This window comes from Diceros bicornis, chromosome 4 (genome assembly GCF_020826845.1).
Source record: "Diceros bicornis minor isolate mBicDic1 chromosome 4, mDicBic1.mat.cur, whole genome shotgun sequence".
Taxonomy (NCBI): domain Eukaryota; kingdom Metazoa; phylum Chordata; class Mammalia; order Perissodactyla; family Rhinocerotidae; genus Diceros; species Diceros bicornis.
The window spans coordinates 69902620-69974708 of NC_080743.1; the positions used below are offsets into that span (position 1 = coordinate 69902620).

The 72089-nt window shown below is 37.3% G+C and overlaps 1 protein-coding gene across 2 annotated transcripts; it reads left to right on the forward strand.

Moving 5' to 3' along the window:
* Positions 1 to 23517: 23517 nt before the first annotated feature.
* Positions 23518 to 49409, forward strand: NUF2 (NUF2 component of NDC80 kinetochore complex). 2 transcript variants are annotated; one of them, XM_058539712.1, is made up of 14 exons: positions 23518 to 23616; positions 27451 to 27593; positions 28814 to 28888; positions 30067 to 30143; positions 30647 to 30708; positions 33336 to 33433; positions 34618 to 34691; positions 35911 to 36007; positions 36897 to 36959; positions 39369 to 39506; positions 41533 to 41673; positions 42643 to 42818; positions 43988 to 44123; positions 48989 to 49409. In XM_058539712.1, exons 2-14 carry the CDS (start codon positions 27471 to 27473, stop codon positions 49121 to 49123), a joined length of 1395 nt encoding a protein of 464 aa, XP_058395695.1. In that variant the 5' UTR covers positions 23518 to 23616; positions 27451 to 27470; the 3' UTR covers positions 49124 to 49409. The 2 variants fall into 2 exon arrangements, with proteins under 2 accessions (XP_058395695.1, XP_058395694.1); XM_058539711.1 differs by having other exon boundaries at positions 23522 to 23612.
* The last annotated feature ends 22680 nt before the right edge of the window (positions 49410 to 72089 follow it).

Consider the following 72089-nt stretch of genomic DNA (forward strand, 5'->3'; position numbering starts at 1 on the left):
TCAAAGAAATTCACACTCATAATATTCTTGGGCTTAAAACTCTTTGAATGTCCCATAATTACTGTTGTAAAGGATAAAGTCCACATGCCTGCCAATGTTGCTCTACAAGACCTTGTCCCTACATAGCAAAGCTCTTGCCATCTTCTGCCTGCACACTTTTCTGCTCATCAGTTCCTACATATACAATCGCCTTATGTTTGAAACATCCTTCCTACCTTTCTTACCTTGGCTAACTCATATGTCATGTTCTCCAGAAAGGCTTTCAGAAACTCTAAGTTGGGCAGTTTGTACACCTGTGATAGTACTTATGATACCATACTCAACTTTCAAATCTAGGGAACACATGGAATGCACGGCTGTACAATCAGATATTAAGTAATCAGATCGAAGGTAGGATTTGTCTTATTTTATTTTTTTTGGTGAGGAACATTGGCCCTGAGCTAACATCTATTGCCAATCTTCCTCTTTTTGCTTGAGAAAGATTGTCCCTAAGATAACGTCCATATCAATCTTCCTCTATTTTGTATGTGGGATGCCACCACAGCATGGCTTAATGAGTGGTGTGTAAGTTTGCACCCAGGATCCGAACACACGAACCCCAGACTCCTGAAGCGGAGCATGTAAACTTAACCACTACACCACCGGGCTGGCCCCTTGCCTTATCATTTTTTTAATCTTGGTTTCTTTTTTTTTTAAATCTTTGTTCCCTGAGTTTCTAAGTGCCTGACACATAGTAAATGCTTAATGTAATTCTGCTGCATTAAACTTCATTGTGATATTGACTCTGACCTTGGAAAAGTCCACCTTTCTGAACCTTATTTTTCATACTTTAAAATGCTAGGGTTGGGTTCATTGATCTTTTAGGTCCCTTCCTGATCTAAAATTCTGATTATATAATTCTATTACTTTCTGGCTCATTGCAACTATACCCCATTTCATATTTAATCTCACAAATAACATCTAACCATTATCTCCCTCTGTACAACACTTGCCAGAACTACTGCAAAAAATTTCTTTATTGTTTACTAAGCCACCCCAATGTATTTATAGAGATGTCTCTTTAGAATAATCTAATTATGCCTTTATTTGTTGCCAGTAGAGGTTTATTTATTCTCTTGTAATAAATACCATATTAATATTATATTCTTCTTTCTCATGGCAATAAATTCATATTCAAGTATCTTATCCAAAAGCCACCTGCAGCTCATACAGAGAAAAATAAATGAAGCTTGCAAAGATCTCAGACTTTAGGGCTCTATAGTTGGAAGAGAAAAAGATAGGCTTTCAAATACCACAAAAGGTGCTTCTCTTGATTGCTCTTTCATATCTTCACTAAATAAAGGGTACATTTGATATTCTGTGAGATCAACCCAATCTAAAACTTTCTACTTACAATTAAATACAGTCCTAAAAATGGCTGTTATGATAAGAAGTAGCACTTGAATAGAATTCTTTGGATTTAGGATTAGGGGAAAAAAGGTCAAATTTATGCTGGTAAGTGGCAATCACAGGAATTTAGTAATTTAAAATAACAGAAGAATTCAGCCAAATTGTTTATTGTTGTTCCCCCACCCCACAGATTTTACTGACTTAACCACCTGAATACAAGATTCTTTTGATACCATATTGACCCCCAGTGCTGCAGATAGTTTCAGGGCATCCATTCTGAGAAAGAGAAATCAGGCCATTGAAAAAAATAGGGTTCTCTGTTGAATCAAAAAACTCTCTTGGGGCCGGCCCGGTGGCGCAAGCGGTTAAGTGCGCGCGCTCCGCTGCGGCGGCCCAGGGTTCGCTGGTTCGGATCCCGGGCGCGCACCGACGCACTGCTTGGCAAGCCATGCTGTGGCGGCGTCCCATATAAAGTGGAGGAAGATGGGCACAGATGTTAGCCCAGGGCCGTCTTCCTCAGCAAAAAAAAAAAGAGGAGGATTGGCGGATGTTAGCACAGGGCTGATCTCCTCACAAAAAAAAAAAAAAAAAAAAAAAAAAAAACTCTCTGCTACCTTATGTCAAATCTCTGGTGTAGCTTCATTATTTTATTTAATGTGTTATAAATTTCAAGGATAAAAAGCGTAGATGTGCCAATACAATTACTTTTCAAATCCAAATGGAACTGATTTTGATGTTATACAACATTTCAGATTGGACTAATTTCTACTTCCTCCCCCCTCATTATTCTGAAAAATCTGGAATTGTCAGTAGGCCCAACGTAGAATAACCATCTTATTTGTAGGACTGTTATATAGATTCTTTGTGATGCAGACAAAACGGTATTAAGGAAAGAGAAAATACCACGTGTTCAGCTTCCACTGGCCAGGTTATTCTGATAAAGCAACATTTGAAACATATTGGTATCACCTATTTTTACAGTTTAATCCTAGGTTGGCGGTAAAATCATTGGCATTAGAAATCTGGAGAATGCATACCGAGGGAAATCACGCACTACTTTTTAGTTTCATTTCTCCATTTATAATTTACTCTGGATAATTTTCCTCTGTTTCAAATAACATTTTTGAGGGAACACAAACATTTTATATAATATTTTAATTATTTGTCAAAGTAATCTAAGCATATTAAGGTAATTTAGAAAATATGCAAGAGTGTAAAGTACACAAAAGTTGCCCATAATCATACCTCTGGAGGCAACTATCATAAACAGTTGGGGTTATAGTGTGCATATAGTGTTATGTTCTACCTTTTAAAAAGTTTAATAGGATACTGTGAGCATTTGCTTTAATGGCACTTTGAATAAAAAAGGAAACAGAAGACTTCATGTAAAAAAAATGATTAAAAACCAAAAATAGGGAAATAACCTGTTCCATTAGTGAATCTAGTTCAAGAAATAAACAAATTATATAGGTTTGAAAAAAGAGGGGGAGCTTGAGCTATTTCCTTAAAAATAACCTTGGAATCAACAGAGATAGTGATGGTCTCCTGTTAATGGAAAAACCAAAGGCATTACTGTGCTATGGAGGGAATTTGGAAACCAAACGAAATGGATTTTCACTTAGGGCCATTATAACTGAAATTTTTGTTAGCTGACCTAACATACATATATAGTCTAGGAGAGGGATCAAAACATTTGTACACTTTCCACATCAAAATACCCACCAATTCAAGAGAGACTGACTCAGAAAATAATGGCTAACATTTATAAAATAATTACTACTTCTCAGACACTGTTCTAAGCAATTTACATGGACTAACTCATTTAATTCTTAAAATAACTCTTTGAAATCAGGACTACTATCTTCCTTATTTTACAAGGTGACAAGATTCAACTTTGGACATCTGATTCCAGAGAATCTGATATTAACCACCACACTGTATTGCTTCCCAGATGGGGATATTCAAGTTGCTCTCTCTCCCCCTCTGGTCTTCCTGCCCATTTTTCTCTTCCTTTTCTGCCCATCCTCACCCCAATCCCAGGTACTCAAATCCGTTCTGGAGGGCCACCATCCAGTCATCAAGGTTTTAAGTCAATACCCTGGCTACCTCCCTGATGGATGACATCAGATTGACACTGTAAATCTTCAGAGGAGGCTTTTTGGTCCTTAAATTCTTCAGAGCATGGTATTTATAAGACAAAAAAAATTCTTTCTCTTGATAATATTGATTGCTACTTGTAATTATGACAGCCAAGTCTCAAGGTTTTTTTTTGTTTATCAGATCTCCATTTTCACAAAAATGGGCAGAGCAGAGAACAAGGAATAAGGGAGAAAGAGAATTCTATCCTGCTACAAGTATAACCAAGAACAAGGAGCAAAATGAAATATATTCCCAATAGTTTCATAAAAACACAACTCAATCATCATGAATTTACGATGAAAAAATTAGTCTGAAGACAACTGTAACAACAAAAGTAATGTTTTGTTTTATCTTATTTTACTTTTCAAGCTGGGAATTGTTGATTGTCAAGTCATTACAGAACATCTCTAAGACTGGTTTTGCTTGGGAACTGTTGATTTGTTTCTCTGAAAGAAAAATACTGCCACTACTGTTTACTATTGATAGGTTTGTAGATAGGCCCTTTTATTTCTTTCTTTTCATTTCTGATTGATTTGACAAATATTTATTGTGCTCTAACAATATACGAGGCCCAACACAAGGGGTGAAGGAGAAACAGGAGACAGAAATATGAAAATATATATTATATATACCTGTATATCACTTCATGTGGAGTGATAAAGCATCTACATGCATATATATGTTTTATATATATATGCATACAAGTATACATAAACATACAACAATTAGTTAACTTTCAAATTACATGTCTTTCCCAGACTCGGAGGGCTTCTGCATAACAGAGTGACACTGAGGAACTTGTAGAGGCCATTGAATGTACATGGAGGAGGTCTGTGGCAGGGATTTTTTGGTTTTGCCTCATTCTGCCACTATAAGATAAGTATGCTATGGAGGTCCCTTAACCTCTCTATGTCTCATTTGCCTCATTTGTAGAATGAGGATAATAATACCAGCACAGGGTTATTACTATAATAAATAATTAAGGAGCATGTGTGAAAACACTTTGTAAAGCTGGAAGCAGGTTATGTGTACAAAGTACTGTTCTTGGTTGATGGAGACTCTAAACCATATACTAGGGTGTTTTCTCATGGAGGGAAACTATACGGATCACTGGGATGAAAAATTTTGAGAAATAACAGTTTGGATTGTGTTTCCTAGAGGCCAGTGCTAAGGCTTCTGAGTAAACATCACTATATCATTTTGATCTACTGGTGCTATTCTTTCCTAACTGAAAGACAAGAAGAGAGTTTTCTTCCACCAATGCGGTGTCTAGTGCTTTAAGTTACAATTTTACTGTGACGTTGTTTGGGGAATATTTTAGAAAGGTGGCATAAATTAACCTTTCTAAGATGATTCATATGTTTTCTTTAAAAAAAAGAGCACACATTACTCTAGAATATCAGGTCCCACTTTCAACTATATAGCATCCAATGCTGGCTTCATCTACCATTTATATTTATTATGTTTACCTTTCATGTTTCCCAAGGTAAGCAACAAAATTGTCCCTTTTCTAGAGAGGCAGAAAGACAACAAGGAAGGAGGGGATCACTCTGTGTGTATAATTGACATTAGAGTCCTAGGGGGATTAAGACTTGGTGAATAGATGAGATGGAGGGCAGTGGTCTCATAATCCTCACCTCAGCCTTACCTGGATGGGAGAGTGTTCTCTTGTATGTGGAGACCACCCAGACAAACGAGAGCCAAGTTCTAAAGCAGTCTAATCTGCTCAGTGTTCCCAGACATTGAGCATAAGATGCTTCAAACCCGAATATGATTGATCCGAATTCCACGCTCAGTGATTTAGCTTCCTTCAATTTCTCCATCTGACTTTAAATTCAAAATGTCTCTCAATGCTCCATCACTAACCAGGTTTTCAAGTCCTAAACCAAATAACTTAATAAAAATGTTGTGTGATGTGCCTGACCATTCTGTTCTTCCTTCCTGTTGCAGTCTTATTTTTATGTCAGCTATTTCAAGACTGAAGGTGCTCTACCAGTTAACTAATGACAGCTGTGATAGGCCTCAACAGGATTCGTGAGTCTCATGGGAGATTCAGCTTGGACTAGGGGAAGGTCACCTTTATCTAATTGGAAATAAATTTGAGAGTCTCACAAACACAAACCCAGAACATTATAAAACACAAAGAAAGCTGCACTGCCGAAAACGTTACCAAAGCAAATTACTCAAGGGCTAGTCTTCTGGGACTGATAAAATCACGTACATTTGCTCGAAGTCTGTAGGAATCCTACTGTGTCACAGCTGTGCACTTACCAAGTTTATCGACCCTGAATACAAAGTATGAGAATAAACATAAGACACAGCTCACGTTGTGCTGTACATAGGAATAAGTTTGAAAGCAAACTGTGGGCCTGGCAGGGAAAGACAAGGGAATGGGCAATTTTTCTTCAGCTGCAAATCTTAGATACTCAGCAATGGGGATACGAATGAGGTTGAGGAAAAAAGATATGAATAAAGGTAGCTACTGGTGATAATTCATTTTTGAAAGAAAAATGCCAAAATGGGGAGACATTATCTGTAAATACACAATTTCCGCAATGGTGGCTATTTCAGACTTTGACAGGGCACTTTGGATAACTGTTCCAAAGAACAGTTATTCTCAGAGAAAAAATCATCAATCTTTGTGGCCCATTTTACATAAACAACTGAGATAGAATTCCAGGGGAAAAAGCCAGAAACCAGAGGAATTATCCAGAATGAGTCTTTACAAGGAATAAACCACCCTATTACTGCTCAAGTCTCCCCTTCACTCGGGCTTTCACAGGCCGTGAGCGCAGGTGCTCTGTTAGTCCACCAAGCACAGAGCATCCAGGAGACTCCCTGGTTCCCCAGCCATAGATAATTAAGTAGAAATGCCTGCTGTCACTTAAATTATTACCCAAAGGCACTCAAGCTCTTCCCAGGATGCTGTTCTAAGCGTGTGATATTCCAGTTTGGAAGGAAATGTAGCTTTACTTTGGCATTGAGGGAAAGAATTTAAAGCAAACATTTGGCCCACAGATTCCAAATATTGGCCTCTTGGTTCTTCCTGTTTTTTCAGTTCAGAACAATACACTGTTCTTTATTTAAAAAGATTTATCTCTTTATAAAGAGAAAAAAAATGAATATTTTGAAAGGAAGTTTTCTATTTATTGATAGCATCTTCATCTGTTACAAAGAAATAAAATACTCTAGAGGCTAGAGGGGAATAAATCATAAGTAAAATAATAACTCGTTTAGTAATTAGCATCTAGTGAGCTCCTACTGTGTTCCAGGTTATATGTTGGTATTTACTCATAACCTCCAAGTGTAACAAGAGCATTGTTAGTCCCTTTTATAGATAAAGAAACCATGCTTCAAAGACAGGAAATAACCTAAGATCATACAGAGAGGGAATACAGATTTGAACTCAGGATGTTTTCACACCAAAGATTCTGATTTTCCCATTTTACCACATTTCCTCTCCACTTAATACATTAGTTAAGATATGTGTTTTCTTTTGTGAATAAGGACAACACTAATGGCAACCTTTTCTTGGAGGTGATTGGTTTGGGATGACCCTTCACACTCTCCCTTGTCTGTTTGGTGTGCGGTGTCCACCTGGATCCAAAACCAGTCAAACTCCTTAGCCGATTCAGACTTCCTGCCTCCATTCCTCACATCTCCAGCCAGGCTCCCATGGGATGGGATACTCTCCAATCTTTTCTGCCACTATTTCTCTTCACACACCCAAGGCATAGTCAAACTGAGTGAATGCCTGTCCTCTGTTCCTTGGTGCTCTCCCACCTCCAAAACTTTACTCAAGCCATTAACTTTACCAGGAATGCCCTTCTCCCTCTCCCCTACCACATTCACGTGCCTTAGTCCTGCCATCTTTCTCAGTCCAGCTCAGATGCTTCCCTTGCTTCTCTTGCTCTTGTGAACTTTTATAGCATTCTCTCTGTATATTTCTTATAAACATCACTTTTCACTTTGTAATATGATTATTTATATTTGAGTCTCATTTGACTCAAGGTCAGGATCTGTACCTGATTCACTGTTTTATCTTCCGCAGAGCCTAGCTTTTAATAGTAAGGATGCCAGATTTAGAAAAAAGAAAATTTAAAAGATACCTAATTAAATTTGAATTTCAAATAAAGAATAATTTTTAAGTACACTATTTGAGTATTTTACATAATCAAATATTACATGGAACATACTTATATTTTAACAAGTCTTCGTTCCTTATCTGAAATTCAAATTTAACTAGGTGTCCTGAATTTTAAATGTCAACCTTACTAATAGAGACTCACCAAATAGTTTTTAAATGAATGAACTTCATCTAAGTGCTCTGAATTTGACTATGGTATCATTAGCACTGATTGAAATATCCTCACATAGTCACATATTATAGATAGCTTTGGAAAGGATCATAGTGGTAATTTAGCCCAAACTTTTAGTTTTAGGATTATTTTAGAAAGTGAGATATCTCAAAGACTTGCTCTGAATCACAGTTAGCTGATGTTCTAGAATATATTTCCTTGAAACTGGAGCTGGTAAAAATATACAGTAGATCATCAAAGCTTCATAGGGCTATAAGGCTGAAGAGAACGAGAACTGCACTTCTGTACGTGCTCACTGACTCATTTTGAGGCTGGCATTTGCAGTTTTCAGCCCTTGTTTTATTGTTCTATATATCTCTCTACAGATTTGCCTACATTGTTTCAAATTGTAAAGTCTTGGAGTCAGTGACTGTCCTATTTGGTCACTGATCACAACTGTATGCTAAATGAAATATAATTACAAAAAGAACCCCTGCACTATATCAATCAATAGAACCAGGACAGACCTAAGTAAAATGATCTAGGCCACAATTTTGTTTCCCCCCACTTCTGGCAGCGCTTCTCGCCCCTATGTCTCTGCTACTGCCCTTAGGAGACTCAGTGAGCCTGCCACCAGACTTCTCTCCACGTAGGGCCTTCTCTCTCTGGCCCTTCTCTTTCCTCCCATGAGAACTTTCCTGCCCTGCTAGTATCTAACTGCTAGGTGGAAAAACAACATGATAAACTAATCTGAGCAAGGTGTTAAAGGCTGACATGGATTTAACAAGCTTAATGTGCACCTCCTCCAAGAAGCAGCTCAAATGTCATACATTCTGTGAAGACTCTATTGATTTCCCCAGGAGGCTAACTGCTTCCTCCTGGGAGCTACCACCATACTTCTATCAACTCTCTAGTATAGTACTTCTCTGGTTGCGGTATAACTAGCTGTTTATAAACACACACACACACACACACACACACACACACACACACACACAATGACCTCTTCAAGGACAGGGACAATACCTTCTTCATATTTATACTGCCAACACTTAATATAGTTTCTGCCTAATAACAGGCAATCAACATATATTTGTTCAATAAATGATTTTGTTAAATTTATTTAAACAGGGGATTCCTAGATATATAATAGCTCATATAGTGAATTCAATAATTAGAGGGTCAAATGCTGAGAACAGCTACGAAGAAAGACTTTTTTTTTTAAGTCTTGTGGTCTAACAAGTAGTCTTCAGTTATGTCTAGCATGTCAGCCCTGAAGATCCCTTCTGAGAATAGGATTATTACCAATTCAAGAGTGTTTACAATGCAGAGCATTATCAACTTTAAACAGTTTTGTCTCTTCTAATTATTACCTCCAACCATGCTACCTTGAATCTTTCTTTAGCTTCTTTAATGGCATCTTGGATAGATTCCATACCTTTCTGGTCACTTAATTATTAAAACATAGCCTTGTCAGTTTAAAAGAGGAGGTGAGAGGGTGAAGCCTGGCCCGCTATTCTGCTGCTCTCTTCTCTCTTTCTAGGTCTGTGTTCTCTGAAGTTGGGGGCAGAGGGAAGGGACAGGAGAATCAGAGCTCACCTTATAAAACCATTAATATACTAGAGCAAGGTGTAAGGCATTTCTGGAATCTCCATGGCTTGGAAGGGCTCTTTCCTTTGCTGGTGGCTTCCATTGATGTGGTGGTCTCTGTAAGGATGTAGGTCTTAGAGAGGTGTTTGGTTGTCCTAAGTCTCCCTCCAGCCCTGCTGCAGTATTTTTCTGGGTGGGGGCTCCCTCCCTTGGCCCTGCAGCTGCCAGAGCTGCTCTAGAGATCCTGGCCTTCCCCCACCAACCACTGTGTCCTTTCACATGGAGCCTGGGAAATCATGGGTTCTCATCTCAAGTATTCTTAACTTTGGGGCCCTAAGCCCCACAGGCTACACTAGTACGCTTTCTGCTTTCAGAATATCTAAAAAAGAAACAGGTACTTTCCTCCATGTTTACAAACATGCTCTTCCTTTGAATTCCTTGTCAAATTTTCCCTAAGAATTCTCTTACCACACTCTACTGTGTTCCAGCGGGAGCTCTAAAGCAGGCTTGCAGGTTCTACAGATCAGCAAGGAACAGGAAGACAAGCTCTCCTCTTTGTCGGCACCTCTGTCTCTACCCGTGACTTGCTTGCAGCAAGTCCCCCTGGTTTAACTATCCTCTCAACCAGCTTGTCTTAAGTAGGGTCACTGGTCCTCAGCTGGACAGCTGTAAGTAACACTACAAACCTGTGGCACCAGGGTTCTCATCCTGATGCTGGTATATAACTACCCTCAGAACTGATACGGACTCTGTAACATGGATCATTGAAAGCTGACTATGTATCTTAAGACCAACTTTCTCACTGTTAGCAAGTAGACATGTTATCAGCAGTTTGGGGCTTGGGCAGATTTTTAAAGTTTCTAAACTGATATTCTGCCATGCTCCTTTCAATTTGATCTTTGTATGTTCACTAAGCAGACAGCTTTAGATTTCACAGACATTGTCAATCCTAGGTAAATTAGGATAATCCTCTATGCTCTGTTGAATAAAACCTTACTTTTATCTATGACAGAGACTCAAAGTGTCACCAATTCTATTAAGTTTCTGTTTGTTCTCTCTGAAAATATCCAGACAGGGCTTTTTGCGAGTTCTGTTTTTAAGAAAAATAAAATGAATCACATGTACTGAGCACATTGCCCTCAAAGGGCATTAGTAATATAAAAACAATAAGTAATTAGTACTCAATTTAAAAAGGAGGTATAAATTCAGGGATCGTATTCTGCTCTGAGGGGAGCTGGCATATTGTCCTGGTTTGAGCCCTCGGGCTATTTATAGATCCTCTTCAAGAAGGCTTTTGGTTCATGATGTTGCACACATTTTATGGGTTGAACTGTGTCCTCCAAAATAGACATGTTGAAGTCCTAACCCCTAAAACCTGAGAATGCGACTTCATTTGGAAACAGAGTCTTTATAGAGGTAATCAAGTTAAAATGCTGTCATTAAAGGGGACTTTAATCCAGTATGACTGGGGTCCTTATAAGAATGGGAAATTTGGACAGAGACACACACACAGGGAGAATGTCATGTGAAGATGAAGGCAGAGACTGGGGGGGTACATTTATAAGCCAAGGAACACCAAAGATTGCCAGCAAACCACAGAAGCTAGGGGAGAGGCATGCAACAGATTCTTCTTCACTCCTCAGAAGGAACCAACCCTGCTGATACCTTGATCTTGTACTTCTAGTCTCTAGAACTGTGAGACAATGAATTTCTGTTGTTGAAACCAGCTAGTTTGTGGTACTTGTTATGGCAGCCTCAGCAAACTAATACAATAATACCTTTTTTCTAATCCCGTAATTTCTGAATTCATATACAAAGAGCCCTCGTCTCACATTTGGGAGCAATTCCTCTATGGGATGAGACTAAGACAGAGGGAAGAGCTACTGGGATTCTGATATGACCAGGCTACTCAATGGTGGTTTTCTCACCCTTATCTCTCCAGCCCCTGTGATCTCTCTTTACCTCATCCCCTTTTGGAGCCAAAGAGATGTCATTGTCCAGGAAAAATCAATTCTAGTATATCCTTTACTTCTACTTTTCTCTAAAACAAAATACATTTCTCCAACATAAACCTAGGATTCTATACTGGTAAAGTGGCAAATAGTTGGAGAACTTAATAAAGTATTCTCAAGTTTTATTTGTGAAATAAAAAGGAGAACTTTTTGGTGTTTTTTTTTTTTTTTTTTTTTTTTTAAGCAGAAAGGACCTAATAAGTCATCTAGAAAAAGCCCCAATTTTATTAAGTAGGAAACTGAAATAACAGAAACAATATATTGATCTCTGCCCTTGGTTCCTGGAACACAACTCTAAAACCCATATAATTTAAGGGTTTCCTAAGTGATAGGAGCACTAGGAGCATCTTTTTTCTAATATTTGGTCTTTGACCCTGGTTCTGAGACAGAGCTCCTAAATCCCTTGGAATTTCTTGGGTGATAGGAGTGTCTTTTGTTCTAATGAGGCAACTTTTGGTGGGCTCCTGGATAGCTTCAGGATGGAGGCTGGACATCAGGAAGACCAAGCCATGATTAGAAGCTTGGAACTTTTAGCCCCAAACCTCATCCTCTGGAGAAAGGAGAAGGGCTGGAGACTGAGTTAATAATTGATCATGTCTACACGATGAAACCTCCATAAAAATCCCTAAAGTACAGGGTACGAAGGTTTCCAGGTTGGTGAACACATTCACGTGCTGGGAGGGTGAGGAACCCCGGCTCCACGGGGACAGAAGCTCCTGTGCTCGGGATCCTTCCAGACCTCGCCCTATGTATCTCACATCTGACTGTTCGTTTGTATCCTTTACTATAAAATAAACTGGTACACATAAGTGTTTCCTTGAGTTGCGAGCCATTCTGGAAAATTACTGAACTGAAGGGGGCAGAGTGGAAACTCCAATTTATAATTGGTCAGTCAGAAGTACAGGTGACAACCTGGGACTTGCAATTGGCCTCTGAAGTAGGGGAAGTCTTGTGGAACTGAGACCTTAACTTGTGGGATCTGACACTAACTTCAAGCAGTGCCAGAACTGAACTGAACTGTAGGACACTCAGCTGGTGTTGGAGAACTGGTTGGTGTGGGAAAAATCCCATAAATTTGGTGACCAGAAGTGAAATAAAGTTTTGAGAGGAGAAACAGAGTTTTTCCTTTTCACTCACCTAGGCAACACAAAGTTAAAACACTATTTTGCACTGGTAGGTAATTTGTCCTAATTTTTGGTTCTGAAAATATAGTGTCTGACACATATGAGTATTTAATGAATTCCTGTTGACAGCATGACGGCCATTATACTTACAACCTATACAAAATCTTTGCAATCGTGTCAAGTCTGATTTATCCAGGGGTTAGAATCTTAGTTCAAATTTCTATTCCCTATTTCGTCACCCACCTCCACAATTTGCCACTCTGCTTTCTGTCTCCAAGCCTAAAATGAAAACATAACAGGACTGAAATAAAATGTCCTCATCCCCCCACAAAATTTACAGCTCAGCTATGGTTAGGAGAGAAGTAAAGTGATTTTGAGATAAATAATTTAGCATCTCTCAGGGTAGGAATTATCTCAGCATAATTATAGTCTGGTTTATTCCTAAGAAATAAGGTCAAAATTATGTTAATACTATGGTTATGAGTTTCTCACGTAGAGCAAACAGTGGTTTTCTTAAGAAAATTAACCCTCAGTGTGGAGTAAATGTGTTTTGTTTTAGTTAATATTAACTCCAGGAAAAATCCTTCAGAGGAAGCTGAGTCAATGAGCAGAACCAGAAGCAAGTGACAATCAACAAATGGCCAAAGCTGTGAAATTTCCTTTTAAGACAAAGGAAGAAACGCAAAGAGCCTGGAACTTTATTCTTTCGCTTTGGCGTGATGGTAGGTTCTAAGGAAATAGGGGCTGGGAGGGACCCTGGGAGCTGCCAAATTGTGGGAAAAGAGGGTTAGGAATGAAAGAATCCTACTACATAGGACATTCCTGAAGGCCTAGAATGTCCTTGTGAGCTCACCCAAAAGCCTGCAGAGGGACATAATCCCTTGAACAACACAAGGGAGCAAAGCAGTTAGATCAAAGAATCCAATCAACTAAATCCTTCCCCAAAGAACTGCCTAATGCTCCATAGGTCTCTTTTCATGGGTATTTTGCGTGTGTATCGTAGGGAGGTGGTAGAACGTATCGAGGCATACAATCCTTTCTAGAAGAACCCAGGGATACAACCTGTGGAAGTTAAAGAGAAGGGGTCTACTGCACAGGTCACAAAAATCAACACCACCCCTACCAGTATGCCATAAGGGCTCAAGATTAAGTAGCATAGTAGAGTAGCTAAGGACAGAGCTCCTCCCATGAGATTACTTGGGTTCAAATTTTGGCTCCCTGTTTTTCTAGATTCATGACCTATGAGCAAATTGTTCAAGTTTTCTTATGTGATTTATGTTTTTAGGTTTTTCATCTGAAAAATGGAAATAGAAACTACTTCATGCAGTTGTTGTGAGAATTAATGAGGTAATACATGGAGAGGACCTAGCACCTAGTATATCTTCTACGAATGTGAGTTTATTATTATTATTTAAGTACCATATGCAAAAGGTATATGAATGGAAACTATCTTAATGGGTTACCCTAGGAACAATATTCAAGTATCAATTTTGAATTTACATGGTCAATCTGTCTACCAGGTTGAGTCTACTTAATAAATAGTGGGTGAAAATTGATAGGTGATTGTTTTTTAAATACTAAGGACGAAATTACATACCATTACTTGATACTTCTACAGAAACATGTTGCTAAAACACTCAGATACAGTCTCCTTTTTGAGAGAGAATAGGATTAGGGGCTATGAAAAGAAGATGTTGAAAACTTAGAAGTGATTTCCTTCTAAGGGTTCATTAAATAGAGTCCATACTAGATAAACTCTAGATGATAGAAATCACTAGCATAAAAGAATCAATCCATAGTAATGAAAACATGACACTAGAACTGTTGACAAAAAAAGCTAGTTAACTCGAATTTTCTGATTTGTGTTATTTCGTCATTATTGGTTTCCTTTTTTAAAACTTGCTTTCCCAAAATTTATGTTATAAATGATTAATTTTAACATTAGCATTCACTAATATTAATATTTTTTTCTGAGAATTTCATTAACTTCCTTGAAATAACTGGAAACATCAGAGGATAATACCAACATTGGAAATACCTAGAGTATAAAAATTGTGTTTAAAATAAATGTCATACTGGACAAACAATTTTTATCAGTATCCAGTTTGTTTGGGCTATTAATTCCTAAGGTTCTCTATACTATGTTAAAACAATATAGGTTGGTGTGAAAGCTGGGGAGAGGATAACAGGGGAGTAGAGGATAACATATCAAATTTTGTTTCCTTGGATCTGGTTCACAGCTCATCACAAATTAGCAAAGGACATGTATTTTACAGTTTCAAACTAAAAGTTCCATTTGAGTCCCTAAGAAAGACACTGCTTAAAGTATTGCAGGTGTATAGCTCAATCCCCAAATCCACTAATAAAGAAGAACACAGCTGAGGAATGAAGTAGATTAACAGGTCCGGAAAGATTAAAAGGTAATAAATAGCAGATACCTACTTTGAATTCAATGCTGTTTTTCTTCTTAAGCCTGAACTCTAAACATGTATTATAAAGCCAATAAATTTAGAATCTAATTTTTTCCACCGAGAACACTGTGTTTGATGTTTATCACTGTAATTCTGTTTACTTATGTAAAAGAAAACGAAATAAAACTTTCAAAGTGTGTAAGATTAACCTTAATACAACAGCGCCACCCAGTGAATATGCTGTGCACACAAAAATGTTACTAGAATTTACCATTTTCTTTAAATATCAGTGTATTTTCAGTACGTCTACAGGCCCAACCTTTTATATAAAATTATACACTAAAATGCAATTCAAAAATATATAAAATCATTATACATTTTTACCTATTCATTCATAATTAACTACAGTTAAGATGTGTGGAGGATATTCCAACACTTGTGAATAAAAGAGTTCTGCATATCAGATGTTACCTGTAAGGTTGGCAAGCAATATTAGTTGATAGGTGAAAGAGACACAGTTTCCTCTCATATGAAATGTTAGGCAGGTATAAAACTATGACACTCCTTTGTTTTAGTAGGTTTTATCCATAACTCACAATACAGTTTCAAAGATTTTCTGTCTGATGCCCTTAATATAAGTGTGTGTTCATAATTTCACTCCAGCCTGCTATTCATGGTTAGCTGTTGTTTTTAAGACATGAATAAGTATTATTCACGATTTGTATACGTGAAAGGAATAAGGGCATCAATGATACAACTATAGAATTTGTAAATCAATCAAACATGTGACTAGTCAAAAATTCTAGTATGAGCTCAGATAGCATTAATATCCTAGTCTATACCAATCAGACGATAGAGTACTGTTTTCAGTTTTAAGTTCATACAAATTCAATCAAACACTTTTTTTTGTCATCTTTTTATTTTTCATAGGGACTATAAGCACATGGGGGAAAAAAGCATAAAGAATCAAAGTAAATAAAATCAAATTTCTTTTTCTCTCTGATCCCCAGTTTCCCTCGTAGGAGGCAACTACTATTACTAATTTCTTCTGTTAGATGCACCATGTTTAAAAAGGAGTGATTCACCATTGGAAAACTATTAGAAATAATCAACAACTACAGCAAAGTTGCAGGGTACAAAATCAATCTACAAAAATCAGTTGCATTTCTGTATGCTAATAACGAACTAACAGAAAGAGAGCTCAAAAAGATAATACCATTTACAACTGCATCAAAAAGAATAAAATACCTAGGAATAAATCCTACCAAGGAGGTGAAAGACCTATACAATGAGAACTACATGACATTATTGAAAGAAATCGATGATGACATAAAGAAATGGAAAGATATTCCATGCACGTGGATTGGAAGAATAAGCATAGTTAAAATGTCTATTTTACCTAAAGCAATCTACAGATTCAATGCAATCCCAATCAGATTCCCAATGACATTCTTCATGGAAATAGAAAAAAGAATACTAAAATTCATACGGGGCAACAAAAGACCCCGAATAGCTAAAGCAATCCTAAGAAAAAAGAACAAGGGGCCAGCCTGGTGGTGCAAGCGGTTAAGTGCGCGCGCTCCACTGCGGCGGCCCGGGGTTTGCCAGTTCGGATCCCGGGTGCTCACCGACGCACTGCTTGGCAAGCCGTGCTGTGACGGCGTCCCATATAAAGTGGAGGGAGATGGGCAGGGATGTTAGCCCAAGGCCAGTCTTCCTCGGCAAAAAAAGAGGAGATTGGCAGATGGTAGCACAGGGCTGATCTCCTCACACACACACACAAAAAAATAAATAAAAAAAAGAAAAAAAAAAAAAAAGAAAAAGAAAAAAGAACAAAGCAGGAGGCATCACAATCCCTGACTTCAAAACATACTACAAAGCAACAGTAATCAAAACAGCATGATACTGGTACAAAAACAGACACACAGATCAATGGAACAGAATTGAAAGCCCAGAAATAAAACCACACATATACGGACAGCTAATTTTCGACAAAGGATCTAAGAACATACAATAGAGAAAGGAAAGTCTCTTCAATAAATGGTGTTGGGAAAACTGGACAGCCACACGCAAAAGAACGAAACTGCACCATCTGCTATCGCCACTCACAAAAATTAACTCAAAATGGATCAAAGACCTGAAGGTGAGACCTGAAACTATAAAACTCATTGAAGAAAATATAGGCAACACACTATTTGACATTGGTCATAAAGGAATCTTTTCGGATGACATGCCTACCCAGACTAGGGAAACTAAAGAAAAAATAAGCAAGTGGGACTTTATCAGATTAAAGAGCTTCTACAAGACAAACGAAACCAGAATCAAGATGAACAGACAACCCACCAGCTGGGAGAGAATATTTGCAAAACATACATCTGACAAGGGGTGGATCTCCATAACATATAAAGAACTCACATAACTGAACAACAAAAAAACAAACAACCTGATCAAAAAAGGGGCAGAGGAAATGAACAGACACTTCTTCAAAGAAGATATACAGATGGCCAATAGGCACATGAAAAGATGTTCAACATCATTAATCATCAGGGAAATGCAAATCAAAACAACACTAAGATATCACCTCATGCCCGATAGAATGGCTATAACCACCAAGACAAAAAACAACAAATGTTGGAGAGGATGTGGAGAAACATGAACCCTCTTACACAGCTGGTGGGAATGCAAACTGGTGCAGCCTCTATGGAAAATGTTATGGAGATTTCTCAAAGAATTAAAAATAGAGATGCCCTATGATCCAGCCATCCCACTACTGGGAATCTATCCAACGAACCTGAAATCAACAATCCAAAGAGGCTTATGCACCCCTATGTTCATTGCAGCATTATTCACTATAGCCAAGAAGTGGAAGCAACCTAAGTGTCCCTCCACTGACGACTGGATCAAGAAAATGTGGTATATATATACAATGGAATACTACTCAGCCATAAAAAAAGACAAAATCGTCCCATTTGCAACAACATGGATGGGCCTGGAGGGTATTATGTTAAGTGAAGTAAGCCAGAAAGAGAAAGACAAACACTGTATGATCTCACTCATATGTGGAATATAAACCAACACATGGACAGAGAAAACTGTATTGTGGTTACCAGGGGCAATGGGGGTGGGGGGTGGGCACAAGGGGTGAAGGGAGACATATATATGGTGATGGACAAACAAAAATGTACAACCCAAAATTTCACAATGGTAAAAACTATTAAAACATCAATTAAAAGAAAAAAAAAAAAAAGGAGTGATTCAGTTCAACAACAAACATTGACTGGGTGCCCAGTTTGTGGCAGACATGGTGTTAGGTGCTAGGGAATCAAGTCACTAAGAACCAGCTGTGGAGACGGTCACAGAATGGATCATTTCAATATAATACAAACTTTCATTTTTTTAAGTACACAAAGAATCCACTTCAGACCTCTCTTCCAACTGCCATGTATCTGGACATTTTCATGTGTACGTCTCACAGGCATCTTGAGCTAGACATGTCCAAAAGTCAATGACCAATCACCTCCCAAAATGAGTTTGCCTCTATGTTACCTAAATCAGAAAATGGCACCCCATTTATCTAGGTGCTCAAGCCAGAAAACTCTCCTTCATGCAATAGATGTTTACCAAGCATCTACAATGTCTAAGGAAGGACTTGTCCTAGGCTGTGGATTTATGATAGCAAACAGAGTAGTTCCTGTCTTCACCAAAACTTGTTTATGGAACTCTATTTCCTTGATTTCTCTCACTTCTGCCCTCCCAATTCAATCAGTCATCACGTCCTGCCACTTCTACTTCCTAAATTCCTTGGGGATCTATTTCCATCCACACTGGCAATACCTTAGTACAGGCTGCCATCTTCTTTTCCCTGGATTACTACAATGATGTCCTAACTCGTTTCCCTCCCTCTAGTCTTGCCGCTCTTCAGTTCCATTTTTCTCACAGTAGCCAGATTCATCATCTAAAATACAAACCTAATCATGCTGAAACCCTTCAAACTACTATCACCTTTAGGAGGAAGTCCAAACTCCTTAACATGACTAGTAATGCTCTTCATGATCTGGTCCCTATTTACCTCTCTCACCCTCTGTCCAGAATCTCTGTTCCCACACTGTGCTCTCTCATGTCTAAGCCTTGACAAGAGTTGTTACCTCTATCTGTAACACTTGCCCTCCACCCTTTACCCTAGCCAATTCCTAGCTATTCTCAAGCATGGAGACAATGAGACTGAACTACATTTTTTTTTAAATTACTTGTTTCTCTTCCCTATGAGAATACAAGCTCTGTCAGGTCAATTATTAGACTGGTTACCACCACATTTGCTTGTTCATGATTATATTTCCACTATCTAGCTCAGTGTCTGGCACAAAATAAGGGGCTCAATATTTTCTGAATGAATAAATGAATGCCAAGAAAGCCAGGAGGAAAGTCAACTAGTTCAGAATATGGGGTAAGGAAAGGCTTCTTGGAAGATATCTAAAAAACAAGGATAAGTAAGAGTCAGGCAAAGAAAACTAAGACAGTCCAGAGAAAAGGTCATGAGGAAAGGTCTCAAAGTGTAAAACAGCCTCATAAACAGGAAGTAGGTATGATGAGAAATGAGACTGTTAACATAAACTATGGCAAGATCATGGAGGTCCCAGCCAGGCTGTGGAGTCAGACTTTATCTTGGAGGTCATGGGGGAAGGGATAGTAGAAATTTAAGTAGACAAGTGAAATGGTCAGATTTACATTTGAGATTGATCATTCTGGCTGCTACTTACAAGATGAATTTAGGGGTGTAGGTGGGAGCGGTAACACTGGACAGCAGCAGAGAGAGAGACTGCTAGTTGAAATGAAAGGAAGAGACAAATTAGAGTTTGAAGGGCTCATGAGCCCTCCCACAAGGATCTATCCAGAAGGCAAGGAAATAAGTCTGAATCTCAAGGGAGAAGTCAGAGAGAGCAGCAGTTTTAGGATCCATAAGCAAATAGATTAAAACAATGAGAGTGGATGATACTCCCAAGAGGAAGATAGACAAAAAACCAAGGTTGGAAGTTATACTATTTAAAGGGCAGGCAGAGAAAAAGCCCCGTAAGAAGTGTGAGGCAGGTAGAAGAAACAAGAGAGAAGCAAAGGGAGTTAGGTTTCAAGGAGGGTCTGATCAATGGTATCAAATGTGGCCGAGAGGTCTAGAAAGAGAAGCATACGTTGAAGAGTTACATTTCATCTTCTGAGATAGATAAGAGAGAGGTAGATAAATGTGCCAGTGAGGGAAAATGGGGAAATGGGGAGGCAGGGAGTTAAGGCATATGTTGCACGATGGCTTGAATTTTCTCAATTAACCAGGAACAAGGTTACTGGAAATGTCTGTGGCCCCTAGGGAATCTGTACTCAAATGAGTGGGTGCTTGACGGCAAGTAAGGAGTAGGACTCATTCTTGGTATTCACCTATTCCTACCATGCTAGACCAAGTGAATCAACTTTTCACCCTTATTTATCTGCTAAAAACAAAGCAGAAACAACAATTTGGAACCCCTATCACTTAAAAAAGAGATTTGTTTATGTTAACCAAAAGCACTAGCTACCACAGGAAAACCACTTGCATTGAAGATAAAGACCCAGTTGTATGCTGCCATGGTCTCACCGGGCACCCCCACCTTGTCACTCAAAGGTTTGCTCAGTCCTTACAGGTCTGTCATCCAGCCTCTAAAGTGTAATCTAGAAAGGGAACACAGAATTAAAATTAGAAAAGCAACAGGCATAAAAATTGCAGATGAGTGTGAATGTGTGGTAACTGCTTCAAAAATACTTTTTAGACTACTCTGGTCACCTTCTAACAAAGAGAGGAGTTGAGGTTGGAAAGGGCTTTGAGGAAAGTGGTAGTTTGTGAGAAATCCCTGCAAGTTATAAGAGGAACTGATAATAAAAGATTGTCAAGAATCAGGGGGTAAGCTGGAGACCAAGAATCTGTCATATGTCACTCTGTGTTATTTTCTCCAGGGTACCCAGGTGGGGATTTATGCGATAAACTCAGGGTTAAGGTTTTGACAGGCCCTGGGTCAGAGGCATCAGACACAGGGACTTTGGATGTTGATAAACCGCACAGTCTAGGCTGCGAAGGGAGGTAATGGCAGGAGGGCTGACAGGGAAAATGAAACAGAAGAGCATATATAGAGCATGTGAAGGTACATAGGTACAGACAAAAAAGATGCTACAGTCATAAAGAATACTGGAGTCTTATTTTCTGCTGTAGTGTCTTTAGGGATGATGAGAAAACTCTAGAAAGTCTAGGCAGAGATTTCCGATGTTCCGCCCTCCACTTCACACTGACCAGTAACAGGCAACTGAATTTTGAAAAAGTCAGATTTACCCTGTAATTTGAGATAATCTGAATAAATATCCATTCGTTTTTTCATAAATAATTTTAATTCCAATATAACTATCGATTTGCCATATCTATAGTCAAATTATCCCCCAAATAAACAATTACTATTTTGTAGATACAGTTGTCCTGCTCTTCCTTGACTTCATTTTTCTCTCTCCATATGGTCCATTCTATTCTTGGCTTACATACAGGTCACTCTTTTCTTGTCTGCACTCTCAACAACAGTCCAGACATTTGTTGAGCACTTACCATTTGCAAGATATTTTATTAGGGACAATGTATAAATAATAACAGTCAAAATAACAGCTAATACTTACCAAATGCTCACAATTCTGCCAAGCACTTTACATGAACTAATCCACTTAATCTTTACGACACTCTATAAATCACATAAGACTATTATTGCTATTTTAAAGATGTGGAAACTAGTTTAGTTAGGTTAAACAACTTGCCTGAGTCCACAGAGATAGTAAGCAGTGCGGTCAGGGATTTAAACCCAGCTCTTGCTGACCCCCAGCCATTATGCTATAAGGAGATATGGCCTAGTGGAGGATGTGCATGCATAAGTAATCAATTTAAGTGCCAGCGACAAGGGTCTTTTTTCTCTCCTTTCCTCACTGACTCTCTGATATTCCCTTTTTTTCTTTTATGAGGAAGATTAGCCCTGAGCTAACATCTGTTGCCAATCCGCCTCCTCTTTTTGCTGAGGAAGATTGGCCCTGGGCTAACATCTATCTCCATCTTCCTCTACTTTATATGTGGGAGCCTGCCACAGCATGGCTTGATAAGTGGGGTGTAGGTCCATGGCCGGGATCTGAACCTCTGAACCCCGGCTGCCAAAGTAGAGTGCACGAACTTAACCACTATGACCTGGGGCTGGCCCTGACTCTGATATTTTTTAAAATCTATTTCCTAATCTACTTTTGAGTTTTAGTAGATTTTTGACTTTGAGAATTACATCAGTAAATGGACACAGAAAAGGAAAATGCCCTAAACTACTGAACATGAAACATATTTTTATTTAGGATCGGTATAAACTTCTGTATCCATACAGTCTTTCATCTCCCACAACAAAGCACCAGAATTTGTGTCTACTTTCAACACAATCTTTGGAGCATTATTTTTCACTTCATTCGGTCCAGACTCCTCAGCCAAACTACGACCCTCACCAGATAATACTGTACCCTGCAGTCAGAAGCAAGTCCTCTTATGTCCTCTAGCGCCCCCAACCGCAGTAAATATAAATGGTTTTCTTCCTGACAACTAGGCCAGCCACGTCTTCTGCTGCAATTCCCTGACTTGTGATCGTGTATGAAGTGCCCTTCTTTCATGCCCCTTATCCGAAGACTCCAACTCACGCAAGGAAGGGCAAGTCTGGGGACCAGTTCAGTGTTGGGAAGCACTGGAGTGCCTGGCTCCTGTGAGGCACGAAGAAGAGGGAGAAGCTAAGATCAGGAGACCTGGGTTCTACCCTAGATAGTGCCACTTACTGTACAGTTGGAACAAATCACTTCTGAACGCCCGTGTTCTCGCCTGTAAAAGTGCTCACCAACGCAGAATCAGAGGATCTGTGTCCAAATACCGGTTATGCTATTTGTGCACGCTACTTGTGCCTAGTTTTGGGCCAGGTGCACAATCTCCCTGATTTAGAGCCCTCATTTGCTCATAGTATCTATTCGCCCCCTCCTCTCTTTTAAGGACACCTAAATGAGATGATGCCTGTAAGTATCTAACACCGAACCCGGCGGCTCATGGTCAATACTCAAAAATATCGGTGTTACTATTATTACTCTGGGCCTCTATGACTTACCCCGCCCCACTGACATCCCCACGTCCTCTCTCCCTTGTCACCTTGAGCTTCGTTCAAGTCTCCAGAAACCCTCCAATCGCTTTTGCTCTTCACTTCGGACTCTGAACCCACTCGAAGTTCTGGAAGAGATACACAGCACTCGCAATGAACGCCCACTCCGGAACACCTCCTTCCCACTGCGGCGCTCCCACTTCCCGCGGAATCCGATTCCGACTACACTTCGCCAACCCGCGGAAAACGGTTCCGCCGGGAGCCCGGCGCCCTCCTTCGCAATTCGAGCCCCGCCCGCCTTGGGTCTATTGAGCCCTACCGGCACCCGGAGCGGCCGGAGTGTAGGAAGTGGGCGGGGCGGAACGGGGCGGGACTTCCAGTAGGAGGCGGCAGGTTTGAAAAGGGAGAACGGTTGATGTTTGCTGGTGTTTGACTTTTTCTGTGTTTGTTCCCCAAACTCGCCGCCTTCCTGTGGGCTGCTGGTGCGGTAGGTGAGGGCGAACGGACACGGGAGGACGGAGGCAGGGAGGCTGAGGGCGCCCTGTCCCTCGGGAGGCGCGGGCAGGAGCCAGGACGCGGGGCCTGGCAGTGTTGTTGCGCGCAGCGCTGCGGAGGAGGCTGGAGAAGCCAGCCCCTGGGGGTGGGGCGAGCGCCTAGGTCCTTTTTATTTGATTTTCGTCCCAGAAACAACCTGCGCTCAGTTCCTGCGAAACTAACGGGTGTTGTCTGCTGCAGCTTAGACTAGGGGAAGAAACTTGAGCTGAAGCTGGTCAATTTAAGCTTGTATCTATATTTTTTAACCTATTTATTTAGAAAGCAGTGGGATTGCAGATGCTCGTCAGCTTTCTGCAGATCTCCATTGCTCAGACATCGCTTAAACAAATCCAAAACCAAGACTCAAACAGCAAAAATATCATACTTAATCCAGAAATCAAAGGGAGAGATTATGTATGTATGTATGTACGGTACTATGCGTGCGTGCGTAACAGGGTCATTTTCCCTGAATGAGTTCAGTAAACTTTTTACTTAATTTATGGAGGTTGAGAGTCATTTCTGTTTGTTTTTGTTTAGACTCTGTCTACTGAAATTTTGATTTCTACGAACTAGTTTATTTTAGCAAAACGAAGTGTGTAAAATTTAACAGGTATTCTTTCAATGCCTACTCTGCTCAGCATCGTGGTGTTGCATAATAAATGAGAAACTGAGGGGTAATTAGCAGTTAATCTCTGCAGCTTGCTAGGCGATCTGAGCATCACTTTACATAGACTAGGTCATTTATATACTTTATCCCACCAAAGAGGTCAAACTGTGTAGTTGGAAGGCCTCTGTTACCCCTCTCTCCCCGTCTCCCCCTCTTTGCCTCTTCTCTGTCCCCCTCTTCTGCCTCTCCCCAGACACACATGAATGAATTGGAACCGAAATTGTACTATCAAAGAAAGATAGAAATTGGATATGGGAGGTGATTCCAAAAGGACGTATTGGAAGTTTGGGAAACATCTTGGAGGAGACAAACTTGGAACAGAAAATCATTAGGGTATTAAGTTATGGAAGGTTTTACAAACCAAGCAGAAAAATTTGAATTTAATGTGGTGGATAGGATGAGTAATTGAAGTATTTTTGTAAAGATGTTACATGATGCATTCAGTGTTTTATAAGGATTAGTCTGATAGCAAAGTGTACAAGACATATTAGAGAGAAGAGAGGGATGTGTGATAATAATTATGAAGATATTTTGCACCTACTCTTTCTCTATTGTGATAATCTCCAATCCAGATATAGCTTGTTTCGGAAAAGTGGCTTTTTCCATGGTCTTTCTTTGGCCAAGTCTTTTTTATCAACGATTTTTAAATCGGACTTAGATGAAAATGTAGAATGCATATTTATACTGAAAAGGACATCTAATATGTGAGGTGTCAGATTCTGGATTCAAAAAGATGCTGGTTATAGAATGAAAGCTTGAAATTATGAAATTCAGTAGTAGCAAGTGCATATCCTTGCTAAAGATTCAAATAATCAACTATGTAAGAAGAACAGGGAGAAGTCCTGGCTTGGTATAAGTGGGTTATTGAAGAAGTTCTGGGAGGTTCAGTTGATCACATATATGTATTTGTCAGCAAGTGTACAGTTGTAGACTAGATCAGCAGTTGCCGCTGCCAGCTGTGTTAATACTCTGCCCTAGGCAGACCATATCTAGAGTATTGTTTTCAGTTTGAGCATTACATTTTAAGACGACTTGGACAAAATAGTTTGTTTAAGAGGAAAGTGAGTAGAATGGTAAAGTTTCTAAAACAGTGTCATATAAGGAGTGGCTGTACTTAACCTGTTCTTACCTTAGACAAAAGAAGGCTAAACAGAGACATGATAGCTTTCTTTACATTTTTGAAAGTCGAGTCATGTAAACAGGGATTAATATATTCTGTGTAGTTGCAGTGACTAGAAAGAGGACCAGTAGGTAAAAGTTCACAAACAGATTTCTACACAGTTAGAGGAAGAGTTATCTAATTGTTAGAGCCATACTAAGGTGGAAAAAAGTTGCCTTGAGAGTTAGTGATTCTGTGATGTTTGCAAGTGTTCAAACAGAACTGGAAAGTTATTTGTCAATCTTAGAATGGCTTCCTACATTGTCAGAGGTTAGGCAAGTTGCCAAAGCTGCTTTTTAACCCTAAGAAACATTAGGAGCCTAAAGAAATAGATTTCCAGAATTGTGGGTCATTACAGTGTGTTTGCGAAATTGCATATTTTCACAATGGATCTCTGGGATCATGCTGCTTCTTTAAAGAGTAAAGGATCTGTAGGTAATAAAACAGGTACAGGTTTCCCCCACTATGGGAAAGCAGAGCATTCCTATGAAACCTTTTGTAAGCCGAAATGGCATAAAGCAAAGAAGCAATTACCATTAATTTATATGGGAAAAATTTTTGAGCATCCCCACACCCAAAAAAATAACCAAAATAAATCGAGATAAAGCACAGATGCTCATAGACGCAGTTCAAAGCTGTGGCGGCTTGATGCTGAGTGTAGTTCCCGGGGAATGAGCTTGGCAGCGCCGCTGTCGCTGCTCTGGGTGCGCGCTGCCTCTATAAACAAAACAAAACAAACGCTGAAAGCTATTTTCGCCTTCCTCCCTAAAGTTAAAAATCCCCCTCGGATTTCGTGTGGTTATCGATACCTTTACTCTTTCGTCCAAGTGAAGTGGCGTAAAGCGAACTTGCGGATAGTGAGGGAAACCAGTATTGTTAACTTGGGTAACCAGTATTGTTAACTTGGGTAAACCAGTATTGTTAACTTGGGTGGCTGGTGCAGTGGCTTCTGTTGCTGCTGCTCCTCTTGCTGTTACTATTACTACTGCTGTTCTGCTAGGCACAGCTAGAGAGATGGAAGGGTCTTAGCGTACTGGGGGCTTATGATGTAGTGCCAGAGTTCTATAAACGCAATCACAGTACCCCGTGGCAAGTATTATAACAGAGTTCAGTGCAAGGCTCTAGGGCAGGATTTCTTAACCTCAGCATTATCGACATTTTGGACTGAATAATTCTTTGCTGTGGGGGGCTGTCTTATGCATTGTAGGATGTTCAGCAGCATGCTGGGCCTCTACCCACTAGATTCCAGTAGCAACCCCACTCCAATCTTGACAACCAAAAATGTACTCCAGACATTGCCAGATGTCCCTTAGGGGGCAAAATTGTAAGAACTATTGCTCTAGGAACACTGCTGTGGGTGGGATTATCTCATTATCCGAGGACATTAGGAAAAGTCGTCTTTTTTTTAAAGTTTTCACTCTGGTAATTGAATTCCTGTCAGTTACAGCATTCTATTCTTACTGTTTGTTTTTTTCTCTCTTCCTACTTGCATCTTAAACTTTATCATCTATCTGTGTCCATTGCATAGGATGTCAAATCAGAGCACAGTTTTATTATCTACCCTGTCGCTATTGTTTATATATAGATTCTGCTGATAGTGTTGCCTATGTATCTTGCTTTGAGGATTAATTCTCAGGATAAATCTTGTTAAACCCTGTGTCCCCATCATTTAAAAAAGAGAAACATGGTTTCTCATCTGTCTCTTCAGCCAAAGTTTTCTTTCCCTTATAAAAGAGAACAGCATTAGGAACATTAGAAAATGACTGCATCGCTTTAGAATAAAAATTATTTTGGCAGATATGTATATAATTTGTCTTACCTTACTAGGATGGTTGATGATAGTTGACACTGCTATGGATAGTTCAACCTTGGCATGTTAATTTTGTCCTTATGTTTATCAGCTTCTAGATAATGAGAACTGCTGGTTGTGTCATGTTTGTGATCTTTGTTTTTTTCTTCCTTCAGACTAGCAGGAGCCTCCCAAGATGGAAACTTTGTCCTTCCCCAGATATAATGTAGCTGAGATTGTGGTTCATATTCGAAACAAAATCTTAACAGGATCTGATGGTAAAAACCTCTCCAAGAATGATCTTTATCCAAATCCAAAGGTAAAATGGGGTCATGTTTGCCTATGCCTGATGGTGTTTGAAAACAAATTAAACTTCTAGGTGTATAGTGTGTGGAGAAGGGCATGTACCCTGCTATTTGATGTAGGCTAGTCATTTTAATCCAGAGAAAAATCTCTCACCTAGTGTAATTTTAAAATAACATTAAATTTATATTGGGGGGGCAACTTCTACATTCCCATTAGGAATTCAATTCTTGAATATGGTCATTTTCTTGAAAAAAAAAAAAAAGAAAGCTTCTAAACCATGAACATATTAAAGTATATTAACTTTTTTATTATTGGAGTGGTGGTCTGAGGATATCATTTATTGGTAGGGCTTGAAGAAACTTACTTCAAGTGGTTTCCAACCACAAAAAGTGATTAGGAACAATCCTCCTTGGAAACTTACAGATTAATTTTCTTACCTTATGACCTAAGGGGGAATTGACTTGTTTTGACATTTTTTTTTTATATCTTTAGTTATTAAATGCAAAAATGAACTATTTATGTGTCGCAGAAAATCCCAAAGTCTCCTTCCAGTTTCTTGCATTGGTCTTGAAGGGATAACATCATAAACCCGTTTTCATGATGTAGAACTCAAACTTTTTGATCTCGGTGCCCCTTTAATTCTTTAAAATGGTTGGAGTAATCTCAGAATAAATGAACTTGTATATGGATCAGAACAGCTTCTACAGGCCAGCATTGGGGAACTGATGATTTAGAAGATAAAACTTTTAAAAATCCTGTACTATCCTATTAAATTTATATCCCATAGACCAAAGTGTTCACTTAAGCTTTAACATCTAAGGAAACCTTAACATCTAAGGCATCAAACAAGGTTTCTCATGGTCTTTAAAAAAAATACACCCTCAATGTGTCATTATTTTTGCCACATGCCTGATGACCTGTTTTGAGAGACTAACCCTTCCTCCATTCCCTAATGTAGATAGATTTCTTGAGTTGGATTTGGATACCTTTGCTCTAATTCTGTAAATAAGCTTAAACAACTGATATTATTGACCACTTATTACATGAGCAAACTGATAAGTGTATAAGGTGTTTTAAAATTTGGGAAAATTAAGAAATATTTTCAAGAGAAACAATAATTTTGTTATTCTTTTCTTCTTTGCATCCATTGACTACAATATTGGACAGTCATGATGAGAGTGATACAGCTTTAGAGTCTTGCATCAGAGTGTTAAAGTTGTTTTTCTCCTGTAGCCTGAAGTCTTGCACATGATCTACATGAGAGCCTTACAGATAGTATACGGAATCCGACTGGAGCATTTTTACATGGTGGGTTTAAGATGATGCAAAATTACGTTCTTTTGCTGCATTTCTCCTGCTCACATTGCTTACTGATTTTCAGGGTAGGAAGTTCTTGACTTTATTTTTAATAAAATCAAAGGCTTATATAAAATTAATATCACTTACAAAGGAATCTTTGGCATAATAATGGTTTATATTGATAGCTTTAGTAAAATGAAAACTATGGTAAAAGACTTAAGGACACAAATTATTGACGCTGTGCAGTTATTCACACATTTACAGGTTTGTCTTCAGAGACTAAAAACAACAGCACAGTCTTCACAGACACTGTTCTCTTCTCAGGAAGGACTCCCTAATTAGAGTAGACGATATGCCCTAAGATAGAAAACAGTTGAAATCAGGCAACTGAGCTTTTAGCAAATTGGGTGTTTCTAGTAGGAAGATCATTTTTTTAAATCTTTTGTTGTCATTAAATCATCAGGGCATCGTCTGAAGATGCACTAAAAATGTAATATCTGTAGAATGTCATCAGTGTTACTGCATATTGTTTAAAAATCAAAGGCTTTGCCACTTATTTGCTATGAAACCTTGCTAAGGCTTAATTTCTTTATAAAATAGGGATAGCGCTCTGTCCTAGGGTTATTATAAAAATTAAAAGACAGGGCCGACCTGGTGGCAGAGCGGTTAAGTTCGCTTGTTCTGCTTCAGCAGCCGGTTCGGATCTAGGGCGCGGACCTACTCACCACTCATCAAGCCATGCTGAGGCGGTGTCCCATATGGAAGAACTACAACTCTACAACTATGATACACAACTATGTGCTGGGGCTTTGGGGAGAAACAAGAAAAAAAAGGAAGATTGGCAACAGATGTTAGCACAGGGCCAATCTTCCTCAAAAAAAAAGAGAGAATATATGTAGAATGTTTAACATAGTACTTGATATTTAGTAAATGCTAACCATTACCCCTTCATTTTTTCATTCATTTAAAAAACCTTTATTGAGCACCCATTGTGAACCTAGTATTAATATTAATGATGACTCTAGTTTTGTGCTAGGATCTGTGTTATTTGTTGTTTTTTTTTTAATTAAATGAAAATATTAGTATATTTTGATCTTAATCTATGATTAAGCTTTCTTGAGGTTGAAGATTTTTCTCATTTTGTCTAATCAATGTGTAAGTTAGATTTTGTGATTTATTACATTTAGATGCCAGTGAACTCTGAAGTCATGTATCCACATATAATGGAAGGCTTCTTACCAGTCAGCAATTTATTTATTCATCTGTGAGTAAAGAGTCATTTTATTTTTGTAGTCTCCATTCATATTTATATTATGTTAAACTTTCTTAATGACGTGATTTTCTTGGGGAAGGAATTTCTACCACCTTCCTCTCTACTCCATCCTATATATATTCAAAATTGTAGACTTTCAGCAAACAGATAACTGCCTCCACCTGTGGCACTTTCAGCTGAAGTTTTAAGAAGTTGTGAATCTAAAATTGTTGGAGGGTTTTGCATTTTTAAAGAGTCCTGGTACCGCCAAGAGTGTGTGTTGTTTATTAGAATGTATAACTGTTATATCTTGGTATTGCATGCATACCTGTGTAATGTACAGAAAAAGTAGATTTCAGTGCTATGGTATTATGCATTGTAGCAGACTTCTGATTTGGTTCTTTGACATTGAGAAATATATCCAGAAATTCTTTTTTGGAAATAAGATGTCTATATCCTCTGGCTTAGTATATAATTTACAATACACTTTTTAATATTCTTTCTTCATCTTCAAGGGACTCATTTATGCCCATCTGTCGGGTAAATGACTTTGAGATTGCTGATATTCTATATCCAAGTAAGTGAGAATTTAAAGCAATTTTTAATGCCTGGCTTCAATCTAACATAGTCCTTTCCATCAGTAAATGTGGAAAAAAAAAGGAAATTGGTTTTAAAAAGTGTATCCCATTCTTAAGGATGAATTTTTTTATATCTTATTATTGGAATTTTTTCCTTTGTAGGGCCACAGAAAAGCTGTTTTTCTGACTAGTTTTTCCTAACTTCTTACATTTGAAAAATGTTCTGTAAATTTGAGAATATGAATGCAAATAATATGCAAGCTGTGATGTTGCATAGTGGTTCCATCATAACAATTTTATCAAATGTAACAATTACTTTTTACCATGAAGAAAATATCTTTTAGCACTGATAAGAATAGTCACAATATTATATTAGAATGTAAAATTCTCCTATTTGTGTCCCTTAATTCATTTGACTCTTTGATATTTATACATCAGGTTATTTTATATTACAGGAGATGTGGTGTGCTATTTAAAATTTTGTTTTTTATCCTCTTTCCTGAGTGAGCTTTGGTAGTTTTCCTTTTTCAGGGAATTTGTCAATTTCATTTAAGTTGGCAAATTTATTAACATAAAGTTGTCCTTAAGTTTTCTGTATCCTTTTAACAGTCTTTGGGGTCAGTAGTGGTGCCCCCTCCCTCATTCTGACATTACTAATTTGTTTCTTCACTCTTTATTTTTCCCTGACCAGTCTGGCTAGATGTTTATCAATTTTGTTGATCTTTTCAAAGAACCAGGTTTTGATTTCATTGATTTTTCTGTATTTTGTTTCTGTTTTCTATTTTATTGGTTCCTTTGCTTATTGTTATTCCATCTTTTCTCATGGTTGATTCGGGTTTGCCCTTTTTTCCCCTAGTTTCTTTAAGATAGAAGCTGAGACCATTAATTTGAGACCTTTCTTCTTTCCTAATATAGGTATTTAGTGCTATCAATTTCCCTTTAGCTGCATCCCACAAACTAATGATGGATTGTTTCTTCTCTGTGTATGTGCCCTGATTTGTGCACGCACATGAATTTCGGATTATAAATTTGAGCCCATCTTCAGCAGGGTAGTCCTGTGGTCTTCTTTTGCTTCTGGAGTTGAGGCCACACCCCTCTTGAGATACTTTTTGCTTTGGCAGTTATTTCAAGGTTATCATTGGCTAAAGACCACTTTTTATCTTAATTCCTAATTTTGACAGTTCTTGGACCACATATATAGTTTAATTCAAACTAAAAATCCATATAGGGGAAGGCCCAAGGTTTAGAATTCTCAGAGGAGAGTATTTTCTCACCAGAGACAAGACTAAGAGATACTAAGTAATTTTGTCATTTCTCTGCACTGGTATGAGAGATTTTTCATTTCCTTATCTACCTTTTCGCTAAGGATGTAGCCTTTCTAGAGTCCTGTATCTTGTAGGACTCTCAGCTCCAATTCCCTGTGTCATGTGGGTCCAAGGCATTATCAAGTATTCATACCTGCAAGTTAGTAATCCAGGCCACTGGCTTACTCAGCCTGGGGTTATTCTCTCTTGGTTCTCCTCCTGTCTCTTGCTGCTTTTAAGATTTTTCTCTTTATTACAGGTTTATAGCAATTTGATTATAATGTGCCTTTTTGGGATTTTTCTTTCTGTTTTTGGTTTTCTCTGCTTAGATTTGCTCACTTCCTAGGATATGTTTATAATTTCTATCAAATTTATGAAATAGCTTATTTTGTAAGTTTTTTCTGCTGCTGCTTTTTGTGTGACTCCAATTACACATTTGTTATGCTGCTTGAGATTGTCTCTCAGCTCTGAGGTGCTCTATCCGTTTTTTTCTCTCTGGCCTTCATTTTAGATAGCTTTTATTGCCGTGTCTTCTGTTTCACTAATCCTTTCACCTGTAGGTTTGATCTGCTGTTAATCCCATCTAGTGTATTTTTCATTTCGGATATTTTATTTTTCAAGTACATCAGTTTGATTCAGGTCTTTTTAAAAAATCTTCTCTTTTTCTCCTTATAATGCTGATGCTTTTTCCTACCTTCTTGAGCAAATGGAATATATTTATAGGATATATTTATAAAGGCTGAGTCGTGAAGATGAGTTCAGTTTGGAGAGGCCAAGGCAATTAGAATTCATGAATTTGTAAATTCTAGTTGCCTTGGCCTCTCTGAACTCTAAAAATTCTCCAAACTCTAAACTCTGTCTTCATGACTCAGCACAACCCGAGTTCTGTTTGTATTCTCCCTCCCTGGGTGCAGCCTAAACACTCTCCACGGAGTGGGCTGGTGCATTAATAGGGTTCACCTCACTTGTTTCTCTGGGGGATTGGTGTCCTCTAGTGCCAGTTGTCCAGTGTCTAAAATTTGTTGCTTCAAATGTTTTGTCTGGTTTGCTAGTTGTTTAAGATGGGAGAGTAAATCTGGTCTCTGTTATTCTCTCCTGGCCAAAAATGGTTTGCTTTTTATTTATTTATTTTTAGTTATTAATGCAAAGGTAGCTCTGATCTTTAAGTTAGAGCAGATTTTCTGCACTTTGGTTAATTATAACACACACGCAGCTTAATTCTGTATACTATGAGCAGAGTAGATGGTGGGAGAGGATGAATTTTCATTTTTGTATTATGTTGTTTCAAAGATTTATTTAAGGACTCTTGCTTTCTATTTTAGAAGCAAAACGGACAAGTCGGTTTTTAAGTGGCATTATCAACTTTATTCACTTCAGAGAAGCCTGCCGGGAGACATATATGGAGTTTCTTTGGCAATATGTAAGATTTAAATATATTCTGGCATCACATACCAGATCAGTAACCTCATTTATGAACTACTCATCTGTTTTGAAATGGTTGTCGCAAATATCTAATTGTATGTCCATTAGAATCAAATTTATTTTTATATTTATATGAAGTTGCAGATTTTAGTTACTGGAAATCATATCTCAGAATGAGATCTTTCTTTGATATTTGGTAATATTAGGGAAAGGCTGAGTTTTTTTGTTTGTTTTAATCTTGTAACTGAGTCTCCTCTTCCTATATTAGGAAATGTAAGGGAAGAGAATAGTGATAAATTCACTTTTTTTTCCTTTGAAATTTAATAGATAGTGTAGTGTTTTTTAAATAATTGAGATATTTGAGATTTATATTTGTTTTCTAAATAGTGGCCTAATTGGATGTTTTATTTATCATGCTTGCCCAGCGTTACATTATAAGATTCAGTCTAAGCAAATCACTTTAACAGGTAGAAACTCATTTCATCAACAATTTAGAGAATTTGGAAAGATTTTGGGTCATCTGTATGATTTGTTTTGGGTTACCATACTCTTAGAAAAGCACCAGAGTAACACCAGACAATTGGAACTTAAGCTCCAGCTACACTGAGCTATATAGGTACACAAATCATACTAAGTTTATACGTCCTAAACATCACACGCTCTCTGAAGCTTACAAATGTATGTGCCAACACACACAGACACGCAATTTTGCTTGGCTAATTTCTCATTTTTTAAGACACAGCTCAGACATCTTGTGTCATTTCTTCTACAAAGCCCTCTGTGACCTTCCTCCCCAGCCATTACACAAGTTGGGGTGGATGTCACTCTTTTTGCTTCTCATTTTATTCAGTACTGTAACAAGTTGTTTTGTAGTTTTATATTCATGTATCTGACTCTTTGAGGAGACTGAGATACTTAAATCAGAACTGTAAGTTAGTCTTCTTGGGTGTTCCCAGCACCCAGCACAGGGCCCAACTATGGTTAGAACTCAACATTTATGTGTTGAATAAAGCAATTCCTAACTCACTTGTCAAGAATGCCCAATTCTATCTCAGATTTCTTATTTCTGATGGTGGAAGTCGTAGAGTGAGTAAACATTTGCAGTCTGTACTGGTAGATATTGTTTTAAACACATCACTGTTTATTTGAAAAGCACTAATATGAAATTATTAAAATTAATAGAAATCGTCTCTGGACAAAATGCAGCAGTTAAATATCGCACACCAGGAGGCTTTAATGAAATTGGAGAGACTTGAGTAAGTAGGAGATTTCAAATCAAAAAATGTAATTTCAAAATGCAAAATGAATTGTAAGTAGTGTTTTATAACCCTACACACCGCATCAAGTCTCTTTTATCTTCTTTACTAAATTTAAGTTTACCTTTTCTAAAAAGCAAAAACTCGTTTTTCTTCTTTCTAACTCTTAGTGCGTAATATATTCTTTTACTTCTTTCTTGTTGTTAGTGCATTAGCCTTCCTTGTTTAAAGCCATTAACTTACTCTCCTAAATTCTGTCTGGGAGTATTTATCCCATGTGGTGAGCATTAGCTAACTGGACTCTCTTTCTTCCTTCAGATCAGTTCATTCTGTTAAAATTTTTACTCCTTCAATAGAGGTTTGTTTTGTTCTGTTTTGTTTTGAATCACAGGTCAGGAGAATCATTCAAGAGTTATGATTTCTTAGCCTTATATATATCGATTTGGAACAGAAAGACTTTTTAACCTCTTTTAGTTTGTTAATATATTTGAATTTATTTCAGGTGAGAGCTTTTCTAACCTGCCGTGATATAAATTATCTTTAGAGACAGCAGTAAGCTGAAAAGATTGGGAATAGGAAGCAGATATTAAAATTTAATATAAATTTAGCATAAACCAAGTCAAAAGATAAATGGTGAACTGGGAGAGAATATTTGCAACATATGCAGCAAAGCAATACTATCTCTAATAACAAAGCCCATGTAACATTCTTTATATACAAAGAGCTCCTACAAACTGATAGGAAAAAAGATAATAGGAAAAAGGGCAAAGGCTATAAACAGGGGATTTACAGAGGAATAAATGCAAATAGCTAATTAAAAATATTTAAAGATTGTTATACTCACTAGCAGTCAGGGAAATGAAAATTAAAATAACAATTCTGTACCATGTTTCAAAAACTAAAGTTGAGACATTCGCATTAAAGAGACTTGAACATGTGTAAGTGCTGTTAAGAACGACTAGTAAAATGAAAGAAATGGGAGGTACAGGAGAGAGAGATGTGAGGAGATGAGAGCCTTTGCTCTCTGATTTTTATTTTATCTCTGTAGTATAGACTAGGTCCTCTATTTTAAATCACTGTCATATGGAAGGATGATAATTCAGAAACAGGAAAGCAGATAGTTTTTTCATTTAAGTTACTTGAGGGCGGAGACTTCATTTTGGCTTTTCAAAGTTAAGAACTTGATATATGTTATTTTAATCTCTTTTGCTGTGTTTAGTTCTGTTCCAGTTGAAGAGCAAGCAGAGTTCAAGCAGCTTTCAGATGATATTCAGGAGCTGCAGCAATCATTGAATCAAGAGTTTCGTCAAAAAACGGTATCTGTTTTTAGACACCTTAAAATTAAAAATAAATTTTTTTTGTAGACGTGGAGGGGGTAAGAGCACATTACATTCAATTAAACTAAAGAAATAGGTTCTGTTGCTGTGCCCATCTGTGCCCCTTGTAATGGATATATACTTCTGTTAACCGTGTCAAACCATGATTATTTGTGTTGTTGAAGTTATATGCTGTCTTGTTGACTGGAACTTTTTAGAATTTTCCTATGTCTAATCCTGCTGTTCTCAAACTGTGCACTGAGGCCCCCTGGACACTGCAGCAGACTCTCAAGATTGCTTCAAGATATTTTAGATTTTCAAGGGAAGCAACGATATTCAGCATCTGTCATTCACTTCTTGAACTACCAGTTCAAGGCAGTTCACAGTTGCAACATTAACTCACATTACCCTCATTTCATATCTTTGTGGACCTGGGGGTTTGGCATTTGCTATGATAAAAAACAAATACTACATGAAAATCATCACGGAACAGGAAATGAGAATGTTTGTGTCCAGTCTGATTCCAAGGTGTGTGAATTTGTGCAGTGCCCAATAGGTACACACATCCAACTTGGCAGTAGTTCTGGTTAAGATTAAAATAAAAATATTATTTTTTCTTTCAATTTGTATGCATTACCTTTTCAGAGGGCTCGTAAGTTGTTAGGGCATAAATATTTACATAGTTACTTGGATGTAACTACTTCATAGAGGAACTGTTAGAGATTTTTTTTGGCTTAGGGTCATTGTGAACAGAAGAAGTTTGAGAATATCTGGTCTAATCTATTTAACTTTTCTCCTTTCTTGCCTTTTTTTAATAAGAAAACGTTGAGTGGCTAAATTTAAATCTGTTCTGAATCATTATAAAACAGTTGTTTGCTTTTTTCCTTAGATAGTGCTGCAAGAGGGAAATTCCCAAAAGAAGTCAGATATTTCAGAGAAAACCAAGCGTTTGGTAAGCATCTTTTCATTTAACAAGCATTTAAGCTTACAAATTTTGTGTGGAGGAGTATTTTAACTGTGTGTGTTATTATGGTCATATATTTCTCCCTTTTCTTGGTTCCCTTAAAATGAAACTAATTTAACTTTTTTCAATTTAAATATAATAGATGAGTATTGTTTTAAAAAATATGGAGGGGCCTGCCCCATGGCATAGCGGTTAAGTACGTGCGCTCCGCTGCTGGCAACCCGGGTTCGGACCCGGGCGTGCACCGATGCATCGCTTGTCAAGCCATGCTGTGGCGGCGTCCCATATAAAGTGGAGGAAGATGGGCACGGATGGTAGCCCAGGGCCAATCTTCCTCAGCAAAAAGAGGAGGATTGGCATGGATGTTAGCTCAGGGCTGATCTTCCTCACACATACACACAAAAAATACGGACACACAGAAATGTATGACAAAAGTGAAAGTCATCTGAAAGCTCACCACACAATCTGATAGATATCATAGATTACATTTCCCTATGCAAATATACATATATATGTATAATTTTACATAAATGATATTATACTCATGTCTCAAACTTGCTTTTTTTTACTTAACAATGTAATATAAGTAATCACATCAATAAAGATGCTCATTATTTTAATAGCTGCATATTGTTGTGCGTTCTATGTATGTATGTATCATAATATAGATCCTTTTAGTGTCCTGTTGATTGACATTCACATTGTTTCTAATATTTTTATTTTGTTGAACAATATCATATGTGTGCTGCACACCTACATGTACAAGTATATTGTGCACCAGGCTGCTTTTTATCTTAGAATAAATTCCTAAATGAAGGATTTCTGGGTTAAAGGAATATACATTTAAATTTGGCCGACATTGCCAAACTGACTTCTAAAAAGATATCGATTTGCATTCCTACCAATAGAATGTGAAAGTATTCCTTTCCCTACATCCTTATCAAAATTGGATGTTTTTAGTTAGGTTTTTTTTTTTAATCTTTTTCATATAAAGGTATTTTATGTCTTTTTATAAAGGGAATAAACATGATCAAAGTCAATGCTAATGTAAAGGAAATGATCTCTAATTTTGTAGGGCATTAAGAGAGCAGATAATGTGATGGTTTGCTAAATTCTGAGAATAACGTAACAGAAATATATTGTTTTAGACATTCAGTTTTGGCCTCTGAGTTAGTTGATCAAAAGGTAAGAACTTTTTCTTTTTTTAAAAAAAAAATTTAGACAAATTACACAAGTCATATGGTAATACATTCCTGTTATAAAATACTCAAATGACACATATATATGTAATATGTATTATTATATATTATTATATATGTATTTGTGTTATTATATATGTATATATAATTATTTTATGTGTGTGTATGTATATACACATATATGTTTAGAGAGAGAGAGAGTGTGCCAAACATGAAAGGCCCTCTTCTCTCAGCCTGCTTTACCTAGAGCTTATACCCTTCTAGTCCTTTCTCCATGCTATTTCATGCACATATAGATGCATATAGGCATTTGTCACTGTGTGGTTCTATTTTAATAGAAATGGGTTTGTGTTATATGTTGATCTGTGAATTGATTCTTTCACTTAATATTTCTTGGAAGTCTTTCCATATCAGTAGATAGAGTCATAGAGTGTCCCAAAACAGTATAAACATAATTTATCAATTAATACTTGGAAAAGAAGTTCATATAAATATTTTTTCATTTTACATAATTTTAGACTTGCAGAAAAGTTTTAATAGAATTCTCGGATACCCTTCACCTCAATTCCCCAAATGGTCTGGAATTCAGGAGAAGAAGGAAATTTGCTTTAACTCAACAAGCATGTATTGAGCACCTTCTCAGTGCTATTACTGTATTTGGGCTCTGGGAGAATAAAGATAACTATTCACAACCCCAGCTTGCTCAGCGATTTAGAAATATTTAGAAATTAAATACATAGGTATAGTGTTGCATGTACAATAATTGTACTGTTTATAGAAGGAATATAGAGGAAGTGGGAGCAGGATTTTCAACAATTAATTGAAACTCTCGGAGTACAGGAGTGAGATGATGATATTGAAGAGGAGCATACTGATCAAAGAGCGGTCAGTTATAGCTGTCCAAACATAAGACTGGTATTACCAGGTTGTAGACTATAGTAAGAAACTGGTGGAAGATGAGGCTGGAAAGGAGGGTGAGAGCTAGAGAATGAAAGACTTTGAATGTCATGCCAAGGAGCCTTATCTTTGGCCTTTAGACCAATGTGAGCAATTAAACAGGAGAGTGATGTGGTCATAATTTAATTTTACCCTCACTACAATGAACATGGACCTAGTTTCTTTGTTCTTTTCCATTATTGTAATGGTGAATCACCGATTTCATTATTACATCTCATAAATAAAAATGTTTTCTCAACAGAATGAACTAAAATTGTCAGTGGTTTCCTTGAAAGAAGTACAAGAGAGTTTGAAAACAAAAATTGTGGATTCCCCAGAGAAGGTTAAGAATTATAAAGAAAAAATGAAAGATACAGTCCAGAAGCTTAAAAATTCCAGGGTGAGTTTCTTTTTTATTTCAGTGCTTTTCTATCTTTTTTCTTTGTAGCAACTCTTATTTAATCATGTGTCAATTTTCTAATTTCCAGATTATCTATACTTCTCTTCCCCTTAAGCTTTTTTTGCCCTTGTCTCTAATTTGTAGTTCTTCCCTAAAGTGGATGTAGGGAAAAGAAGTATAATTTCAGGATATTTGTTCAATTATGCAACAGATTTTTGAGGCTTTGCCCTGGATGATCAAAACAGAAATGCCTCATCCTCATGAGACTTAGTTATTTTATTTTAAGGGAGAAAGGTATTAAATAATTTTATAAACATTTATATAATTACAAATTATAATGTGTATTATGAAAAAAAGTATAGGGTGTGCATGTTGGGGGCAGAAAGTAATGGGAAATCTCTGTATCTTCTGCATAATTTTACTGTGAAATTAAAACCGGTCTAAAAAATAAAGTCTATTAAAAAAAAGCACCAAAAGAGGAAAAAAACAAACAAAAAATAGTATAGGGTGTTTTGAAATAATGCCATGAAGGTAGCCTAATTTAGTATTGTGGAAATCAGTGTTGGAGGCAGGAAGGAGGTAGAAATTTATCCTGACATCAGAAGGCTGAGCAGAGGTTATCCTACTAAATTTGTACATGGAAGAACATTCAAGGCTGAGGGAACAGCACATGCAAAATCTTAGAGGTAGAAGGGAGCAAGGTATGTTCAAGGAACAAAGCATGATAAGGATAAGAAGGAGAGTGGCATGAGGTGATGGTGGAAAAATAGGCAGCAGGCAGAGTATTTGGGGTGCTGGATTTTACCTTAGGAGCAAGGGCACACCACTGACTAGTTTAAAAGGGGGATATTGGAACATGGTATGATTACGTTTAAAAAGATTATGGGTTACCGTGGGAGAAGGACTGAGGTAGGGTGGGAGAAAAGTAGAAGTGGGTAGACAATTTAGCATCCTTTATGAGGCAAGGTTTTTAAACTATTAATTAAAAAAACTTTTCTGGTTTTTCTCTGAATTTGTTATTCATGTTGTTCCTGATAATTAAGAATCATCACACAGGAATAGACAAAGATTACCAGAACAGAAATGAGCCCAGAAATAAATCTTAATATTTGGGAGAAAAGAGTGGTTTATTTAATAAACAGTTCTGGTTCAACTGGCTATTCATCTAGAAGAAAAGGGAGTTGGGTCTACACCTTGCACCATTTACAAAAATAAACTCTATGTGAATTAAAAAGTTTAACAATTTTAGAAATTTTAGGAGAACATTTGTATAATCTTGGACTGAGATGGATTTTTTTAAATTAAGATTGGAAACCTAAAATCTAAAGAAAAAGTAGACATATGAAACATATTTATAGTTCATATGACAGGTAGAGGGATTGTGTCCGTGATATGCAAAGATGCAAAGAGTGTTTACAAATTACTAGGAAAAAGACAGTAGAAAAATAAGCAATAATGTGATTAAGCATTTCACTGAAGACAAAATCCAGCTGGTTAATGAGGTGGGAGGAAAGGTAGGCCAGTGGGGAGGAGGAAAGAAGTCTTTGTATTGTTACAGTGGTTGTGGTTAACATATGTTCATTTTCCAATTCTAGAAGAGGAATTAATCTTCTTAAAAGAGTTAGCTGTAGTAATACATAGCTGTGGTAATTATAGAAATGAATAGAAGATTATAATTGGTAATACAATTGCCCAGGAGTAATCAAGAATAGTTTGAGAATTAGCAGAAATCAACTCTTTGAAAATCATCATGAATAACCTTTGGAAGGTACTTCAGTGAGTGATTTAGTAAAATTATGACAGTGTTCCTTTGTTCATGGATATTTGGCAATTAAAAAGCATGATTATATGTGCTTAGACACATGTCTGTAATAGTGCTTTGTTACTGACCTGGAAACTTAATTGTTCTCTGCTCTTAAGCTTTCAGTATTAAGGCAGAAATTATTTAAGAGCAAACAAATTGACATCACTGCAGTTTCATAAAGGACAATATCAAACTGATCTCTGTGTTTTTTTTCTTTCAAAGCAAGAAGTGATGGAAAAGTATGAAATCTATCGAGACTCAGTTGACTGCCTGCCTTCATGTCAGCTGGAGGTGCAGTTATATCAAAAGAAAATACAGGAACTTGCAGATAATAGGGAAAAATTAACCAGTATCTTAAAGGAGGTTTGTATTGTGTGGAATTTGTATGTCTTTATTATGTAATTGTTTACTATATTTCCTTGGATTTGCTTTTACTTTTTGTTACTATTTTCCTAAAGAAAATCAGGATCTTTCTACAGTGTAATAGATGTGGCAATGTATGCTGAGGTATAAAACACTTTTCTTTTTAAACATAGCAGTAGTAGGACCCATTTTAACCTTCAGATGAAATGAATAATAGATTCATTAACAGCATATTGCCATGTATATTCTGGAAAGAAGTAATGGAATTTTAAACTTGTTCTAACAGTTGGAAATGATTTTCTAATCAGTAAGTGTAAACTTCCAACTTACTGCCCAACACTGTCCATGGGATCTATAAAGAGATTTAAAGTTTATGACATAGACCCTGCCCTGAAGATGGAGAGCTAATGCCAACGTTAAAGTTTCTCAGGCTAGAGACTTAAAAATTTTTTTCACTTCTTAACTTTATCATCCTAATCCAGACAGTCCCCAGGATGACTAACATTGCATTTGATAAAGGATTTCTTTTTTGAGGGAAGAAGAGCTTAGAAGTTGAGATTGCCTGAAGTATTCTTTCCCAGCTACATACTCTCCTTATCTGCCATCAAGAGTCAGCAAAAAAGATTGAGATCCACTGCTTTAATTGTTTCTAGGGTCTCCCCTTTTCTCCCCCCTCAACTTAGCCTCTTGGCCCATCTTATTAATAGATAGCTCTGTTCTGATCCTTGCAGATAAAATGAAATGATAAACACACCTCTTTAGGTGTCATGTCTTTCTCAGTATCCCTCGTACCTTCCTGTTGTCTTTTTGGTTCAGTCTGCATTCTCTTGCTGGGCTTTCAGGATTTAAACAGTTTTATCTCATTTTAAAATTGTGTTTTATCATAGCTTATCCTAGAAAATAGTCATTCATTTTGTTTATAAATCCTAATTGGTTGTATTGACTTTAAATGCTTCTTATAAAATACAGAGCCTGAACTTGGAGGACCAAATTGAGAGTGATGAGTCAGAACTGAAGAAATCGAAGACCGAAGAAAATTCTTTCAAAAGACTGATAATTGTGAAGAAGGAAAAACTTGCCACAGCGCAATTCAGAATAAATAAGAAGCATGAGGACGTCAAACAGTACAAACGCACAGTGATTGAGTATGAAGTTATTTTCATTTTAACATATTAGAAAGTAATTAGGAAAAGCTGATACAGTCATGTGTCGCTTAATGATGAGGATGCATTCTGAGAAATGGGTCGTTAGGTGATTTTGTCGTTGTGCAAACATCATAGAGTGTACTTAGACACACCTGGATAGTAGAGCCTACTACACACCTAGGCTATATGGTGCTAGTCTATGGGACCACCGCCGTATATACGTCCGTTGTTGACTAAAACATTGTTAGGTGGTGCATGACTGTACATTCTTTTTCTCTTAGATTTCAAAACTCCTGTAATTTCAAAAAGGTATTCTACGTGTAGATGACTAAAACAGATGAGTTAGTTACGGATCTTACAATACTATGTCTAGATTTAGAGATGTTTTAGGTACTAGTTTTTTTTCTTTTCCAGATATTACAATTCCAATTCCTTTGCCTAATTCTTCAAAAGGTTCTGGTGCTACTGCTTATTTCAGTACACTTTAGAGAGGGTGGTCTAGAGTTGCATTAGAATGAATCAGCTGGTCCATCTTATGGTCTAACTGGTCTGTCTGTTACAGCATTCATGTTTTGAGAAAAATTCTTATTTTTTTATTCAGGTAAGAATGCCTCACTAAGCGTTTTGTTGTTATTGTTGTTGTTGTTAGCCAATATGTTCAGGTGTTTCATTGGTAGAGTCTTCTTCCCATCAGTTCTAAGAATGTGTTTTTAGAATAAATGACCCAGATATGTCTATGAGATGTCACTATTTCAGCCTCTGAGGTGCATTAGGGATCAGCTGAAGATTTCCTTTGCTCTTCCTTATGCAGATGAAGAAAAAGGGCAGAACTTGCAGATTTTATATTTATTGCCACACTGCCTTGCAGAAAACATGTACTGATTTACATTCCCACCAACAATACTTGAGTGAGCACAACTGGGGAAATGTGACTTAAAATCTCCATTTTACATAATAGCTTTCGTGTGAAAGAGTGCGCTGTGTGCCATGACACGACAATAGCACCACACTGGGGTTTTCACCTGTTTGCTCTCGTATGTTGAGAAGAGTTTTAGGTTCATCCAGCAAATACATGTGAACACTTTGGAATCAAAGTTAGAGTTAAATGTTTGCATTTTTAGATGCTTAAGAGCAATTATAATTTAGCCGTGTCAAATATTTTTCTTTAGAGATTGCAATAAAGTTCAAGAAAAAAGAGGTGCTGTCTATGAACGAGTAACCACAATTAATCAAGAAATCCAAAAAATTAAATTTGGAATTCAGCAACTAAAAGATGCTGCTGAAAGGGAGAAACTGAAGTCCCAGGTGAGTGTGTGTTCATAAGAAATTAATTAATTTCAGGTAATCCCACGAGTTTAAAATGTAAATTATGTCACCCTCATTTTGAAGATTTTGTTGGTTTTCTGGAGTAGAAATTGACCCCTCAGGTCTGTTACTTTTATTTCCATTTATAGCACCTTTTCCATTAAGTTTGCATGTCTGTCTCCTTCATACCTTTTTTCTTACTTGCTTGTTTCCCCTAACAGCACCTGGCAGAATATCGTGCTTTGCAATAAAAGTAGGTGTTCCATAAAATTTTGGAATTTTTTTGATAAATGAACTTGGATAGCGATTTTAAGTAATGCTCTCCAAAAAGTTTCTACATTTTTTTCTTGATAAAAAGATCTCTGAAGTATTTCTTATCATCGGTGTTAAATGTATTTGAGTCGTCACTTGAAACAAAATTGCTTAGATTGGTCCCTATATGTTATGAGACTTTTAATGATATCTTTATCATAATTACCTAAAATTACTTATTAGTTTTACTTTGCTTATTTTGAGTGTATTTATTTTATCCTTTCATAAACAGTTCTAAGTTTAATGAGAACAGGCATCTTCTATGTTTTTATTTTTCAAAACGTCAGTATAATGCCAGACATAAAATGTTTGCCTGTTTCTATCCTTTTCTTAAGTGCCAGTGTCTCAAACTAGTACCCTATTTCTGATAGATTTATTATATCTCATTCTCCTTAACTTTTGAAGTTTGACCCATATCCTCAAGATTGTTCCAAATTGCTCTACCAGAAGTCACTAAAAACAGCCCTTTATTATGTGTAATCCCTTGCCTCTTTTTTTTTTTTTTCCCCATTCCTCTTCACCTTGCCTACATTGACATCTTGGATTGAGGTTTCCTAAACCCCTGCAGCCTGCAAAATATTTAAACACTTGCTGTCACTACCTTCTACTGTCCACATCCAATTTGTAAGGATTCCTAATATTAAAAGACACAGAAGACAATCCTCTCACCAGTTCTCAAGAGCTTTTATCCCTCTGAAAGATTAGATTGTTAGCACGTGCACATGTAAGTGTATATATACATACTGAGGATTGTCTCAAGGCTACTTTAAAAGGAAGGAAAGAAGAAAGGAACAGAAGAAAGAAAAAGAAAAGAAAATGGTTCTTTCCCCTTCCATAGTCTACCAGTATGCTGTGCTGATTTTTTCTATTTTTCCTTTTCTTTCTACTTTCCAACTACTTTTCTTTTTTTTGCCCCTTAATTGGATATTCACCAAGACTCAGCCTTTGGCCCTCTGTTTATCTCTAGAATGGGGGTTAGAAAGACCTTGGGAGATATTTAATCCTACTTCTTAACCAAATCAAATGAACAAATATTTATTTGTTATCACATGGTCAGGTATAGTTAATGGACCAGTTACTAATGTAAGCGCCCTTTGTCTATCAGTCATGAAAGGTACCCATGCCTGCCTTCAATTAACTGTTAGTTTTGTGCATGGGTGTCTCACCAGTAACATTTTAAGTTTCTCAACAATAGCATTCATGTCTTTTTTGTTTGTGTTTGACATGTCATGTCAAACCATGCCTAGAATGGTACGTTATATGTAGCATGCTTTTCACAAATATTTGTAAAATTGGAAAGTCATCTAGCATGGCATTTTTTAAAACTGGCTGTCTATTAGAATTCAATGAGGAATTTAAAATGAACAAACCCTGGGGGCCAGCCCTGTGGCCTAGTGGTTAAGTTAGGGGTGCTCCGCTTCGGTGGCCTAGGTTTGGTTCCCGGGTGTGGACCTACACCACTTGTCAGCAGCCATGCTGTAGTGACAACCCACATGCAAAACAGAAGAAGATTGGCACAGATGTTAGCTCAGGGTGAATCTTCCTCAGCAAAAAAAAAAAAATATATATATATATATGTATATATATTTAGAATCACCAGCAGTGGGGTCCCATGAACCTGAATTTTTTAGCACGGCTTTTGAGAACCACTGACATGTTCTGCTTCATTATTTTCAATATTATAGAGCTCATAACTACCCAAGCTGTCTACTAGGACAGGTTTCGTTGTTAAAATGTTACTTCTTATTTCGAGTTTAAAATATTTCTGTACTCTAATGAACCAGGATCTCTCTGGAACAAATCTATACCGTCTTCTACTTAATAAAACTTGAGACATTTGAGGATAATAATCATGGGTTCTTTCAGCCTTCTTATTTGGGTTAATTAGCCCCCGTTTTCCAGCCATTGTTTATATAGCTTAATTTTCAGATATCTTTGATTTCTCTCCTCTCTCGAATATTATAGCATTTTTAGCCTATTCTGATCTGTGCTATTCAGTGAGGTATTACTAGCAACACGTGGCTATTTACATTTAAATTTAAATTAATTAAAATGAAATAAAATTAATAATTTAGTTCCTTATTTGTACTACCCATATTTCAACTGCTCAGTATCCAGTCTGGTCTGGGTTGTATATTCCTTTAGGGTAGAAAGCATAATTGCATCTTTCTTTGTGCTATTATACTATTTACAGTGCTACTTGTAGAAGGTACCCAATAATATGTTTGGTTGATGAATTAATACATACTTGGTGGGTACATGGCTACACTGGCTATAAAACTTTATGGAAACTATATAATCTTAAATTTCTCTGATTTGATAAGTGAAATAATTACCTAGACCAATGCTGTCCAATAGAACTTTCTGCTATAATAGTGTTCTTCTGTATTGTTCAGTATGGTAGCCGTTAGGTACATGTGGCTACTGAGCCATTGACGTGTGGCTAGTGCAGCTGAGAAACATGTAGCTATTTAAATGTAAATGTAAATAATCACATGTGGCTAGTGGTTATCATATTAGACGCTATAGAACTAGAGTTTGAGTTTAAAAATATTTAACTGCAGTGAAGCTATCACAGTAAGATTTACTTATTATGTGAATTATATGTGAATCAATATTATAAAGTTCCACTTGGGTACAGGATTTAATTGGAAACTAAAATACATAGCTTTTGTGAGGGCTGTGGTCTGTTGCTATTAAAATCCTGCGAGGGTTGGCTTAGAACTTCCCGTGTTTGTTTGCCTATGGATGTGCCACTGGAATTGGGCTTTAATGCTTCATTCATTTATCGTGGCACTACCTGCAGGATTTGGTTTCTCCTTGAGAGTATTCGTTGTCCTCAGGAGAAAATTGTTCCTCTGGGTGTGTTGAAATGGTTGGTTCAGATATTTACAGATTGTATATCTTTATTGAGCCACACTTAGGTTTAATAGTTTCTCATGAGTAATATCTTTCTACCAAATTCATTCAGCTTTCTTTTTAGTATGAATAAATATATACCCCTGTAGAATTAGGAAATTAAATTTATCTATGGCTGCTGAATGTGCTGATTTTTTTTTTAATGTTGTTTACACAAGCTAGCAACTAATTCACCTTATTTTTCCTAGAAGATGTAAGAAATAAAGCTTTCAAATTTTTGATTTATTTTCCTAATGATTCATATTCCATCATAGTTGTAGTACAAATTTGATGCATGACTAGATCTTGGAAATCTAAATACACTCTTCTATTTTTGTATTAGGATTTAATAACTGTCTATGTTTGAATTTTTGGAAAGTGTTTAGCCTTAAGCATCTATTTATATGCTTAATCTAGAGCAGTCTTCTTCAGACTTGCAGAGGTGGCACTCTTTGGAAATAGTGTTGTTCTTTTTTGGAACACTATGAATTCATACTGTATTAAATTATAATCTGTATAATTTGTTCAAAATTAGATAGTATCTACACTAGAATTTAAACCAAGATAAGTAGTAGCCAAACTATAGGTTTAAGAAAAATTTAATGGGAGCGACACTTAAAATTGAGAACATTATATTCATTATACCCATTTACTGCTTTTTCCTCCTGTTGGAAAAGGTCTGCTGTTTTTTTTCAGTGGTGAAACACCCCTTATAACTTTTCAGAATACCACTGTTTCTTGTATCAAGGTTTGAGAATTGTTTTGTTTAATAAAAATGAATACTAAAAGAGGATCAAAATCACATTTGGTGAGTATGAGATAGAAGAAAATGTATGCAAGCTAATCTGCTTCTTTTATTATTTCATTCAATCTATGAAAATTATCCTGCTCTCGTTTTTCTTAATTCTTAGCATATCTGTACGGTTTATATGAAAACTCATTATTGCTTATAGTAGAACTGCCTGATCAGTTTATTAAAATGACTCTAAAAGGTATTAGTATATTTTTCAGTCTTATAGATTACTTATTAAATCTGTTTGCATATTTTTTAAACGATGATCAGGGTCAAATGCAGAGGTTATAACTGTTTACACTAATCTAGATATTTGCTTGGTAGATGTGGAAAGCTCCAAAGTAAAAATTTTTCCTTGATAATTAAAAATATTTTCTTAATGTTTGGAATCCAATCCATTGTTACATGTCTGCTTTGTTCTAAGTAGCAGACTTTTTTTTTTTTTAAAGATTTTATTTATTTATTTTTTCCCCCCAAAGCCCCAGTAGATAGTTGTGTGTCATAGCTGCACATCCTTCTAGTTGCTGTATGTGGGATGCGGCCTCAGCATGGCCAGAGAAGCAGCGCGTCGGTGCGAGCCTGGGATCCGAACCTGGGTCGCCAGCAGTGGAGCGCACTCACTTAACCACTAAGCCACGGGGCCGGCCCTAAGTAGCAGACTTTTTTGATGTGTCTGTACAGCTTGCAGAATGAATTTTTAGTAAGAGTAGGCACATATATGTGTGTGCGTATGTGCATAAGATAGTTTAGGCTTTAAAATATTATAAATAAATATGAATGAGATTGTTGGAATTCTTGTCACTCATTTTTAGTTTAGGTTGTTGCATGGAATAATTCTTATTCTATTTCGTTTTCCACTTAGGAAATATTTCTAAACTTGAAAGCTGCTTTGGAGAAATACCATGAAGGCATTGAAAAGGCGGCAGAGGACTGTTATGCTAAAATAGACGAGAAAACAGCTGAACTGAAGAAGAAGATGTTCAGAATGTCAGCCTGATTAACAAAATTACATGTCTTTTTGTAAATAGCTTTCCATCATTTAATTTTATGTTTGGAAAGGGAATAGTTAAGTTGAAGTTAATAGAAGTATCAGAAGTACCAAATAACATTGGCTCAATCATTTTTTATATACTCTCATAGCATATTATTTTGTAAGACAATGCATTTAATGTAGACTCTTATTAACTTATAATTAACATAACTCGTGCAGCTATTCACATCTCTACTCTGCCCCTTGTTGTAAGTACTTGGAATAAAACAAAAATGGTTGCATTTGAAATATATAATTTTTCTTTTATTCCCTTGGCTGTTATTGCTTTGTTGACTTACAGAGGTGTAAAGCATTATTGAGTCTTAACTAGGCACTAAGCATTGTGGTTGGGATCTCAGTTGATTGATCTTCACTCAAGCATCTCTAGGTAGATATGTTGATTACTACTTTATAGATGAAGTAACTATGAAGGTCCTGAAAGATTAAATACTTGAGCTAAAAATCTGAACTATGCTCTGTATAATACTGAAGTCTGGAAAGCTTCTACTGTACCACACTTTCTAATGTACTTATTTGAAAGACGAAGTCTGAGTTAGGTAGTCCAGTTGTTCATTGACGCCATGGCATTTCTTTGAGGAAAGTGAGTTAAAATGTGAAAAGTGCTTTGAACAGTGCCATGGTAGACACTAAGTACATATTAAATATTAGTATTTAGAGTCATGGGTATTCCAGGTACTTTTCTCTTTGTCAGAGATAGTAAAATATTATTGTAGGTAAAGACCAGGCTTTCAGTGAGAGGAAAAGGCCTGGAATAGGAGAAGCGGAAAAATCTAGGTGTCCAGGGAGGGATAGTCAGGGTACAAAATGGAGCTATTGCCCTGTCCCTTCCTTGCTTCTTTTTAAATAGTCAGAATTTTAATCCATAACATACCTCTTGTTATGAGGCTAGGTAACAGGAATAAACATGACCACGTCTCTCTCATATGTAAAAATTTAATCCCTCTGGACCTATCTCCACCTTTAGCTACTGCTCTTTTTACCACAACCAAATTTCTAGAAAACCTAATCTATACCTGTGAATCTATTTCATTCTCTGCCCATCGTGACATTATTTCCTCTATCCATACTAATTCACTGAACTTTCTAAGATCACTAAGACATTACTAGCTACCAAAATTCCCTGGACACTTTTTATTCTTTATCTTCCTTACATTCTACCCGTCCAATACTTTTTTCCCTTTGTCTTAGGAACAGCACTCTCTTGGTTCTCTTAATTCCCTGTCTGTTCCTTTTAAATGTTTTCCTACAAGGGCCTCATTCTCGGTTCACCTCTGAAGTGTTTGTGTTCTCTAGGCTTCTGCCCTTGACCTTCTCTTCTCAACCTCTGTACTCCTCCTTGAAAACTTTTATCCACACCCATGGCTTCAATCACAAATTGAACATCCGTGCAACTTTTACTACATTATGTATATTTCATTACATTTGTCATATTTCTCCTGAATATCAGACTTGCAAATCCAATAGCCAGTAGATGTTTTTAACATTTTGACATTCTGGTGAAGCCTAATGGACCCTTTCAGAATAATGTTTTTCATGCATGAAATAAAATACAGGATTGCAAGGGAAACCAATTAGGTTCAAATATGATTATCAAAATACTTAAAAATATATTATGCTAAATATATAGTATCACTACCTATGTTGTGATAAACAAACTATGTTTGCCCATGTTGGCAAAGGAACTCATCCACTTTCCCTTCTTCTGCCACTGCACCTCACCTCTTTATATCCATTTAGTTAGCAGGAACTATGGATTGATGTACCCAAATCTCCCTCCTCTCACATCTTTGCCCATGTTGCAATTTGCATCGTCATCATTTCTCACCTGGTATGCTTGCAATAGTCTTTTTCCTAGCTCCCAGTCTCTAACCCACCTCTACAAAGGCGTTAGAGTATTCTAAACACGAAAAGTAGATTATGTCAGTGATTTGAACAAAGTGTTTTGAATTTTCAAACTCTGCTGCCAGGGTGCCATAGTGAACTCACAGGAGAGCTACGGACTATTTTAAATTTGCAAAGGAAGCATGGTGACAGTTGCTATCTATTGGACACCATTGCAAACCACTAGCTTGAGGTAGTTCACAGTTACAGTGTTAGATCACACTACATTCCTTTCAGTGGTATCTCTATGAAGCTAGGTTTTTGGTGTTTGCTGTGATAATAAGCATGTATCGTGTGAAAATCATTATGGAATAAAAAATAAGAGTGGCAATGTTCAATCTGATTCCAAGGTGTGAGAATTTGTATGGTGCCCAGTAGCCACACATATCCAATTAATAATTTTTTATTTAAAAGTAGAATAAAAATTTCAGTGTATGTATTATTTTTCTTAAATACACAGAATATAAATGCCTATTAAGTCATTTGAACCTAACTGCTTAATAATGAAACTGTTAAGTATTTATTTTTTTGGCCAAGCGGCACAGCTTTCACTGTAAATTTCTGATACCTCAAGGGCTTCGTGAACTGAGAGTCTTGGGACTTAGAGGAAAAAGTAAATTTGCATGAGTTTCAAGACCCTTCATAATCTAGACTCTCTTTTGCCTTTTCTCTTGACGCTTCTCATTCAAACTTGATCCCCAAGCAGTACTGAACTATTTCAGTTGCCTGAGTGCCTCACACTTCCATGTGTTTGCACATGTTTCTTCTGTGCTTTTCATTTGTGTGTTCAACTGGGAAATAGTCATTTTTCAAGTCTCAATCCAAACTACAGCAGTAATACCTTTTAAAACTTTGTTAGGTATTCTTTTTTGTGTGTTATTATTTTCACTGTAGTTTGTATCATTAGATTGTAATTTTGTACATGTCTTCCACTCTGCTAGACTTTGTTTCTTGAGACCAGTGGCCGTGTCTCCTTTTTTTCAGTACTTCTAGTCTAGCACAGTACCAGGTGCCTAGTAGTCACTTGTTATGTTTACATAGGGAATAGCTGTTTCTCTCTCCTGTGACCAAATAATATAGCCATTGAGGCCAGGTTTATCTTAATCCTGGGAGCTGGGAGCTACTGGGAGCTGACAGTACTTATCTTTCACGTATTTTTTCACACCAAACATCAACATATGTTCTAGTAGTTTGATATCTTCACTGTCATCTTTTTTTTCCCCTGAACAGATAAAAAGCCTTATTCAAGAAGCCCACAATATAATCCACATTAAAACCTATATTTGGCTGTTTTGATTGAAGAATAAATTACAAAATTTAGAATTTTTTCCCCAAGCCTTCTTGAAAATGACTATTTGGGCTATGTAACCTTTTAAAGTTTATTAACATAGGGAAATTAATGCTCTGAAAGAAGGAAATGGCCTCATGTATATGTGACATATGCTGAGGCCTGATCTTGAAGGAAATTCTGTGCATATATAGACTTTAGTTATTTTTTATGAGTCCAGCTACTTAGCCATATGTAGAGCAAATATTTAATTTCAAGTTCAACTGACATATTTCAAGAAGATAATCCATTTTATGACAAAGCAAGGGAAATTGAAATATGCACCTTGCAGGCTGAAGTTAATACATCTGATTTTAGTTTAACGGGATGTTTCCTATTTTTAGTAAGACCAGAAAAGTTTTATATGAAATTCCATTTCAAATTCAGGGCCTGCCGCCTATTTCAATTAAGTTGGCTCTCTCCCTTTGATTGAAATATGCTTCTCCTCTTCCTATCCATATTGCCACCAGGGGGCATAACACAACTTGCATAACCAATGCTAAAAGAACTGGATTTTCATATTTGAAATATCAAAGCTGAAAATTTTAAAGTGATAGTAACAACTCAAAAAAAGTGTCAGAAATAACTTAGAGACAATCTATTTAGGGTTGAAATAAGTTTTAAAATAGTATCTTAAAATTATTTTAGAATTTTGCTAAAAGGATGACTCATGCCAAACCTCCAATGCTGATCCCATTTTATTATCTTTTTTGGATTATTTTATCTAAGTTATTTTCCTAGTACTTGGTTCAGGATTTCTAGCTCAGATTCTATATAGCTCTTAAAATTGAATTTTCCTGAGACCAGAATTTGAGATACCCATACAACAAGGAATGAGTCACTTAGAAAATGAACCTAGAACACTGCCTGGCATTGATATCTCAGTGTGACATTCTTTTCTTCTGATAAAATGATAAAGTTAGTCTCTACCACCACCATCTTCCTCTAATCCTTTCATACTGCCGCCACATAGATCTCCCTGATACAAACTTGATCATCTCTTTCCCACTGCTTTACAGAGCTTTGATGCTAACTCATTTCAGAGTAAGCTCCATAATATATTGATGGACAGTGTTTTGATGGAGCCAGCATAGTGTACCACAGTAGTACTCAAACCGTAGTGTGTGCAAAATTTGCCTGGGGTACTTGTTAAACATGCCTTGACTTGGTGGGTCTCTGGGAAGCTACACTTGAAACAAGCACAGTAAGTGACTCTACTAGCAATGATCCTTGGGGATCACTTTAAGGAGCACTGCTGTGTGATTAAGAGCCTTAACTTTAGAATCAGTACTTACATTACTTCTCTTCTTATAAAATTGTAATAGTGAATACATCTTTAGCTCATAAGGATTGAGTGAGTTTTGGAAAACAATTAGAACAGTACTCGCCACAGAGCAAATACTCAAATGGTAGCTGGTGCTGTTATAAATAACTGTGAGTAGATTGCTCCGGGGACCAATCTGATATGCTTTGTATCTTCTGCACTGCCTCTACCGCATCCCCTGCACCTACTTGGTGATGAGTGAATAAATGTTTGCTAAATTAAAGAATCTGGCCTCCTTGACCAAAACGGGCACAGGACTCTAAAGCAAATAGTTTATAGAGAAAGAAATCAACTTGGTGCTTGTAGTGCAAAAAACAAAGACCATGACGGTTTTATTTTACCAGGGAAAAAAAGCAGGTACACTTGTAGAAAAGGTGCAAACTTCCCTTGGCTCCACAGAGTGTCACTGCTGACTCCTCTTTCCAGGTTGAGCATAGGTGTAGGGATTGCATGGCATTGGAAGGAGGGTTCTCAAACCTCAGGGTTCTTCAGGATCACCTGGAGGGCTAAAACAGATTACTGCCCCCGAGTTTCTGATTGAATAGGTCAGAGGCGGGGCTCTAGAACGTGCATTTCAGTCAAGTTCCCAGGTGAAGCTGATGCCACTGGTTTGGGGATCCCACTTAGTGAACCACTGCGTTAGAGAAATCCACCCAGAGCTGGGGTTAGGTTTTTCACAGGTCTTTTAGAGCAGTGCTTCTCAAACATTGATGTACTTAGAAGTCACCAAGAGATCTTAAAATAAAGATTCGCATTCAGTTGGTCTGGGTGGGACCTGAGATCCTGCATTTCTAAAAAGCTCCTAGGTTACACTGATGCTGCTGGACCCCAGACTGCACTTTGAATACCAAAGATGATAGCCCTCCCTGCCTCTCGTCCTTGATTCTACCTTCATATCACCAAATTCTTTGCCCTTCAAGGCTGAGATGATACACGTAAAATGCTTGGCACAGCACCCAGCACATAGTCGAGAACTTTATATGTGTTGGCAATTATGATGATGAAGTATTTAGTGCAGAATGTGGGTTTTGGAGAGAGCTTCGAATTCCATGTTTGCAATTTACCAGCTGTGTGAACTGGGGCACGTTACCAAATGGCGTTGAACCTTAGGTCCCTCATTTGTAAGTTAGGGATTATAGTGCTCTTTACTTCACACAGTTGTTGTAAGGATTAAATCAGATAATAAATGTGAACTACTTAGCACTCTTTGTAAATGGCTATTATTACTAGTAAGACCCAAGAAATAGAGGTGACTTGCTGTAGCAGGTGCTTGGTGAGCTTTCACAATTTGAAAGAAATAGAATCAAACCAGAAGAAAAAAATCATACTGTACTCATGATTATGACCTACCCACTACTAATGTTCATTTCTTGCCGTTAAGTGTATCACCAGGCAAAAGAGAAAGGATTCAGAAAATACTGAGATGCTTGAAGCCATCTTTTAGCCTGGATTTGAAGAAAAAAATGTTATAGAAATATTAACATCTTTTAAAAAGTGCTCAGAAATCAATTACATTTTATCTGGGAGGGGAAATTTGTCCTTATGTAATCAGGGCAACTTTATATCAGTGCTCTTTCAAGCCAGAGATTGATTGGTTTTTTTCTGTAGAACTTAGCACATAATAGAAGCAAAATAATATTTGGCAAAAGAATGAAGAAACCCTACTGTATTCAAAGGTGTAATAGAATAGGCTGCCCCTCGTTAGATTCTCCTATTAATTTTCTGTTTTTCTTAGATGCATTCCTTTAGTTCTCTCACTGTCCCAGTTTTAGGACTGCATGTCTCACCTCCAGAAAACCCTTCAGTTCTGGGCAAACCAGGATGGTTGGTTTCCCTCCACATACATTATACACGAAGCCCTGTTTGCCCCCATCCTCTTACACCTAGGACTGGGCTTCCTTTACTTTCACAGAATTTAGGTCCCCTCTTCTTCATGCAATAACTCATCAGACATTTACTTACTATATACCAGATCCAATCTGAGTACATAGGAAGAAGTCAAAGTGAAAAAGATAATTCCTGCTCTGAAGAGGTATCAGTGGATATTGTCAATTCGTAAAGACTTTCTCTCCATCCGAATATTATTAGTTTTCCTTTTTGCCCAAAACCTTGTATTAGTTGTCCATTGCTGTGTAACAAATTAGGTCACCAGGCCCCAAACTCTGCTGGAGAGAGCCCTCACCCTCCTCTGCCAACACAGAGAAGCCTGACTTTCTTATTTTTTTCTTTGCTTAACTTTTATGTTCAGGGTGAAGGAAACTGCCTGACTTCTCATAAGTGAAGACTATTTTCCAACTGCCCAGAAAGGCGAGTGGGGAACAAGGGTCAGAACTCCACATGCCTGCCCGCCCCTGAACATCTACCCAGAGGCATGCCTTTCTCCCTCACACCCCGTCCATCTGTCCATCTGCAGAAGCCAGACATTCCAGGGAAAAAGCCCCTCTCTACACACTCAGCCAAAGTCACCCCCAACCCCGCAACACATCCTAGTTCCCCTTTCTGTAAGTACAGTCGTCCCTCAGTATCCGCGGGGGATTGGTTCCAGGACTCTCCGCGGATACCAAAATCTGCGGACGCTCAAGTCCCTTAGCCAGCCCTCTGTTTTCGCGGGTTCCGCATCCACAGATTCAATCAAGATCCGCATCCGCGGATGCAGAACCCGCAGATGCGGGCTTAATTTGTTATGAGCTAGTCGGATCTATTCTGTATGTTCAGAATGTCAAACAGACTCTTTAATTTGTTTTTTAAAAATTGGGTTGTAACATTTAATAATGAAAATCTTTGCGTAATGATTGAACGTGAAGCTATTTCTGTTTTCCTTTAAGAAAAATATTATATTTCAGAAGTGTACAAGGTTACTACATTGTGAATGATAATGAACGTCCACGTACCATCATCTAACTTAAAAAGGAAAACGTTAGCAATAAAATCAAACCTCTTTCTGTAGCCATCATGATGACAAGCCCCTTCAGTGCTCTCAGGTAACCATTATCCTGAAATTGAAGTTTATTATTTCCATGAATTTCTTTATACCTTTAACTGCCTATGTGAAGTGTCCCTAACAATATGTTGGAATAATGCTGAATGGCATACCTTATATATTCGTCTGCCACCTGCTTTTTTCACTTAATGGAAACAACTTACGAGTGATGACTGTTTTGTTCACTGCTGTCTATGTCAATTGCATCTAGAACAGTGCCTGATACATAGGAGGCACTCAAATGTTCCTTGAATGAATAAGTGTCATATTTCTGAATGATTTCCATATTTATATGTGTAGCTCTTTTTCTTTGATTTTCACTTCTGTGTAGTATTTCATTGCATGGCTATATCACATACTTCTGTTGAAGGACGTTTAGATAGCTTTCTATTTTTTTTTGCTACTGTTAATGTGCTATGCACTCTGAAAATTTGTTTACGTATTTCCATATGCACACATGGAGAAATATTTTTGGGATATATACTGAAGAGTAGAATTATGGGATCTCCAAAGTGGCTTGCCTAAAATTTTACATCAGTACCAATGGCATTTATGTGTTCTAGAGATTTCAAATCTTCATCTCACTGGGTAAAGTCAGACTTCTTCATGTTTGCCAATGTGATGAGAGTGAAATGACATTTCATTGTGGTTTTCATTTTTTATTTTCCTGTTTTCAAGTGAGGATAAACATCTTTTCATATGTTTATTGACCATTCATATTTCCTCTTTGGAAGAATATATTTCCTCTTTCATATATTTTGGTCATTTTTCTATTTGGTTACATATTTTTTCTCTTATTGCTTTCAAGGATATATTTTTTAAAATTCTGGATACTGTCCTTTGTCAGTTGTATGCTTTGCAAATGTCTTCTTCCATTTGTGGTTTGTCTTTTCACTTTCTTCTCCCCACAGCAATTTTTAAAAACTTTCATTGTAGTATTTGTTCCACTGAATTGTAATTTTTAAATCTACTGCATCCATTAAATCTATTAAAAAGTTTAATCCACTAATTGTGAGGTCGTTGAAGGCAAACTATTTATCATTTATCATTGAGGGCCTTGCACCATGCCTTGTACTTATTGGGGCTCAATAAATGGTTTTTGATTTTGATTTTTGATTTTTGAAATGGGTGTGGCTCTTTTTCCTCAGACAAGGTGAAAAGCAGCTAGTTGGGGGTAGTGCAGGGATTGGTCAACCATAGCTCCCCGGCCAAACTAGCCCTGTTCCCTGCTTTTATAAATAAAGTTTTATTTGAATACAGCCATGCTCATTTGCTTACATATGTCTATGTATTATGCTACAATAGCAGAGTTCAGTAGTTGCGACAAAGACCTTATGACCCACAGGTCCAAGAATATTTGCTATCTGACCCTTTACAGAGGAAAGTTGAGACCACTGGTCTAGTAGTTAAAGGAATGCACTGGGAAGCACACTACTATCACATATTTATGGCTTTAAAAGAAAAAGTACACCTACTCTCTTTTCTCTCCTTTTCTTAACATTGCCACCCTATGTATTTTGCAACTCCTCACCTCATCTTATCTTAAAAGGATGAATAACAAAATATATATAGACTATTTTAAAATAATTTGAATTAATGCAAGCCCCAAATAATGCCATCAGCCCCCAAATAATGTCATCATGCTATCTTTAATCCACCCATACAGAAATGGATCTTATTTCATAGGAGTTTCTACCAAAAATTGCCTCCAGGATCATCAACTACATAAGGACAGAGGGAATGTCTTTGAATTCCTTTGTAATCCACCCTCCCCTGCCCACCCTCCCCCAGCACCTCATTCAGTGTTCTGCTCACTGAGGTCACTCCATAAATATTGACTTCTGGCTGGTGATATTTTAGTGCATTATTTACCTGGTTGAACTTTGTAGGAAACACTTGGGGCCTGAGATGGGTGGGGGGAAAGGCAAAGGGACAGAGGGAAACAATGGAGAAAGATGATCCTAAAAGCATTTGTTAATTTACAACTTCTGGGGCTGTTGAAACTGCTTTTAATTTTGCAGTCTTTGACATTTTTGCAATTTTTCCATGTCTTTGCTACTGTTCCAGTACCACAGATAAGAAACCCTCGGACCTTGCTCCGTTCTGGAATAATGAGATTGGGAAGAAAAGATCTTTTTCATCTTTTTAACACTAAAAAAAAAAAAAACTAGTCAAAGCCCAGCAGTTCAACAAATATTACTCATGTCATTGGCAAGAAGAAAAGGGGACTTTTGAATTAAAAAAAAAAATGGAAAAGACGAACACAAGAGGCATTGTTTGCATATCAGAAAAATTAATCTACATAGGAAAGTGTAAGAGCCTGCAATTCAGAAAGCAAAGAATTAGGACAGCCCAGCTGAGAATAATTTTCTAGCCAGTTAATTTAATTGCATAAATCATTCCTTTGTTAGCAATAAAGAGATATAATTAAAATGAGATTGCCTCTAGTTTCTATTCTCTAGAAACTAAAGGAATTGATTTTGGGCAAAGCATTCTTCCAAATACCAGATCGGCAAATTACATTTACCTTTTTAGAAAAGCTAAATTATTTTGCTGTAATATCATGGTGGGTTTAATTAATTATAGATCTGCCATATGATCTTAAAGAAATAATTTATTTAATGTCCTTAGAACAGAAGTTTGCAATCATATGCGTATCCCTTTGGTAGATGGTGTGCAGATTTTTACAAACAGGTCAGAAGTTTAACAGGCAGCTGTCAGGAGGAATTTGAGGCGATATAACGATTGTTTGGGGTTTTGGTTTGCAGTCCTTGTTCAAAATAAAAAACGCCACCACTCAGTATTGCATAATTTAACTGAACTCATTTAGATTGGCTTTATTCTAAAATTGCTACTGGTAATTATTTGCTGTCTCTGAACCTTTGGGATTTAAAGAGCTTATAATTGTCTATTAAATAGGGGGAAAATCAGATCAAAGAGGAATGCAAGAAGTCTCCTACTATAAAGCGCAGGTCTGCTGATCAGTCAATTGAATGTCAGAGAGAATTGCAAGCTGTGACAGAGAAGAGGCTCATTTTTATGGTAATGAATTTGAATTTTTAAAATGTACTAAACTACACTTGCTTGCTCCAGATTTTTGAAGTTCATTGGCATTACTTGGCAACAGAGATTTGCTCAGTGGTGGGAGGGAATGCCACCAGCCTTCAGAGGGCCTCGGGCTCAGGGAAAACCGTGCCCCTGCACCATGGCTGCCGTTGATGCTCTCATACCACATCCAAGCCTCCCAGGGGCTGGTGACCCTCTTCTGGTTTTAAACTTCAGTTTAGGAATAATGGTTATCTGAGAGCAGTGAGGGGGCTTGTCATCATGGAGGGCTATAGAAAGGGGTTTGATTGTATTGCTAAGGTTTTCTTTTTTAAGTTAGGCGATGGAACACGGATGTTCATTATTATTCACAAAGTAGTAGCCTTGTATCTTTCTGAAATATAATACCTTTCTTAAAGGAAAACAGAAATGTTGTTTTCCTTTTGTAGGGGAATAGAATTGGCCACCCCAAATGTGTCTCTTTGGCTTGAGTATTTTTAGGAACAAAAGACTCTGAAAGAAACTTTGACCTTCCCCCTAACTCCCTAAAAGAATTTAAGATAGAAGGCCTGTCCCCAGGACAGGACATCACCACAGATAACTCTGGTTATCAGTAGACTGTGAGGGTCCTTGCTAAGCCCATTCTTATCAAACATTTGTTTTTCTATTTCCATGTGAATTGTCTTCCTCCCTTTTCAAATCCCAAACCACTACCCCCAACAACCTCCTTTGTCTTTAGCTAAAGATGGTATTTAAGGTGACAACCTCGGCCATTCTGGTGTGTTACTCAGCTTTCCCGGGTTTCTCCCATGTATACATGTTATAAAGCTTTGCTTGATTTTCTCCTGTCATTCTCTCTCATGTTAATTTAATTCTTAGGCCAGCCAGAAGGGCCTAGTGGGTAGAGGAATTGTCTTCCTCCCCTACATTTTCTTAAAGAAAAACAGATTCACTTTTGTACTAGATAAAATGTTTGGTTTTGCTGTTGAAGGTTTACATTATTGACTTATTAGAACAAGAAGTACATGTCACCATTTATCCAAATTCTTATGGCTCATGAGAAGGCAGCTAGAGGAGAAAATTAGCCCAGGTCTTAGGAGAAATGAGATCTTCCTGCATGATTTCTGCTGCTCAGTGAAGATCTCCCACCAAAGCAGCTGGACAGGGAGGAAGGCTATTCAGACGCATGTTACCTCTATATTCACTCCACAGGACAGAACAGATGGACCTCAGCTCCCTCTGCTTAAAAAGTTGCGGAAGATTCCTGTCTCTGCTGTGGCAATTGCCGCTATGGGCATCCTCTAGGTAGGTACTGCTAGAGCAGGGTCCAGCCCTTAGACCCCAAATGCTTTGTAGACTTTTCACCTAATGCCACAACTTTCAGTCTCACATTCCTTCTCTTGGCTCACTGCCTGACACCATGACGTCACGACTGGCTGGTCTCTCCTCAAAGCTGCATTAAAAGCTGCATTATCTTCTTCCCTGTGCCTAATCCTTTGTGACTAAGACCATTGACTTGAGCAGGCTATCAATGCAACAAAAATAGCTAAAAATTAATGTTGAGGTTAATTAACAAATGTCCTGATTTATTTGGGAAATCTGGACTGGAAAATTAATATGGAGGGCATCTTAGGCGTTAAAATGATGGCTTCCGCCAGAATCATTATGGACTCTAAATAATATTATATTGTTAGGATTAGAAACAGCTCTTTACCTTTGAGTAGTTTCAACGTTATCACCTGATTCTGGATAATCTCTGCTAATTAATCCCAACTTTAGGCTAAATCCTGCTTTTATATATTGTTTTTCTTAATCCACATCAATCAGACGGGGAGTCAACTTGCTCCACCAATAATGTGGCTTTGGTCATACTTCCTATTCAGTAAGTTTATTCATGGGTGGTACAGATAATGTTGCTAATTAATTGGGTATATCAAGGCACATCCCAAAATGCAAAGGCTGGTCCCATGTACTTCAAATGTAATGCTTATCTTGAAGAAACATCTAAAACTACATATTAGTGTCACTGGGGGTAAAGGAATGCTTAGGATATCCTGGGCCATCTCCTGAATGCTTGGTCTCCTTCTGGGACATCGTGACACTCATCCTCATAACATGGAGAGGGTCATGTGCCATTAATCTAGATTATAGACGAGGGAACTTAGCATTCGAGAACTTTAATGTCACATGTTTAGCCCAGACACAAGGAGCAAATTATCAGCAGTTCCTGATAGCCGTCTCTGGCTTTCCTCCCTTAAAGCTTAGACTCCATTCAGTTACCTGATCTGGACCAGATAACAGTGAGCTGATATTTAATCAAATTATTTTGCATCAGTAGCATATAAGGCTTTCTTTATTATGGTGTTTGAAAATACATTCAAAATACCCACCAGCCTACAAGTATTTTGTGAACCCTAAAGAGTTTTAAGGGCTTTCTCTTTGTGAATACTGATAAGCAGCGTTAGTACAATTACTTGATCTGACCTGTCTCTGTCCTAGGGTTAGGCATTTGGCCTGCAACCTTGGATCAAGCTTGTCATCTCCTCTCCATAGTGTTCCAGACCATCTCTACCACCTCTTTCTTCTATGTCCCAACAATATCTTTTACCTATCTCTTCATGTATCACAGTGGTTTATTATTATTTCTCTAAGTGAGTAATGCCACCGCCATCTGTGAGCTTTTTGGGCTTATTCACTATTTGATCTTCAACATCCAGCACAGTGCTTGACGTAGAGACACTCAATTATGGTTTATTGTTGTTATTGACTAATATGGAGGAAAGGGAGGAAACCCACATTCTTGGCCTTCATGGCATCCTATTCACGTCCTTAGCCTCCTATACACAATTCTTATCAAGAGGTATGTTTAATGTGTTATTCCACGCCTAACACCAGACTTTTCTCATTCTAGGAATTTAATACATTTTGTAGAATCAAAGTCATCCTGCACTGTGACAGGCCTTTTAACAACTGCCAGAAGATGTATTTAGAGGATGTCTAGCGTGCATGATACTGGACGTGGAAAACCATCAAGTTCCTGAGCAGCCGCAACCTGGCACTCCTCAGGGCTGAGTCTGAGGCCCTCTTTTCATGCCCCACACCTTCTCTAGGCTTTATCTGCTCTTCTGATAACTCCCAATTCCACATGTCCAACCCAAACTTTCTTCTGAGCCTAGACCCATGTATGCAACTTCCTTCTGGACAACCCCGCTTGGATGTATCATAGGGATCTCAATTCAACACATCCAAAACATAACTCATCATTTTCATCTTCCCTTCTGAGCAAATGGTACCACCAGCCACCCAGGTGGATAAGACAAAAAAGAAAAAAGCTTTCCCTCATTCCTCTCTCTCCCTCATCCCCCACAACAACCTAATCAACAAGCTAGCAAACTCTATTTTCTAAACGTCTCTGGACCCAATCATTTTTTCCCATTGCTTGGACCCACCTGCTACATTCTGCCTTGTTCCTCTTCAATCTGAACTCTACTGTAACGCCAAAATATTATTTTTTAAAAATATTACTCATCTGCTTAAAAAACTCAACTGTTTTCCCATTGCCCTTGGGATAAAGCTTAAACTCCTAAACATGCCTTTCAGAGCCCTTAATGATCTTCTTTGTCCCATGACATTCTTGCCTCCCCAAACCTTAACGTGACTGCTTCCCCTCAACCTGAGGACCTCCACATAAAAGTCACCTCCTCAAAGATGTGCTCTCTGACCACGTGGGCTAAAGCATTCCTACTCCTAACCCACTCAAACTCTATCTCATTGCTGTATTTTTTTTCCTTCAATGAACTTATCAATGCATGAGGTTTTTTTAATTAATGTTTCCCTATTTGTTGTCTGTCTTCCTTTTCTGGGATTTAAGCTCTTTGTCAATGTCTGTCATGCTCAAAGCTGTACCTCCAGATTCTAGAACAGTGCCTGGCACATAGTAGACACTCTATAAATATCTGTGTATCTACTATAGCTGCTTTTATATTTTGGTTATTTCTACACTACATCATACTCTGTCTCTATCCTTAGGGGGGCCTTCACATGCTCTACACACACTTTTTACGTTTGCTAACTACTACTTAGCTTAAACATCATTTCCTCAAGGAAGCCTCTCCTAAGCTAGGTTAAGCCCCCACTGTGGCATCCTCCCATGATATACTTTTCCTATCAAAGACATTGAACACTCTTGAAATTATTCAATAAGGAGCTGCCGTCCACACTAGACCATAGGGGGCATATTTCTTTTGTTCACAGTTATATTCCCAGGTCCTAGAATAGTGCCTGGCACATAATTGGTGCTCAGTAATAATTTGCGGAAGAACATATGAGTGAAATCAATGTTTCTGCTCTGTGGGGAGTTTGTTTTCAGATCAGACCCCAAACAGAAAGCAGTACTTCCTTCCAAGAGGCTGGATAAGCATCCTCTTGTCACCCAGCGTGTAGACAATCCAGTAGGGCAGAATGCTGATTGCACAGGCACCTCAGATTATAAAGCTGAGCTGAAGCACCAAGCAGACAGAGAGCTATTCCTAGGGTGGTAAGTAATTAGCACACATTTGGCAGAGTGTATTGGAAGGAGCAAACAACCTTAGCGGTACTGTTGGAAAACGCTCAGGACTTATAGCTGAGAATAAGCAATGATCAATTGCAGACAGATCCTAAGAAAGATTTTCACATGGTAACAGGGGCCTCGCTACTTGGAAGCATCATCCGAGAGGCCAGTTTGGGACAAGAACAGAGTGTAATATATGGTGGAATCTCCAAAATAAGGAGTAGATAGAAGAAGAGGAATCTGGCTGTCTAGAACAGAGATTTTTTTCTTTGGGCCACACTAAGCTAAGGAATTTTTTTTCCAAATTTCATAATGAGGATGGGTTTGAAGAGGAGAGTCCAAATCCAATTTTATGGTTGCTCTAGTTGGTGTACAGGGTGTTCTTCCTAAGTTAGTCATATTCCTTAAGGTGAATATTTTCATTTGCAGTTCATACTTTTGTGTTTCCATAAAGTCTTAGTATTTTTTTAAACTCCAATATCATTCTACATTTGGACTGGTGCTACTGTGACTCTCACAGTCAAAATGTTGGCTCTCAGATTAGCAAATTAGGTAATTTGTAGTTTTGCTTAAACGAGCTTATTTCTCTCTGGGTAAGCTACCTAAAATTCAGTGGAATCATTTGGAAGATAAAGAAATCCATCAAATGACTTGCGCAACCAAAGTGTGCTAGGCTGTTCTGATGAAAGAGAATCTAGCTGGGGCTCAGGAGAACAGGAGTTCTGCTTAACTTTGCATGATTCAAACACATCACCTCACCTCTGTGTTCTCCCAGGCCCATTAATAGTCCTGTAGTTTCTCTAAAGAAGGGCCTTCGCCATCCTAGCAAAGCCTTAAAATTAGGGTTGGCATGTAAAATACAGGATGCCTAGTTAAATTTGAGTTTCAGATAAACAATGAGTAATTTTTTAGCATCAGTATGTCCCATATTTATATTTGTTGTTTACCTGAAATTCAAATTTAACTGGGCATCCTGTATTTTTTATTTTCTAAATCTAGCAATCCTAATTAAAATTCATTCATCATTAAAAGAAAAATACCGTTTCTCTCAATTCTCTCTATCCATCATCACATAAAGCAATGGAAAGTTAGAGAAGGAAGTAAATGAATGTTCTTTGAGTTCTTGCTCAAGCGACAGTTACTTTCACATGCAACATAAATGTTCCATTACTTGGACTTCTTAAGAAGGGAAAGGAGTCAAGAATCGACTGAGGGAGGTAGCACTTGTGAAGCTGGTGACTGGATTTCCACATTTGATCTTGTGCTGTTCATATCTTGGTTAGCATAGCAATTTGCTGCATTTATCTCTTTTGATAAAAGTCAGGTACTGATGAGGCTGTGAACTCAATTTTCAGGAGTATTGGTTAACTCTCAGTTTAGGGACCACAGTCGACATTACACTAGGAACAAGAGGGGCTCTTTGATAAGTCATAAACAACCAGCTGATTGATTAGTTCCAGAAATTTAAATATCTAGGCATTCATTTTAATTAAGCACTTCATTGGAAAACACATAACATAGACTACTGTCACCAGAACTGTGACAGCTATATTGCAATTTTATAGTCCCAAATTTAATCAGCAGGTGCTGATTAATCCTGCTCTAAAAATCTTCCATAGCAGTTGCCCAGATTCTCTGTGCTTCAGAGGGAAAGGGGGGAGTGGCTGGCGCTGCTGAGAAAACAGATTGTCAACCTTTTATTTTTGCTCCCTAGTTTTGATCTCAGCTGAGAGCAAACATATTTCATCTCATTCTATTTTTTGCTTTTTATATGTGAACTTGGATTGATGTTCTTTTTTTATCAGCTCTTTGTAGTTATTCTTTTATGAGTGGTCTCTTCATGCACATTGTTCAGTTTTCTTTTTTTTTTTACAAGTTGTACATTGATTTGTATGTTTCATATATTAATAGCATATATTGCTAATGGCTACCATTAATTTAATGACCACTAAGAAGCTAGCACCTCACATAAAGTATCTGGTCTAAATCCTCACAAAAATCTTTTCAAGGTAAATCGTAGTATTCTCCCTTTACAGATGGGGAAACTGAGACCTGGAGAAATTCAGTATCTTGCCCAAAGTTATGCATGGAAGCCCCAGGTTCTGAGGTCTCGTTTTAACCCTTAGATATCGCTACTTCACATTGCTCATCATAATTTTGTAAGGATTTTTTTTTTGTCCTAACTTGTAGTTGACTACAAGTTACGAAGTTGACTACGTTACGAAGAGGTTCTCTCTCTACAAGTTCATCTGTCTTTCCCACTGGACTGTGAACTTCTTACGGTTAGAATCATATCCTTATGTCTCCTGCACCTAACATGGTCCCTGGACATAATATACATTTTGTAAATATGAGTTAAACTGAATTCTTTACTCTCACATTGGCACTGCTATCTTGATGGCCAAAGTCTTTGTCTGATGGACCGTTACACATATTATGAGTCCCCCTTCCCCAACCAGATATTATAAAATAAGCGGGCTAAGTACATTAGATCATTTTATTTTGTCAATTTATTTTTCTCAGAATGCCAGATCCATGGTCCATAATCATGATTGAAAACAAACATCATTGGGTTCCACCATCCTCCAAAAAGTTATGATCCTGGATCACCTGAGGTAGAAAATCATTCACAGTACTATTCAATCCTTTTCCATAGGACTAGAATTTGGCTAAAAGTACATTGGTGGGCCCTTCCTCCCAAACCTCAAAAATCGTTAGTGGTCAATCCAACCATTTCTTGAAGAACAGTTCTGGAAAAAACTAAATTTAGTTACTGAAGACAAGACCTGTGTACAACTTTTATGGTCTTTCTTATATACTGGTCCCTTTGAATATAAGATCCAAAACTATGTTTCAGAGATAATAACATAATGATACATTGAACTGGTGATTCATTTTATAGTACCAACTTAAAAACTGTGCATGATTTCCCTGCTTTTAGATTCACCCTAGGTTGGTCCAATTTTGAACTTTGTAACTTCTAAATGCTAGATCATACCTGTTATATCTATGTAAAGTTTTCAAAATCCTTGGTCAAAATAGAAAAAGTTCTGATCAGATTCATAAAAGGGAGACTTTCCATTCTTCATGTATCTTGTCTGTGGGTATGGTTAAATCTCCTTGGAAACAGGAAGGATGATGCCCATATGTACTTACACAATAAAATAGTTACTAGGTTAACAAATGAGTTCTCATAGGTGCTTACTTAAATTTGTGTGTATATGCTTTCTAAAGCAAATCAAAATTAAATAAGCAAGACTCTTTTCTTTCCTGGCGGGACCCGAAGCTACCTGGGGGACAGACTGACAGAACTGCTAGCTTCAGCTTAGGAAAGAGTTGGAATAGCCTGGAAATGCTGAGCAGTGCCTTTGTAGAAATGTGCAGCACCTGGCACTAGTATTTTAAAACTCCCTGGAGAGAGTCACCAGTTTTTCAAAAGCTGAGCAACAACTTGCGGGGCTCCAAATTAGGTCAGTGAACATAGAAGGTGGGAACTTTCTGTTAAGATCAACTTCTCATTATACTGTTTAATAACAGTTTCAAAAGCAAGGTGGCGGAAGCATACTGATAGTGAAGGAATCCACCTTCTTAGATGCATGCACGTAGGATTTCTCAAATGGAAAAGACCACCCGGCTCCAAAATTCTAAAGTCTGTTTAATGATAGTCCAATAATTTTTCTTTTATGTTTTACAGTAGGGGTTATCAACCAGTAGATTGGAATCCTCTAGCAATTTTTTTTCTCTTAAAAATGAGTGTAATATCAGGTCAGAAATATGCAAATAGATCAGCTCAGCGGCATAGCATAAATAGCCTAGAAAAAATATTCAACTATATATGAGTTTATTAGATGGTCAATGTGATGTTTCAGATTATGGGCAATGTATGGTGTAAATACCAGAGGCTACTTACCTATTTTGAGGAGACAAAGGCTAAATTCCTGTCTTGTACCTTGCATAAAAGTAAATGTCAAAGGAACTAAGCATAAATGTCAAATTTACAAAAATATTACAAGAGCTTGTGTTCTGTTTTGCATTAATCCTACATATTGCCTTACATATTTATTTCTGGATACTTTATACTTTTTATGCTAATGTGTATGAATGGGACACCCTTTTCAATTATAGTTTCCATCTGCTTTGTTAGTATCAGAGAAAGCTGTTTGATATGAATCTTTTATCCAGCCACTTCTTAAATTCTCCTAGTAGTTCTAACAGTTGTTTTTACTTGGTTGAGTCTCTTGGAATATATATATATATATGTCTTTTTGTTTGTTTTATTTCATTAGCTATTAATTCCAGAATACTGTTTAGTTAAATGAGAGATGAGAGCAGGCATTTCTCTCATTTTCCACTTTAAGGAAATACATCCACTGTTTCACAGTGTAATTTTACACTTGTTATTGATTTCTAGTTCATGCTCTTTGTTGTTTTTACTAATTTTCATTCTATTCCTATTTTACTTAGCACTTTTATTATGAATTGCTGTTTACTTTTTTTCTGTGAGGAAGATTCGCCTCTGAGCTAAAATCTGTTGCCGATCTTCCTCTTTTCTTTGCTTGAGGAAGATTAGCTCTGAGCTAACATCTGTGCCAATCTTCCTCCATTTTGTATGTGGGCCGCCTCCTCAGCATGGCTGACAAGTGGTGTAGGTCCACACCTGGGATCCAAACCTGCGAGCGTGGGCTGTGGAAGTGGAGTGTGCCGATCTTAACCACTATGCTCTGGGGCTGGCCCCAGTTTACTTTTATTGAATAAACTTTTTTTTTTTTACAATCGTTGTTGAATGGTTTTTCTCTTTTAAATAATGTAAACATATTAAAGGTGAAAAACCACTGAACAGTAAGTTTTTTTAAAACATTTAATAAAAACAACACAAGTAACATCATTTATTGCTACTTTTGCTCCAACTTAACCTTCTTGGAATAAATTCAACTTGGTCATGAATAATTTTTTAATGCATTGTGTGACTCATCATTAATGTTTTATTTGGAATTTTTTGTATCTAAATCCATAAATGATATTGGTCTATCATTTCTATTTTGTGCTTGCCTGTACCTTTTCTAATCTTTGACAACATCTACAAAATCCTCTCTTATTACTGGCCTATTCAAATTTCCTATCTCATCTGGAATAAGTTTTGGGTAATTTAGGTTTTCTTAGAAGTATGTCTATTCCATCTAGATTTTTCAAACTAATTATTATGCTATATATTTTAAATTTTTAAAAAACTCTTTTAGTTTTAACTGTATTTGTAATTATAACACCTCTCACTTCTGAATTTGTATATTGTTGTTTCCCTCTTTTTTTTGTCTTTTATTTCCTCTTTGAAATAAGTGTTTACATTTTTTTTTCAAGTTGTTACAGCTTTGTTGTTGTCTTTTTGTTATTTTCTAGTTTTATTGCATTGCTTTTAAGAGTTTTGGATTCTACTTTCTCTGTGGTCAACTGAACAAATATATATTCTCCCTAAGTTACATACAAATTTCTATATATCCATTAAAATAAATGCATTATTTGCGTTAATCAAATTATTTCCTTTTTTATTGAGTATCTACCATGTGCCCAGCACTGTATGAAGTGCCAGGTTCACAGTGGCAGCCAAAACAAGCATTCTTTCTGTTTTAGATTTATCATTTTTTCCTTCAATATTTTAGTAATTTTAATGAGGTAAATTTTACATAAAATAACTGTTCCCACTTAAAGCACACAATTAGATGAGTTTTGACAGATGTGTACACTAATGAAACCACAACCACAGTCATGATACGGGACATTTTCATCTTCCCTAAAGTTTCCCTGTGCCTCTTGCAGTCCATATCTTCCTCTGCTCTGGTCCCACGCAACCACTGGTCTCTATTCTGTCACTATAGACTCTTTTGCATTTTCTAAAATTTTCTATAAATGGAATCATACATTATACACTGTTTTGTGTTTGCCTTCTTTCATTCAGTGTAATGATTTTTGAGATTCAGCCAAGTTCCTACATGTGTCAGTAGTTCATTCCTAATTTATTTTTATGCAATAATCTATGGTACAGATATACCACAGTTTGTTTATTGATGCACCCCTTTTCTTTTTTATTATTTTATTTTATTTTTTTTGGTGAGGAAAGTTGGCCCTGAGCTAACATCCATTGCCAAGCTTCCTCTTTTTGCTGAGGAAGATTAGGCCTGAGCCAACATCTGTGCCCATCCTTCTCCATTTTGTACATGGGATGCCGCCACAGCATGGCTTGAGGAGCTGTGCCTATGTCTGCACCCGGGATCCGAACTCACGAACCCTGGGCGGCCAAAGTGGAGCAGGCAAACTTAACCACTATGCCACCCAGCCGGCCCCTACTGATTCACCTCTTAATGGACATTTGGATTATTTCTAGTTTGTGCTATTACAAATAAAGTTGCCATGATCTTTTGTGTACAAATGTTTGTGTGGACATATGTTTTCATCCCTCTTGGGTAAATAATTAGAAGTGGAAAGGCTGAGTCCTATGGTAGCTGGATTAGATTAATCTTTACAAACAGCACAAAATTGGATTTGGGCTTCAGAAACAATGTGTGAGTTTTCCCCTATAACGATAAAATTTAGTCCATATATTATGGGCCCCACTGATATAAAAAGTGTCATTTATGTTATTTTTTTATGTCTCATTTATTTACTTTTTTCTTTTCAGTTTTTTACTTAACGTATTATGTTTTCCTTGATAATTTTTTTTTCCTGTCTGGTGTAGCATTTCTCAAAATATATTCTATAGAATAACAGTCCCATCAAGAGGCTCTACAAAAGCAGTTTTCATAATAAAATAAATTGAGGAAATACTTTTTCTTAGAGATTTACAATTCATATTAGTATTTTAAGGGCTCTGAGAAATCTTGCTTAAAAGTCCTCATTTAGACCATTTCCCATTGCGTTTAGACCAAATCCCAAATCTTTAACACAGCCTATGAACTCCTGCAGTCGGGTCACTAGCAATCTCATGACACTCGGACTTGATTTGTTCCACAAAATGTGCCAAGTTCCTTCCTGGAACAGGAGTTCAGACAGCCTGTTTCTGCTGCCCAGACTTCTTTTCCCTACTTCTGAACCTGAATAACTCATTCTTCTAGATCACAAGTTAAATATCGTTTCATCAAACCCTCTAGACTTCAGATCAGGTCCACATTATACATTCTCAAAACATCTTGTGCTTTTCCTCTGCAGCACTGGTTATAATAACAAACAATTATTTGTATAATTTCATTAATGGCTGTTTTCCTGGCTGGACTGTAAATTCCATAAAAGCAGGAACTTGTCTAACTGTTCATTAATAGAGCCTCAGCATCTGCCTGTTCTATATGAATAGTAGGCACTCCATAAATACATATTGAATGAATCAAGAATCCAAGTAACTTCATTTAATCCTGTATTTCCTAAGCTTATTTGACATATCTCTTGCTAATGTCCTGTGGAATTAGTATTCAGTCAATAATGCTCTTAGGAATGCAGCTCTGTGGGGGTGTGTGTGTGTGTATATGTGTATGTTGCTAGTAATTACCTTATTCACTTACCCAATAAATATTTATTGGGTGCTGTTTCGTGCTGGGCACCTCAGTACTTAGACGCACTGAGGATTTAGCAAAGTTTCTGTGCCCGTGTAGTTTACCTTTTAATGAGGACAGTCAGCCAATAAATGGCTAAAAGTAAATATGCCAGGTGATAATGTGTGCTTTGAAGAAGAAGAATAGAGCAGGATAAAAGGATGGGAAATGAGGATTGTGCGTTAATTTATAAAGGTGATCAGAGAAGACGTCTTCCTTAAGGTGACAT

Coding starts and splice junctions, on each gene's coding strand:
- NUF2 (XM_058539712.1), top strand. CDS start 27,471: ATGGAAACTTTGTCCTTCCCCAGATATAATGTAGCTGAGATTGTGGTT. Junction 33,434..34,617: donor TGGAGTTTCTTTGGCAATAT/GTAAGATTTAAA, acceptor TAAAATTAATAG/AAATCGTCTCTGGACAAAAT. Junction 36,960..39,368: donor CAGAGAAAACCAAGCGTTTG/GTAAGCATCTTT, acceptor TTTTCTCAACAG/AATGAACTAAAATTGTCAGT.